This window comes from Lontra canadensis, unplaced genomic scaffold, assembly GCF_010015895.1.
Source record: "Lontra canadensis isolate GAN:19392208 unplaced genomic scaffold, GSC_riverotter_1.0 scaffold7, whole genome shotgun sequence".
NCBI classification, from domain to species: domain Eukaryota; kingdom Metazoa; phylum Chordata; class Mammalia; order Carnivora; family Mustelidae; genus Lontra; species Lontra canadensis.
This window is the reverse complement of record NW_022631001.1, coordinates 30,607,595-30,679,422: the sequence shown is the minus strand read 5'-3', so window position 1 is coordinate 30,679,422 and position 71,828 is coordinate 30,607,595. Positions and strand designations below refer to the sequence as shown.

The window sequence follows — 71,828 nt, the reverse complement described above, 5'->3', positions numbered from 1 at the left end:
ACCTTTTTACTATAACAAGCAGCCTCCAAACATAACAAGAAAGCTTCACTACTTTTTCCTAATGCTCTCCCTAAGAATTTCAAAATACATCCTCAGATATTTTTCATACTCCTTGAGCATTTTAGTAAATATGATAGTGGAACACATTCCAGAGTTATCACTGCTTTGTGGTTGCTACAGTTTATTTTTTGTGCTTGATACCCATATTAAATGTCACCCTCAAAATATTTATACTCAGAACAATTTTTAAAGACTTCTTAGACATGCCATACTGTAAGAGAAATTAGCTTCAGAAACAACATCACTATAAACAGAATATCTGAATTCTGAAAAGAATTCCCACTATCACTGGATCCTATATGTTCAGAGCAAAAGCAACACAATCCGATTCTGCTTGGTGAGTTCTTAACTATGCTCAAGTCAAGAACAGAGTAACTGAGGGTGCCTGGGTGGCTCAATGGGTTAAAGCCTCTGCCTTTGGCTCAGGTCATGGTCCCGGGTTCCTGGGATCGAGCCCCGTGTGGGGCTCTCTGCTCTGCGGGGAACCTGCTTCCCTTCCTCTCTCTCTGCCTGCCTCTCTGCCTGCTTGTGATCTCTGTCTGTCAAATAAGTAAATGAAATCTTTAAAAAAAAAAAAAAAAGAGTAACTGTCTCCAAAAAGGAAATTTCTGTGAAGAAGATAAGAGAAATCCCATCACCTTTTTAAAGGTAGAGACTAAAAGGATGGCAGCATGAACCCTAATAATCTAAAGGCTGGAATATTAGGGGTCCGATATGGAAGGAATATAAGCAGAAAATTCTTCCCCATCTTACCGGGCCTGAGGCAAAGGAAAAAGGGGAGCCACTGCCCTCTAGGAAAGCAGTCTACGTCCAGCACTCTAGGAGAGCCCCAGAACCCACAACAGGATTCAGGCTGCTATCAAAGATGGAAGATGTTCAAGCCTCACCTGGTGGGGGAACACTCAGTAATGCTGTCAGCTACCACATGGATACTTTCGATGATCCTGGAACCCTGTTTTGGACAGAAGAAATGTGGAAATAGGGTCTCAGGAGTAGACTGAGCTCAAGATAGAGAACACAAAGGTTTTGGCTATGAGATGCACATTCTTTAAAGTAGACCCAGTGGGTAAGTCCTGCAAAATACCAGGTATGCTTTTTCTCTCGTCATTATGAAAGCAATTATGAGAGTTCTCAATTGCTCTATCTCTTACATATTTTCCTACAAAAATAGCTTTATACATTAATTTCCAGTAAAGAAGCATTGAGACTGCACTACTGTATATGTACATGAGAAATCCACAGCCTTCGAATGCTATGACATCTTGAAATCATCTAAGCTCTGCAGGAGACTTTATTTCCAAATGTTTACACCACACTTTTTAAAAAGTTATTAATAGTTCAATATTCAGGAGATTACTCCTCAGAAATTGGCATTTTGTTAATGGGAAAAAAGTTTTCATCGCCATTATGCTTCAGAAAGAAATCAAAGGAAAAAACTACACTTTCCTCTAAGATTTGGTTCTCAAATATGCAAGTTCCACCCTAGAGGTTATGGTGACCTAGCTGTGAGCACAGTCTAGGACAGGAGGTTCTATAAGCAGTGAAATAGAATAAAGCATCACCTATAAACATAGCCAAGAGAGACAGTCATTGTTAAGAGTGAACTGAAAGACAGTTTCAGTATAATAGTTAACATTTTTGAGTAGCCATTATATGATGGTGCTGTGCTAAGCTCTGTTTTTGTGTTAAAGTTTATAGTATGATGTGTATCAAAATTATGGAATACCAAAGAGATGCTAATGTATAGACACAGAAATTTAAGTTATTAACATTGCCATTTTTGCTCAAAATTCATCTGTTAAAGAAACAACACTGCAGGTTCAGCTAAAGCCCATTCCTCATCCACCTTCCTTATCTCACAGTAGGCTTTCCAATGTCTTGTGTATCTCTGATCACTTATTTTTAGTACACCTGTATTTATGCAATTTGCCTTTTTCACCCAACAAATATTGAGATATTTACCTATGTTGTTACATGTGAATCTGGTTGATTGACGGTGGCTTCTACATTGAACTTCATTATAAGAATAAACCTCACCACTGATCCACTCCAGGCAGACTGGTTCTACTTTAACATTCAAAGAGTGCAGTAAGGCCCAATCTCGAGCAAACCTCCTGTGTACATGTGCAAGTTTCTCTAGGTCCTCTCCTTGAAGTGGAATTTCTGGGTCATAAGGTACGTACCCCCTTCAACTTTACTAGGCATTGCCAAAATTATTTCCAGTGATTATGTCAATTTATACTTCTATCAAAAAGGTATCTGTCCTTTTGCTCCCCCCTTTTTTTCTTGGTGTTTTTCTTTCTAACTGGTTCCTAAGCATTCTTTTGGAACTTATTTCAATGCAAATAAATTCTTCCAATCTATGGTTTGATATTTCACTGTTAAGTATCCTATCATAAAAAATATCTTAAGGTGGAAAATTCTATCAACATTTTCCTTCTAGGATTGTGTTTTATGTCTTAAAAAGTTCTCTACCCCAGTGTGATACATTTCTTCTTTATTTTCTTCTAAGTTTTTGAAAAATTTCCTCTTCAGAATTAAATCTTCAAATCATCTAGAATGTATTTTTGTGTATGCTGGGTTAGGGAATCTCATTTTATATTTTTGCAAAGAGACAGCCATCAAAAACAAACAAACAAAAAAGTCCATCCTTTCATCAGTGACTTTCAAAGCTACCTGTCATATATCATGTTTTCATATGCAAGTGGGCCAGTTTCTAGGCTCACTGTTTTGGCTCTGTTGGTTTGTCTATCCTTGTCTGTTGATATCACACAGCTTAAATTACTCTAACTTTGTAACGAGTTTTGGTATCTGGTAAGGCCAGTCTTTTCTAATTGTTTTTATCAGAATTGCTGTGGCTCTTCTTGCTCTTTATTCCACCATATAACTTTTAGAATTGTTAGCTAAATCTCCCAGTAGTGTCTTTTTCTTACCTGTTTCTTAATCATTTGTTTGTAGTGAATTGAAGCTTCTTTTTTTTTTTTTTCATTTTGTGGCCAGTTGACCAAATCTTTTATTCAGTATTCCATCGTTGATCATGCCAACAAATAGGTATTATCGAGAAAGAGAAGAGAGCTGTGTGGAAAAGTCATGTTGTAACTTCCTTTGAAGTTGTATTGATTTTCCAAATTAATTTGGTGAGATAGAGAAGAGTTACAATAAAAACTGTTCCCAACCACGACATGATACAAACCTCCCATTTATTTAGTCTTCTTTCAGGTCCTTTAATAAACATTAATAACTTTTCCATAAAGCTGTTACACATTTTTGCCAGATTGATTTCTGGACTTTATTTTAAAGCTATTTCCTGCATTTGATCTTCTGGGCCACTAATGCAGCCTTTGCTGTAATTCACCTACTTTATTATTTTGTCACAAAACCATATTTTTAGAGTTGTGTATGTGAGTGTGGTACATTCAGATCTCTTTAAGTACTTTGTTGTTCAAATGCTCATCTATTTCCTCCAGCAATTATTATGCAGAACATGAATCCTACTATTTTAACCTCGTCCTTTTTCTCTGGTGGCTACCGGAGCTCCTTGACTGTGCAATTACCTTTCTCTCAAATAAACAGAAAATTCCACAGGTGCTGACTGGAAAAGGTGTTTCTTGCCCTGAGCTTGGGGTGGAAAGAGGAGGTTGTTAGATCCCTCCTGAGGCACTCTGGAGGAAGTCTCTCTGATTTCTGACTGCTAAAGCCCTTCTGCCCACGTTAACAGTACACTCAACCCATCCCCTTGCCTTTTGTGAACAGGCAGACCCAAGTCCCTCATACCAGGATGAAATCCTCAGATGTTGAAATACCAAGCTCTCTTAGGAACTCTCTGAGCTTCTGAGCTCTGATGTTGCTCACATTTGATTCCTCCACCCCTGGGGGCAGAATCCTATTTCTCTCCACAGGAGCCAGCAGGTGGCTCTAGAGCCAAGGGCAAGTAGCTTGGAGTTAGAAATGGAAGCCATAGGATCCCCAAATCCACTACTGGTGTATTTTCTACTTATTTCTTAGTAATTTGTTGGTGGTGAAAATAAATGCTATTAATTGATGTTTTTCTGGGATTTTTGCAGCTCTGTGGTTGGCTGGCCAAATCTTTAATTTGGTATTCCATTCTTGTTCAACACATATGAACAGTATTTTGGGGACAAAGGGATCAGGAATTCCTACAGATTCCCAAAGTAAAGGCAAAAAAACCCAAAATATGGTCAGTATTGTCCACTTGCTTTTTTTTTTTTTTTAGACTTACAGAGTGTATAGAACTTCCTTTAAATAAGCATGTAGGTAATTTTTGTTGTTGCTGCTGGTCATTTTTCTTTCAAAATATTGGGAACACTGAGCCTGGGTTTGAAAGATGCACCCTGAAATCTCAAGAGTAGCATACACTAATTCCCTCCCACTCTTCCCCCCAAAATCTAGTTGGTTTGAATTAACAGAATGATCCGTTTTTCCATTTTTTGAGACGTTTGTAAAAGACTTAGAACCGTTTGTCTCATTTTTCAGGAAAATTTAGAAGGGAGGAAGCCTTTAGAAGAATTTTTACTTGAAAATATAAGAAGACTAGTACGCAGGTTCAAGTCTTACACTTTTAACATGAGCTTGTTGAAAGAAACGTTAACAATTCCAAAACGCAATTAAACGAGTTTTAACTTTTTCCTCCCAAAAGCACAAAAATCATGGAGAGGAGGTTAACAGAAAATTCTTAAAAGGTAAAAACAACTCTTCCTTGTACTAGTCCTTGGGTAGTTTACCAGGGCACAGACTCTTCTTTTCGTTGAAAACGGCATTTTGCTCCCAAGTCTGTCGGTACTTAGTATCTGCTGCGGCCTCCCCCTCTCTCCGAGCGGCTTCCCAGGCGGCCTCCGCCCCTGGGGATCCTGCGGCCAGAGCGGCTGTAAGAATCGCGCGGGGGAGGGCACCCCCTTTCCAAGGACGGGGAGAGCCCGCGGTCGGCTCTGCCTACCCGGTCGCGGCCCCTCGAGTAGCGGTCGCTGCGGCCGCCGCCGTAACCGTCGCGGCCGCCGCCGTAGACGTCAGGCGAGCAGCCGCGGTACTCGTCGTAGCGGCCTCCTCCGCCGTAAGAAGGCGGGGGCCCCCGCGCTGTGGCGGCACCGCGCGGGTCTCCGTAGCTCTCGAAGGGGTCTCGGTAGGAGCCTCCACTCGGGTGGTCCGCGTAGTCACGGTCGCGCCCCCCGTAGCCGTCTCGGTCGCCGTAGCCTCTCGACGGGCAGTCGTCCCGGGCACTGGCGTGGCCGTAATCGCGGTAGGTGTACTCTCGGGGCGAGGGAGCAAACTCGCGGGGGTAGTCTCGGCTCGAGTAGCCGTCTCTGGGCGAGTAGCCCTCCTCCCGGGGACCTAGGTAGGGGTCGCGGCGCAGAGGCGGCGGTTCCCGGCGCGGCGGGCCCGCATAGCCGTCTCGCCCCCGCGTGGCCGTAGCCCGCCCGCGCATTCCGCCGCCACCGCTGCGAGCCGGGCCCGACGGTGCGGCCCTCTTGGGGGGCGGCCCGGCCCTGCGCGGTGGCGGCCCGCGCTTCATGGGCAGCGGGGCCCTGGAGGGCCGCGGATCGAAATCCCCCGCGTAGCTGCCGTCGTCCGCCGGCCCGCCCCGGGACGGGGGTCGCCGCGGGCCTCCGCCGCCCCCGCGGGTCCCGCGCAGGCCCCTCGGGCGACCGCGGCTGCGGGACGGCGGCGGCGCGCCCCGTCGCCCGCTCTCAAACGCCGGCTTGGTGGCCTGGGCCACCTTGATGGCCTTACCATCCAGGGACTTGCCGTTCATGTCTCTGGCGGCGGCCTTGGCGTCCGCGGGGCTTTCGAAGGTGACGAACGCGAAGCCCCTGGACTTGCTGGTTTCTCGATCTTTCATCAAGAGAACCTCGCTGATGCGCCCATACTTGCCAAACGCGGCCTCTAGGCCTTTTTCATCGGTTTCGGGGTTGAGTCCCCCAATGAAAAGCTTCCCGGGGCGATCTGCCTCAACCATGTCTGCCGGTTGAGGGATCGGTGGCGGGGGTGGGGAGAGGCGAGGGGACGGCACCCGGCGTGGCCTGGACGGCACCCGTCGCTCGTCGACGGCGGCTCCTACCGGTCAGGCAGCGCGTCGTCGCAGAGCCCCAGAACCGCGGTTGGCGGCCCCGCTGCGCAATCGGAACGCTGGGGTGTGTGCCTTTGGGTCTGGGTGCGCAACCTGGCGGGGCTCTTTCTAGTCGTGATTGGCTGGTGGTCCCGGGGGCGGGGGGGCCACCTTGGGGAAAGTCTTTCAACTTGGGCTTCTTGACCTGTCCCTGGCTGTCTTCTAATTCACTCCTGAAAGGTCAGTTGCGAAATGAAAAAAAATTAAAAAAAAAAATTCCATTAGTCTTAATGAGAAAAATTATAGTGCATTCTGATTCAAGTAACCTAAACAATTTTCAAAAGTTTAAAAACGCGGTTTATACGTAAAATGTATTCAGAATTTTGTACTTATCAGTGGGGAAGAGAAGACCTGGTTGGGGCGGGGGGTGGGGGGAGTTGGTTACTGGACTAGGAAAAAGAGGGAGTCGTTCTTTGGATGCACCATTTTCCTGTTCTGCGCCATATTCTTCAGTTTGCCAGCCTTCAAAGGCCTCATAGTTTTATGTAGTACTGCCCTTTAATATAAAGATACTGCACGGAAAGTCACCTTTAGGGAAAATAAGGGGACAGAGCTCCGGGACATTCCTCACCCCTGAGCAAGCAGAACAAGCTAAAGCCCTTGCCTCTTCCTCTCCAAAGAGAGGTACATCTCAGGGAAACAGAACATTTTGGGTTTACACAAATTACACAATTCAGATTTGCTCCTTACAGTATTCTCTGAATGGAACTAAGTGTGAAGAGTAACTTGGTGAACATAGCTTTGCCTGAGATTCTGACATCTAAAACTACTTTCTAAAAAAACCTGTAGTGTAATTGGGGGCTTTTTAAAATAACAAATTAGCTTTTCAAAGGCTGCTATGTGAAAAGTTAACTGAATAGTCATGAGAAGTATTCGTATATGTAATATGTGTACATATACATGTGTATATGTGTTCCATTGCTTTACTGCAACAGCTACATAATGTTGAAAGAGGTGGTGAAAGCAGGAATTTTTATATTTCTGACTTTAAATGCATATATTTGGAAGGTTTTAAGATTATTTTAATGTGCATGAATGTAAGTTAAATGCATCACATCAATTCATGAAATGAGTTGCACTAACAGATTTTATTATCATTATACTTCTAAGGTAAGCCTACCTGGCCAGAATGCATTTATTTTTAAATAAATTTATTTTTGTTTGCTCACACTTAGAAATTTTACAGTTCTCAGCATAAAGGGCATTGGCCTAAAATCTTCATTCCCTTATTGAGCTGGGAAGATTTTTGCCTAAGTTTCTTCTAGTTTTGAATCTATTCAGATTTTTAAAGTTTTGTTCGTGACTTGGTTTTTGTAGGATACACTTTTCTAAGTTACTAATTTATCTTTAATTTGAAATTTTATTTTATGGATAGCTGTGTTCTGTTTTGCTTTCTGTTTTGTAACCAGTCTCACCAGAGGTTTTTTATCTTTTCTAAGAAGTAGCCTTTTTTCTTCATTGATACTCTGTCTTGATTTTATTTGCTACTATTGTCTTTCTTTTCTTCTTTCCACATTCTTTGGATTTACAGTTTGTATTTTTTTGTTCTAAATTTTTAGGTAAGACAGTGCTTTAAGAGTTTTTAAAAATGTTTCTTCTAATTACTGTATCTAAGTTTAAAACTTATTCTCTATGTACTAGTTAACACCATGTCCTGAGCTGTGATACATGGTGTGTTTTCACTGTTGTTTAGGTCCTAACATTGTCTCACTTTCATTTCTTCCTTTCTTGACTCATAAATTATAAAGAAATATGTTTTCAAATTTTCAAACATACAGATTTTGGAGGTTATTTCTTAAAATGCTTTGTATGATCTCCATTCTTTGGGTTTACTGAGATTTGCTTTGTGACCTGCTATGCATCTGTGTGTGTGTGCATGTGTGTGCGCGCGCACGTAATGTTCCATTTATGCTTGAGAGGAAAATATATTCTCTAAATACTGGGGTAGAATTCTTTCCCTAGAAGTTTAAATCTAGCTTATCCTATTTATATCTGATAGAATTATCAATCACTGAGAATGGTTTCTTAAATTTCCCATAATTGTGGATTTGGCAATCTCCCTTTATCTTTATGCACACTTTAGCTTCATGTAATTTAAGATTACATTGTTGGATATATAAATTGAGAACTTCTATGTATTTCTGATAAACGTGTTTATTATGTAATGATCCTCATTATCTATAACATTTTTTTAAAAGATTTTATTTATTTGACAGAGATCACAAGTAGGCAGAGCAGCAGGTAGAGAGAGAGGGGGAAGCAGGCTCCCTGCTGAGCAGAGAGCCAGATGTGGGGCTTGATCCCAGGACCCTGGGATCATGACCTGAGCCCAAGGCAGAGGCTTAACCCACTGAGCCACCCAGGTGCCCCTTATCTATAACATTTTTATCTTACTCTGTTTTATCTAATACTTATGTAGCTCAATATTTTTCAGATTTCTTTCTGCCAGCTTATTGTGTGCTGTTAACCACACCTTTCTTGACTCTTTTTTTCCCAATTTTTTTGCATTCTCTTGTATCAAATGATTTGTCTTTATTCCTTTCTTTTTTCTCTACTAACATGGAAGTTTTGCCTTCAATTTCTATTCTTTGAATGCTTACCTTGAATGTTTTTATTTAAGGCTAACCTATAAATGCTAAGTTTATAAGTTTATCTATATAATCACACATTTGGTGCCTGATTAAATTTCACATATGGGCAGGAGTGGAGAAGAGTAGTTTCTGGGACTCCTAGACAAGGGAACCTTGTGCACTGCGGTATCAAAACCCACTGGTGCATCCCTAACAGGAGCTGTAATCAGATCGAGAGAATACAGAAATGTTAAGTGTTGATAGGATTAAAGTAGAGATTTGGGTGAAAACTAGAATGTTTACATGAAGTGACTGGGTCTCTATTTCTCTTTTACCTGAGTGTATTAGGTGGGTGGATATTGCATCTGGCAAAGTTTCCCCTACCTAGTTTTGTGAAACTCCAGGCATATAAATCCACCCTTCAAGCATATTAGTTAGACATGCTAAATGGCAACAAATAAGACTGCCCAAGCCCACACAATATAAAATAAAAACTGGAGTGCTGGTATGGTGAATTTTCTATACCAGAGACCCATGTGGACTGTAAACTGGAGCTTATGGCAAACTGTGTGAATGCCCCGCAGTAATGACTACTGGGACTTTGGACTAGCGAGTTTCATTTGAGGGGCAGTTACTACCTTGCTCTTAGACATTGATTGAAACTGCCCCTGTGACTGAAGTATATAAGTACTCGTATAACCTCACACCCATTAGGATGCTTACTATCAAAGAACCAAAACAAACAAACACCCAGAAAAGAACAGATGTTGCCAAGGACATGGGGAAATTGGAACACTTGTATACTGCTGGTAGTAATGTAAAATGGTGCAGCCACTATGGGAAGCAGTATGGTGGTTTTTCAGGGAAAAAAAAATTATCATATGATCTAGCAATCTACTTCTGGGTATATATGCAAAAGAATTGAAAGTGGGGTCTCTGATATTTGTACACCCATGTTCATAGCAACATTATTCACAAAATAGCCAAGAGGTAGAAGCAACTCAACTGTCCATGCACAGGTGAGTGGATAAACAAAATGTAGTATATATGTACATGTAATATTAGCCTGAAAAAGGAAGGAAATTCTGACACTACCTACAACATGGATGAACCCTGAGGACATTATGCTATGTGAAACACGCCAGTCACAAAAGAGATAAATACTGAGTAACGATTCCACTTATGCGAGTTATCTAAAATGGTCAAGTTCATAGGAAGAGAAAGTAGAGCAATGGTTGCTAGGGACTGGAGGGAGGGGAAAATGAGTTGTTGTTTAATTGGTACAGAGCTACAATTTTGCAAGATGAAAAAATTCCAGGGGTTGGTTGCACAAATATACTTAACACTACTGAACTGTACACTTAAAAATGGTTAACATGGTAGACTTCATATTAAGTGCATTTAACCATAATTTTAAAATTTTTAAATGAATAATCTTTCAACCAGAAATAACACTAATAATTGGGTGAGGTCACAGAAACACACTAATAGGGAGGGGCAGTGCCTAGAACACTTCTATAACAAAATGGAAATGGTTCATAGAGGAATATGCCATCAGAGGAATGCAGAAAGTTACCCTGTAGATTTACAGGCAAGGCAAGTAGACTTTTCCTCCTGGGACTGATTTTGGGACCACATGAGGAGCTGCAAGATTCTCTTCTATTAACAGTGCCCTGCAAACAGTTCTCAACTGACCAACAAGGAGCTGCTTGGTTTATGGATGGCAGTTCCAAGGTAAATGGACAGCATCCTCTTTAGAAGGCTAAAAACTGTTTTTGAGGAGGGTAAAAACAAATCAGTGTGGTTGGCTGAATTACATGCTGTTTTCCCAGCGGTGATTGAAGAACTGAACAATGATACTGACTCATGGATGGTGTCCATTGGCCTGGCCATATGGTCAGGCGGAAAAGCAATGGAACATTTACCAAGGGTATCTAGCACCTGGCTGGCTCAGTAGGTAGAGCATGTAACTCTTGATCTTGGAGTTATGAGTTTGAACTCCATGTTGGGGTAGAGATTACTTAATAAATAAAAGATTTTAAAATAAGAGATATGCCCTTATGAGGCATGGCCCTATTGAAATGACTGAGAATTTGAGGGATGCATTACAGTAGCACATGTTGATGCCCATCGGAAGAACCAATTTGCAGGTTCACAAGGGGCTTGGAATTCACTAGTGGGTAGTCCTGTGTACTTGTCTGATGAGGCTACCTGCATGTATGAAATGCATGGACATTGGAGCACTGCAGATATGCCCTGAATCTAGACATACTCCTCTTGCAGCTCTGGAGCACAAAATGCCATGAACAACTATTCTTTCTGCCAACAAAAGATTACAGATGATATATGGCAAATTCCTTGGGAGAACACAGCTGGCAAGTGAAAATGATTCTGGTAGCCAAGGGGTCTTTTTTTTTTTTTTTTTTTTTAAGATTTTCTTATTTGACAGAGATCACGAGTAGGCAGAGGGAGAGGGAGAGGCAGGCCTCCCGCCGAGCAGAGAGCCCAATGCGATGTGGGGCTCGACCCCAGGACCCTGGGACCACAACCCGAGCCAAAGGCAGAGGCTTTAACCCACTGAGCCATCCAGGCGCTCCCCCCCACACACTTTTTTAAAAAGATTTTATTTAGTAAACAAGTAAGCAGAGTGGCAGGCAGAGGGAGAGAGAGAAGCAGGCTCTCTGCTGAGCAGGGATCCCAATGTGAGGCTTTATCCCATGACCCAGGAATCATGACCAGAGCCTAAGGCAGCTGCGTAACCAACTGAGCCACCCAGGCGCCCTGCCAACGGGTCTTAATAAGAGTAGTTATTGACTTTGAAGTAGACTTTGCTTACCTAGTGGAAGATACAAATATTCAGAGTACAATAAAAGAACCATGACAGAAGAAACTGCACCAGTTTGGATCACCAAGTCATATTTCTTCAGAAGAAGGAACATGCTTTACAGCACATAAACAAGTAGGGAGGTATCCTCCTCACACTAATAGTCTGATAGAGAATTGGAATGGGCAATTAAACATTGTTCATCTGAAACGGGGGGAGATAAAGATGTGAAGGCTGGCTTACACACCTTCATGAGTACGTGCTCACACTCAACATAAGGAAGACAAGGTATTATCCTCACTAAACAGACTACCCCCCCCCGCCCCCGCCCCCGACCCGGGTGGATCTGGGGAAGAGGACTGGAAGAGGATGATGGCATGATTATTCATCTTCCCATGGGAAGATGACTAATGACTACAATTTTTCTTTATTTCCCTTATCACCTCAACTTTCTTTTTCTTACCTAATGGTCACAGGACCAAGGCCGCAGGTATAAGCTCCAGAAGCAGGGATGATTCCTAAGTAAGAAACTATAACTATATTTTAAATCCTTATGTCGGAATTCCCAAGGACCTGATGGAGTATACCTTTACCCTATTTGTGAAAAACCGTGATTAACAGTGAATGCAGCTATGTCTAATAGTAAAAATAGCCCACTCATTCTGTACCTGTATAATCCTACTCTAGGGAGTAGACTGGGGGGAGTACCTGCTAGACAAATAAACAAACAAGTTATGTAATGAGGGAATCTCGAATTCATTAACACTTAGAAAGAGGCTCAAAACAGGAGATGATACTGTCTCTTAGCTGAATTATACCAGATGCCAGAAAGAGTGAAGCTATGTAGTGCTATGGTGCTGAAGCCACACGTGCTTTTGGAAACTGCAGAGATCAAATGGAAGCCTGTGAACATGAGTGGCCTCATCCTGGGAGATACTTTCATACAATATGATGGCCTGGACTGAATGGACTCTAGTAATAGGCTGATATCTTTTGACTTTTATTTTTCAGATTATGTTTATCATAATGAAATATGGTCTTATATCTACATTGTTGGTAAAATTATAATACTGATATTGATGGTCAGATGTATTGGGAAATTGTGTTAGAAGCTTCTTATCTCTACCCACATTGACTCTTCCAAATGCTGCTGTTATCTGTTACATTCAGACAGATATGATTTTTGCTATAAGGGATCCATGAGATCAAAGACTAGGGGGTGGCCTGGGGTATAATAAAAAACATACTTAATCTTTGTCTAAAACCCTTGGAATTTCCTAAGCAATAGAAATGTTTTTTGTTACTCATAAACCCTTTCCACCATATCTGAATTTATGCTAATGGAGTAAATCCTAGAGGGGCCCCTAAATAGCTTCAGGATGGTGGCTGGTCACTAGATGAAAGAGCCATGTGATTAGAGGGTTAGAATGTGACTCTGGAAAGGGGGAAAAGGGCCTGAAGATTGGGTTCAATCACCATGGCCAGTGATTTAATTAATCATGCCCCTGCAGTGAAAGCTCATATGAAAACACTTAACAACAGAGTTCAGGGAACTTCTTGTTTGGTGAACACGTGGATGTGCTGGGACAGTCACTTGCCTAGAGGGCGTAAGGAAGCCGCAGACCTACTCCCTGAATATGCCTTAGGTACCCCTTCATTTGGTTATTTGCATCCTTTATAACAAACGAATCATAAGTATAGCACTTTACTGAGTTCTGTAGGTCTTTCTAGAATTATGGAAACTGAGGGGGTTGTGGGAATTCCTAAATTTGTAGATGGCTAGGAGGCTATTGTAGTAATCAAGGGGAGATGGTGTGTCATTTTCTAACAACAGTTCTCAATTCTTTCACACCAACGGGATATCCTACAACTCAACTAACTTCTGACACTAATTGCCCAGAGTTAGCACAAACCCCATAGCTTAAGGGCTCAGTCGCAACAAAACTGCTGGTTGCACATGGGATCCCCAGGCTACCTGAATTTCTGCCCTGCTAAATTACAATGAAGAGGTCTAACATACATGGTTGTTTTAAGTTCTGACACTCATGGTCTGGCTACTTATTTTGAATTTTTTTTTTTAAGTAGGTTCCACGCCCACTGTGGAGCACAACCCTGAGATCAAGACCTAAGCTGAGATCAAGAGTTGGATGCTCAACTGACTGAGCTACCCAGGTACCCCTCATTTTGAAATATTTTGAAAGTAATAATTATCATACTTGAAATTGCAAAATGGTAATGATTATTTTATGTTTATAGCTATCCCCCAGGTGTCAATGAAAAAGAATGCTAATACTATTTTTCACTCGTTTACAACCTACTGGCAACAAACTATAGCAGATATTAATAATTAATGAAGATGCGAATACTGCTGGACAGGGATGGGTACATCAAAGTAAGGAGAGCCAGGCAAGGGGGTGCAGAGGCATTTCTTACGGAGTATCGCACAGGCTGCAGTATAGGATTTAGTAGGTAGAGAAGCTTCAAGATGGAAAAGAAAAGAAAGAAATCTACTATCAGGGAATGAAGATGACATTTCAAGAAAAAGAAAATCACTCTTCTCTAGTAACAATAATAATCTCTGCAAAGGAAGAGTTGGAGAACAGAAAGGAACTGCCATGAAGGTCCCCATTTCCTTGGGGTAGAAAGGAGAGTCAACTGAATGAGATCCCCATCCTTCCTAATGGGAAGGTCGGGGGACTAGCTCTAGAAGCAGCACCAATACCTGTGGAATGGGACCCTGAATCTGTTTCCAGTATCTCCAGGGACTGACTTCTGGGCCAGCCATCCAGACACATGGAGTGATCCCGTGGCTCTATACTGTGCCACAAGCTCCTTGACACTGAGGAGGGAGCTTCCCAGTCACTCTGCAGCTTGGGCACCACTTTTTTTTTCCCCTTGGTAATTTTTAAAGTTGTGGTAAAAACACATAAAATTTGCCACTTTTAACATTTTTAGGTATATAGTTGAGTAGTTGTGATATTGTGGTTTATTCTATATTTTGGTGTTGGTCCAAGATTTCTGTTTCATAGCTTTTAAAATCCTTGGCATTTCCAGGAGAGTAAGAACAATGGGAGCATCTTTTAATATTTAGTCTTTTGTCATGGATTCCTGAAATAGCTCCAAGACCACAAAGGTGAAAGGAGTGTCCTCCCCATACAACCACACCTAAGTTTATGTTAATGTGCAACTTTTGGAAAGCACCCTAGGATGGTGGCTGGTTGCCAAGGGAACCAACCTCCTGCTTAGAGGGTTGGAACTTCCAGCCCCACCCACCCCCACCTCTCTGGAGAGGATAGAGACTGGAGATTGAGTTCAATCACCAAGGCCAGTATCACACATATATAATGAAGCCTCCACAAAAATCCTGGGTTTGGAGAGCCTCCAGGCTGGTGAATGAGCTGGTGCTAGGGAGAGTAGCAGTCTTGCTCAGGAAGAGCATGTAAGCTCTGCCCCCTTTCCGCATTCCTTGCCCTCAGCATGTCTTCCATCTGGTTGTTTCTGAGTTACATCATTTTGTAACAAACTGGTACTCTAATATGTAAAATGCTTTCCTCAGTTTTGTGAGCCATTCTAACAAATTAATCAAACCTGAAAAGAGGGTCTGGGGAACCTCTGTTTCATAGCTCGTGGATCAGAAGCACAATCTGGTGGGGGGGGGGGGGCAGTGGTACAGGACTGAGCTTTCAACCTGGGATCTGAGGCTCTCTCCAGGTGGATCGTGTCAGAACTGAGTTGAATTGTAGGACAGCCAGCTGGTGTTGGAGAATTGCTGGATGCATACGCATGTGGTGACCAGAAGTGCCAGAAGTAGTGTAGTATTCAGAATATTGCATTTGAAGTAAATGAAAATAAGAGTTTCTCTTGGGGTGCCTGAGTGGCTCAGTGGGTTAAAGCTCTACCTTCAGCTCAGGTCATGATCCCAGGGTCCTGGGGTCAAGCCCCACATCAGGCTCTCTGCTTAGTGGGGAGCTTCCCCCCCACCGCCTCTCTGGGTGTCTGCCTACTTGTGATCACTGTCTGTCCAAAAAATAAATAAAAACCTTAAAAAAGTTTCTCTTTACAGTAGCACTGAGTATATTCACATTGTGAAACCAATAGAATTATTGGTTAGAATTATTTTCTATTCAGTTAGAATTATTTTCATCTAGCAAAACTGAGACTGTACCCATTAACTTCACATTCCCTCCAGCCCCTGGCTACCACCTTTGTACTTTTCAAATCTATTAGTATCCCCTGATTTATTCAAATAATATGACAAAAAAACTGTTTTTTATGTTCCTCTTGTTTCAAAGAAATTTATATTATTTTGGTGAATAACAGGTGTCCATTTTTGGGAAATCCATTTCTGCCCAACTTTAGGATAGTGTCCCCACAGATTGGGATCTCAGCTTTATTATGAGTGGCAAAATTGCCCCAGTGGAAAAGATCTGGGAACACAAAGTAACGCAAGCCCTGCCTTTGTGGCCTCTAAGCGCTGTCCAGGGTCCTGTTTTCTCTGTCTTTGGAGGCCAAGGTTGGGGTCCTTCCTTTCCAAGAACATCCATGCTGTGAACTGCGCACCCCAAGCCAGGTTCTGAGAGCATCTATCTCAGGGACACAAGCTCCAGGAGTGGACTACACAGGCTGCAACTCCTGCTCCCTGCAAGCCTGATCAGGACGGCCCCCGCGCCCTGAGTCACCAAAAGCTACGCCCTCCAACAGTACTGGGCCCCTGTCTCATCTGTGCACTCTGCTCTGCCTTCCCTTACCCTGCTGAGCTTGCCTTCCCTCTCCACAATAGCAGACACTCCGCAGGAATCTCCTGGCCCTTCCAGGCTTCATCCCAGGACCTGAAGGCAGATTCATCGCACTTAGTAATTCACAAAAGCCAACTGGAAATAAGTGCCCTCCTCCCCACCAGAGTTGGAATTCAGGGGCTACAGAGGGATGCAGAGGCTGCAAATCCAGTTGTTTCCTAAAAGCTGGGCATTCCCAAACTGTGGGAGTCACAATTTCACTGAGTTGCTAGTAAGTTGGCAAGTAATACAGCTGCCTTCAGGAGTAGTGGGATATTTTTGCTTTCATTCATTCATTCGTTTGTTTGTTCAGACCCCACACTGGGTGACACTGTGCTGTGGGTTGGAAATAAAACAGTGAAGGAAAGAGCCATAGTTCCTGCCCTTGCTTAACTTACACTGTGTTAATGAAAACAGACGATAAGAAAATCTTTGAGAAGCTGTAGGAAAAAAACACCTATGATCTGTTAGTAAAAGGGGGCGGGCAGTGGTATTTCAGATAACAGTACTTAACCAAATCCTTGACAAGGGATATTTAAACTGCAGTGCAAAGATGGTTGAGTCAGCCCTGTGGAAGAGCCGAGGAGACAGAGCGGATCACCAGTGCAAAGGACTGGTGGTGAAAAACTTGCGACATTCAGGGATTTGAGAAGAAATCACTGTGTTGTTTGGTGAGAAGGGAGAGTGATATATTGGAAAGTGGAACAAAAACACTGCTTTTTGTTATTGTTAAAAATTTATTTTGGAGGGGCGCCTCGGTGGCTCAGTGGGTTAAGCCTCTGCCTTCGGCTCAGGTCATGATCTCGGAGTCCTGGGATCGAGCCCCTCATCGGGCTCTCTGCTCAGCAGGGAGCCTGCTTCCTCCTCTCTCTCTGCCTGCCTCTCTGCCTGCTTGTGATCTATCAAATAAATAAATAAAATCTTAAAAAAATTTATTTTGGAGAGAGTGTATGAGTGTGTGAGTGGCAGGGAGAGGCAGAGAGAAGGAATCTTCAAGCTGAGAACCCAGTGCAGGGCTCAATTCTAGGACCCCTGAAATCATGACTTGAGCCGAAACCAAGAATCAGTCATTTAACTGACCGAGCCACCCAAGTGCCCAAATTATGCTGCCTTTTAAATAAGGAGAATTTGATCCAGACCTCACATGATTCACATACCCTTTCATTTATTCAACAAATACTTATTGGGCACTTCTGATAGGGCAGGCACTGTCCTAGGTATTGAAGATTCTGAGGTGAAGACAAATAGGAAAGAGGGCTGTTTAATTAAACATTTACATCTTTTAAACATCTTTTTAAATGATTATATCTGAAAGACAAAAATATTAACAATATGTGAGTTCATGGTCTTTCTTCTTCCTATTGGTATAATGGAACCTGCTAGTTTCCTCCTTTTAATCTATTCTTAGATCTTATCTTCTGGTAAAGGACCTATGATTAAGAAGGAGTGAAGACAAAAATATTAGAGGGAATGATATGTGCAAAAGGCAGTGGGGACAAAATGATAAGCTGAACACAGTATTCGGTTTGAAATAACATTGTCAATGGTTTACACTGTTTGGGGGTCGAGAGCTGAAACCGAATGTAAAGCAGTAGAGGTGGAAGGAGAGGGAAAAGAGACTTGAAAATAGTTTTCTGTTTTGTTTTTAAAGAAAGCTACTTTGGTGTAGAAGACAGAGTAGAATGCAGTAAGGGAGAAGCCGAGAGACTAGACAGGAAATGATGACCTAAAATAAGCTATACTAATTAGCCTGGAAAGAACATATCTTTTCAATCTAGTTTTCCCTTATCTCTTTCACTCCTAAAGAAGTATACTGGGGTGTCTGGGTGGCTTAGTCATTAAGCATCTGTCTTCGGCTCAGGTCATGATCCCAGAAAGGGTTCTAGGATCAAGCCCTGCATCAGGCTCCCCACTCAGCGGGAAGCCTGCTTCTCCCTCTCCCACTCCCCCTGCTTGTGTTCCCTCTCTCGCCGTCTCTATCAAATAAATAAAGTCTAAAGGAAAAAAAAAGTATATTGACCATGTTAAGGTACCACGTGTTTTTCCCACGCCACTTATTAATTCTCCTGAGACATTGACTGAATATCCTATAAATTCACTCAATTCGGACACTACCTACCTAGAAATAGCATCACATTCCACAGGTTAGTAAGAACGGAGTCCCACAAGACTGCTCCCATATCAGATGCCAATTCAAAGTCCAGGTTGTTAATCTATGCTTTGAACATAAATTACAATCTGTTAGCGACCCCTCTTCCTCAACTATAGGCCCCAACAATTATTTCTTATTGCACTTTCTGAGGTACTGACAATAACTGGAACATTCCAATGGCCAGACCAGAAAACCCCTGATAGTAATGGCATGCCTAGAGGATCACAGTGCTCGCTTTGGCAGCACATATACTAAAATTAGAGGATCACATGCCACACGTCCCCTTCACTGCCCAAGATCATGGGCTGAACATATACTGACCCCCACCCCTGATCACATGCTTTCTGCCTGCTCTCTTTCAGGTACGCCCCAACCCCGAAAGTGTCTGCAAAACTCTAGGTGTCTATCTTACTGTTGGAGAGGTAGTTGTTACGGCTTGAGCCTGTCACCTCCCTCAGGTGCTGCCACCCAAAATAAATTTCTCCCTTTCTCTTCTTAACCCTTGTTTCTTGAGTTACTGACTTATCTTAGGACAAGTTTATCAGAGTTTGTTCAACAACAGTGTTGGCAAACACAGTCAGGAACCATGCTTTCAATGTGTGCAGCCCCCTTGGGATTCCCTGTAAGGGACCAGCTGGGTGTAGCAGCGGGCCGAGCCTCACCCATTCCTTTTCTGGGTTAGTGCCTGTGATAGTTTGGTAACATCAAATACTGTTTGGTAACACCCCCTCCTTGGGTTCAATTAACTTGCTAGAGTGGCTCACAGACTCAGGAAATCAGTATACTTACAGATATGAAATGCTGGGGTTCGGGACTGAAGAGTCAAGAAAGAATTCTTGACACATCTTTGGTGCAAAAAAGGTGTTTTTATTAAAGCCCAAAGACAGGAACTGTGGGCAGAAAGAGCAGCATTGGGTTGTGAGGAATGGCCGATTATATACTTTCAAGTAAGGAGGTAGTTGGGGATAGCAAGGTTTCTGGGACCTTGGAGGGCTAGCTGTTGTTAGGAAAAGGTCATTTATTACTATCTAGTAAAACTAATCATGAGACCCTTCAGAAGTTTATCAGTGGGCCATATGCTTGGAGGATGACTGCTAACATATCTTGGGAGTGAGGGGGCAGGTAGAGATAAAGGAAGTTACCAAAGGGATTTTTATGGGATCCTGGAGGTCGAGCTAATGTCAAGTGTCAAGCTATGGTTGCTTTTTGCCTCTAACACAGTATTAACATTGAGGCAGCTAAGCAATGAGGAAGATCGCTCTGCCTGTACCAATTACTTGTCAATGGGCTGTAAGTTGTAAGGAAGTTTAATTTTCCTACCTTTGTTCTCGACATCACTATTACTGGATTTTTACAATACAACAGAAGAAGTATATGAATAGCCAGATGAAGAGATATGTAGGGCAAGGTCCCTAAAAGCAGGAGCTTCTGTCCCATGGAGTTTGGGGACTAGCGGGTTCAAATGTTCTGGTTTACCATCCTGGAAGTTCTACAAACACTCTTGGGTTTTTATGGAGGCTCCATAACATAGGTATGATTGATTAAATCACTGGCTATTGGGGATTCAACCTACAACAGTCCCCCCCACCCCACCACCCCCATCAGGTGCCGTGACTGAAAATTCTAACCTTCAGATCAAGGTTGGCTCCCCAGGCAGCCTGGCCCTCATCCTCAGGGGATTTCCAAAGGTCACCTCATTAACATAAACTTGTCATTGGAAGAGGCTCATTATGAATAATAAGACACCCATTTCATCTTTATAGCTCTGAGGCAATTTCAGGAACTGAGAACAGAAGACCAAATAGTATGACAAAAGATAAGCCCATTGATCTTCCTGCTTAGAAATTTCCAAAGGTTTTCTTAGGAAATTTCTAGAGCTGTGAGAAAGGAAGCTTGAAGACTGAAATATATTATAAACAACAGTAGCATGGTTGGGTGAAGACTGTTGTCCTTTTTCTACACCTCCCTCCCTAAAGTTCATTAGCTCCTAGACCAAGATTCAGAGGTGATAGTGAGACATAAATATCTTTTAGCCTCCATGTTAAAGGTAACTCAAGTATGAAAATCATAATGCTTCTGATATCATAGCAGCCTACTATAGCGAGCAAGATGCCATCACTCGTACTGAGCAGTGGTTTGTGTTAAGCAGTGACACAAGCACCTAGGGCATTTCAGCTGAGACCAGATACCACCAAGACCAGCACCAGCTGATGACACACTCAACTTATAACCCACAGAAACATCAGCACCAGCTGATGACACACTCAACTTATAATCCACAGAAACATCAGCACCAGCTGATGACACACTCAACTTATAACCCACAGAAACAGTGGGGGCCCAAGACTGACTTTGTTAATCCTTTAGCAAAGTAGGATTTTTGCAGCAAACTGTTAAGACTCTCCAAGCACTGACTGCTTTATGCCTGACTACTTCTCAAAGGCAGCGACTACAGAAGGCTCTGCCTGATTGATCTCTGCAAAGAACAGGGATCCTTCACCCCTTGAACATAAGCAGTGAGTCCTGAGAGCCCACTTAAATGGGGCCAAGGACTTAACAATGTTATGATTTCACATTTGGTTTGTTAACCTCCCACCCCCTGTCCTATTTAGTTTGTCGTAGGACTTGTCTTGTGCATTACTTTGTGTGCCTTATAAGAAGCCTGTTAATCACATGGTGAAATGTCACTGAGTTTGGAATCCTGAACCTGCTTTATAATTATGTTAATTTTAAGACTGTGGAAAGACTCCTGTGTGCGCCTTCATAACATGCTCATGACAATATCCAAGCAAATCAAAACATAAATCTGTAAATGTCTCAAAGTTAAATCGAAACCTAAGGACAACCAATCACAAATAGCCAACTGGACTTTTCCAAGAAAGCTTATAATGCTTAAGCTATTGCCATTCAAATAATTTTTTTTGCTTTCACATCTTTCTAGAAGACTTCCTTCTGTTTTTGGGTGGAGCCCTTCCAGCCACTTTGTTTGATGCTACATAGTTCAAATTAATTTCCCCCTCAAATAAGCTTTTAAAAAGATTAACTGAGGCATATTAAAAAATTTAACAGTTCTTTGACTCTTGATTTGCTATTTGATCAGGAGATTCACAACTAAGGGTATAGAGATTATTTTGTAGAAAACTGATAGCAATGTAAATAATTCTTGTGAGCTAGCAGTGCAAATGTTCTGTATGATTAAAAGATAATCCCAAAGGGGAGCGGAAGGAGAAGCAGGTCTCCTGCCAAGCAGGGAACCCACTGTGATGCCTGGCTAGATCCCAGAACCCCAGGACCCCAGGATCATGACCTGAGCAGAAAGCAGACACTTAAATGAGCCACCCAGGCACCCCAACAAAGATAACTTTAAAAACCCTTAAGTCTGGAAATTACAAATACTTCTATTTGACATATGGATCACAGAAAAAAAATCCCACTGTAAGAAAACATTTGGACATGAAGGCTACTGAAAATAAATCCGTATTCAAGCATAGGAATTCAGCTAAAATATAAATTAAGGGAAATTTATACTTTAATACTTATAATAAAAAGGCTAGAAATCAGTAAGAATCTAACTTAAGGAGTTAGCATACTGTCAGAACAAATTCAAATAACAAAAAATAAGAATTTATGAAATAAACTTACTTAAAAAGAAAATGTAAAGAATAAAAAAAAAATCCAACAAAGCCAAAGTTTATTTTGATCACCCTATTTGAATCTTTGACTATCCCTTTTGACCCTGTAACTACACTATTTGAAATTGCAAACTCTTTATTCTCCAGGGCTGGATTTAGGATGAGGGGGGTAACTTGGGGGATGCACAACTTTAAGGAGATAGGGAAAGACTCAAGAATCAAGATAAATATTTTAGTGGAATATCTTTTAAGTCAACATTAATGCAAAATATCCATAAATGACTATAAATACTTTAAAGACAGTGACTGACCCTGCACTTGCACAAGGTCGGCCCCAGCCCCCATCTGCCTCCAGATCCCCATCTGCCTTCACTCCTAATCCTGGCCCATGGATTATCTGATAGCAGTGACACCAGGTGTGTTTCCAAAATTTAGATGACTGTGGTTCTAGTATACTGTTAATAGTACAAGGTAAAAATTCCTTATGTTTTGAAATAAGTACCTGACCAAAAACCAATTTTGTTCAATGCCTTATCAACATATGCGGAAGTGATTATTTAGCCTTTCTCCATCAATCGATAACATAAATTACAACATTCCTAATATTTGTCTTTTTGTACTTCTGTTTTAAGTCATATTTACAGTGTATATTTAAGTTGTATTTAAGTTATCTCTACACCCAACATGGGGTTCAGACTCACAACCTGGAGATCAAGAGTGACATGCTGTATCAGCTGAGCCAACAAGGTGCCCCTAATTCATGATATATTTAAATTTAATTTTGAATTTTCAAATATTCATATTTATGCATATATATTCATAAATAATATGACTGTGAATTTCCTTGCAGTGCTATCTTCTACTATTAAAGTTTTATAGCCTTATAAGAGAAAATAGTAGGGTTACCTTCCTCAGTGATGCTCTGAAAAGGTTTAAACAGTCTTTCACAGAAAATGTTACTGTGTCAGATTTCACATTTGGGATTGTCAAATGTGAAATGGAGGAATAGGTCTAATCCCAATAATCCTATATCTACTTATATCTTCACAACAGGCTACAGATAATGTTCACTGAGGATGTAGACTCCCATTTCAATTGAGAAACCAGCCATTCTCAAATAGTAATGTACCTAAAAGCTGCCTGGGAAATAATTTAAAATGCCAGTTCCTAGGACCTTCATCCAGGTATTTTGATTCAGTAAGTCTGATGCGGGGCTCAAGAATCTGGATTCTAAGAAACACTCAAGTTATTTAGACCCAGTGGTTCCAGGAACACAAAACATGCCAGTAAAACATGCCAGAGATGGTGAGGCTGTGAAGGAAGCCATCCGGGCAAGGGAGAGAGAGAAAACCAGATGCTCTAACATAATCTACCCTGGCCTGGTGCTCCAGTCTCATTTCTAGGCTTCTCACATCTGAATTCTTAAGCTCTACATTCAATTAAAAACATGTTATACCTTTCACAGAGCTTATGTTTTTCATTTTATTTTAGCCTCTCAAACCCCATGTGAAGTAGCACAGATAGTTTACAGAGAAATGACTCACCTACATCTAACAGACATCATACACCATCTGGGCACAAAGCATCTAACGCTAAGAGCCCCCAAGCCTTGTCACTCTGAGGCCTTTATTTCACTTTTTAAAAGAACATTAGGTTCTATAAATCAGGTACAGCACCACCAGGAACCATCTTCGTCATTGTGATCAGTGTAATCACGCTTAATGATAAGGTGTGGGTTGCTAACTTGCACAGCTTCCAGAAGTTTCCGGGCTTCCTCATCAAACGCCTCTTTGCACACCCTGAGAAAACAAGGGAATATCTCTTCTTGTACTCAGTTTTCCCACAGTCCTGTAATTTCTCTGAAGAATTTGTTTTTCAGAGAAAGACTGTTGATGTAGAGACAAACATGGGGAATGGGGCAAGGAAAGTATGAGTGATATATCAAGGGAACATAGCAGGCGAAGGAAAATGGAATTTAGAGCAGAAATAGAAATAGATTAAAATTTAAGAGAATCCTCCCAAGAGCTTTTTTCTACTCAAGCAAAACAGTACTACTAATGAGGACAATAGCTAACGTATAACACTGTTAGTTGTTAAATGCACAGTTCTCAATACAGATACCATACCTCTGCTTTTCCAAAGGTCGTGGCTATACCACATCACCTTTATGAGAGAGCTACATTAGCACCTGTTTTTGATAACTGAAGGAAGTTCAAAGATTTTTGCTTTGAACACACACACACACACACACACACACACACACATAGGTAAAAAGCAAAAATAGCATTTGGCATTTGGGTTGCAGCAAGCCATTACAGAGGCAGCAGGAACCCAAGCAGCAATAGCAGCCCCTCCAAGCTCCTTCCCTGGGACCTACAGTGCCCCTCAGCACCAAGCCATCATAGCTTTGAACTGTGGCTGTGGGTATCTGTGCTTCATATCAATTTATTTTGTGCATATGTCCTAAGGTATCAGAAAAGCCTAGAAGAGGTTATTTTTTTGGGTCCAGGAATGCTCAAAAAATTTTCCATATAAATTAATGGTAACTGCATCTGATTTACACAATTTTGGCTTGTGAAAGGTTTCATAGGAACACTCTACCTTCAGATAGTAGGGAGACACCTCTACTGCCTTACTGACTTGGCTGATGGATCCTCACAATAAACCATGGGTAGATATTATTATTTCACCCATTTTTTTGGATAAGGAAACCAAAACATAGATTGGAAACTAGTGTAACTTCATGTATCTATTAAGTTCCAGCTAGATTTCAAACTCAGGTAGTCTGGCTTTACAGTTCTCAGCTATTACTACTTTGCTACAGTATGTCTCAAAATTCAATGTCCTATAGGAGAAAAACAAGTAAGGGCCTCAAGAATACGTAGGGATCCACGATCAGGTTGATCCTTAGCCCTGCAATAAATAAGTAGCTTCCCCAATCCCTGGTTACAAGAAACTTTTGCCCTGAGAAGCCAGTGAAAACTTACCCTAGAACTTTCAGTTTACATTCAGGAGACCTCAAGACTTCACATAACTTCATCACTCCTTCGTGCCCTAAAGTATTCTGTCTCAGGTTTATTTTTATCAGGTTTTGGTTGCTTCTAAGAACAGAGGAGAGATCCTGACAACACAGGGAAGTCAAACCACAATATTCCAACCTGAAGGGAAGAGAGACTAAAGATAAAATTAATTTTACTCCAGACAGCAAGCACATAAGACGTCTGTGAGCTGGGAGTGTAGGACGACTCCAGAAGCTTAAAAAAGAAAAAGAAAAAAAAAAAAAAACGGGGGGGGGCACAATTAGACAAATGATTCAAAGACTGTTAAATACTTATAATATTCATTATTACTAGATATTTATAGACTGAATATATTCCTTCTTAAATCATAAATTGCAAGTTCATAATTATAGTCCAGGGAATAAATAGGGAAGCACACTAAGAAAAGCTGAAACAGTTGAATCTTTTATCATCATTAAAAATATAGATACACTGGGGCACCTGAGTGGCTCAGTGGGTTAAGCCTCTGCCTTCTGCCCAGGTCATGATCTCAGGGTCCTGGGATCAGCCCGGCATCAGCCTTTCTGCTCAGCGGGGAGCCTGCTTCCCCCTCTCTGTTCCTGCTGCTCTGCCTACTTGTGCTTGCTCTCCCTCTGTCAAATAAATAAATAAAATTAAAAAACATATAGATATATAAGTGGACTTTTAAAATATGATATTGAGTATTTCAAAAGCAGGGTATATAATGAGGTCTCTTAGCACCACACCATTTATGCAAATAAAAATGAATACACCAAAAAACATTACATCTTTTACAAAGATACTCACAATTCTATGGCATATTTCAAACACAGTAGACCAGCTGCCTATACAGGGGAAGGAGACTAGTTTAAAGGAGATAAATTAACCAACTAGCCAACCAGTAGTCATTGGAGGATCCTTGCATAAACCATGAACTGAGGAAGTATGTTAAATTCAAACTTTTACACATGATGATGTCCCTAACCAACTAAATTTAATTTAATTTTCACCTTATGTTTACTGAGCCATTCAACAACTGAGTGCCTATATAGGTGAAGAGTATTAAAAAAAATTAAATTACTGCCTAGATGGAACTGGCATTAATGTGGTAGAGCAACACTCTCACTATTTATGACACAAGATAAATATCACTCAAAATAAACCATAGGGTAAAAAGCACTATGAGACATAAAAGATTTCAAGAATTCATCAGGAAACAATCATTCTAAGTTTGCAGTCACTTATAATGTTCTCAAAATATAGAAAACTAAAACTAACAGAATGACAAACTGAAAGACAACTCTACAGTTATAAAAAATCACTAAAAATATAGATGACTTAAATAGCGGAATTAGCAATCTTAATTAACTCATACAATACAGCAACCAACAACTCTTCATATTAAGTGCGTTATGGTACATGTCTAAAAAATGGACTATATTTTTTAGGGTTGTGAAGCAAATAACAAATTTTAAAGAACTGTAATCATGCAAAATATGTTCTTAGACCACAATCCTAGAGATTAAATATAAAAAAGATGACAAGAAACCCCTTTCGTGTTTGAAAATTAAGGAATACACTTTAAAATAACCAATGGATTGAAGAAAAAAGATCATGAGGGAAGTTAAATATTTTAGACTCAAAAATAACAAATGCTACATTTAATATTAATTACAGGATGGAGTTAATGCAATGATTTGAAGGAAAAGTCATACCCTTGTGTTGGAAAAGGAGGAAATATTTATGAGCAAAGCATCTAGCTCAAGAATTTAAGAACAGTAAAATAGGGATGCTTGGGTGGCTCAGTTGGTTAAGCATCTTTGGCTAGGGTCACAGTCCCAGGGTCCTAAAAGCAAGTCCTACACCTGGTTCCTTGCTCAGCAGAGAGCCTGCTTCTTCCTCTGCCTGCCATTTCCCCCGCTTGTGCTCTCCAGGGTGCACACGCATGCATGTGCACTCTCTGATAAATAAGTAAAAAAAAATTTTTAAAAGGTAAAATAAACTCAAAAGGAGAAATAAGTTAAAATAATTAAGGAAAAAATATACACTTAGAGAAGATCAATGTTGTATTCTTTGAAAAGTAAAATGAGAAAAAGCTGAAACTGTCAATATCAGGAAAAGAGATATCAGCAGATGTCTAAATCACTGGAGATGATCAGAAGTTGAGCAGACAATAAAATATCAGACACTTGCCAAGAGATTTAAAAATTTAGCTGAAATGGATAAAATCATAGGAATAATTTTACCAAAAATTACTCAGTAAGAGGAAACTTACATAAATGTGTGATCATTTTAAAAATTGAATCACAAGTCAAATCTCCACACAAAGGAAATTCCAGATCATATAGCTTCACCAGAAATTTCTACAAAGTTCAAGGAAGAAATAATTCTAATCTTACTCAAACCCTCCTAAGAAAAACAAGGATCACTCCCAAACTCATTTTTTGAAAATACTGTAATCTGGACACCAAAACTTGATGGGAACTGCATAAGAAAATTATAACTTAATCTCCATTATAAACAAAGATGTTAAAATAGTCCTCTATCAACAAAATTAAGTGCACGAAGTATATGAGATACCATGACCAAGTTGGTTTTGAGCCTCCCACCCCCAATCTAATATATATAATAAAAATCAGTGTGATTTACCACAATTGACACATTTCATAAATCTCAACATGTATTCATAATTTATAAAGAAAATAAAAAATTCTTAGCAAACTAAAGATAGGAACCTTCTTAAATTAATAAAAGAGAAGCATTGAAATTTTGCTTTTGACAAATTTTGCTTTTGACACTGAAAATAACACAGGAAAGCCCAGTATCTCCAGACATTCTATCACATGTCTTACAAGATACTAAGGCAGTAAGAAGAAAAAAGGAAAAGAATAGAAAAGGGGGAAAAAAAAAAACCCAAACCCTGTTATTCTCAAAAGAGAGGACTCTACCTAGAAGATCCAAACAAATACGAATAAGCAATTATAATTAACTGCAGGATGTGATAAGCTACTGGATATGAAATTAATATACAAAAACCTGTGTTTCTATCTATAAGGAATAAGTAAAACGAAAAAACAACAAAAATACCCATTTCTGGGGAACCTGGGTGGCTCAGTGGGTTAAGCATCTGCCTTTGCCTCAGGTCATAATCCCAGGGTCCTGGGATGGAGCCCTGCATAGGGCTCTTTGCTCAGTGGGGAGATTGCTTCTCCCTCTGCCTCTGCCTGCCACTCCTCCTGTTTGTGCTCTCTGTCAAATAATTAAATCGTTAAAAAAAAAAATACCCTTTTCCAAATACTATTGCAATATAACAAGTACTTAGAAATAAAGTTAAACAGCAAAACAGAGGGCCACTACAGGAAAAATTACTAAGCTTTATTGATATAGCTACGTAAATAAGGATCTATCATAATTGATAGGTTCAATGCAATTCCAATCAAAATGCCACCTTTATGTGTAGGTGTGGATACATGGGGAGGCTCACGTGCACGTGTGTGTAACTTGGTAAGCCAATATTTAAAATTTTGTTTGGAAATGCGAAGGGAGAACCCAGCAACAGACCCATGCACCAATGTACTGATTTATAACAAAGGTGGCCCTGCCAAACAGTGAGGAAAGAAAGAGAGTCATTAAATTTTGCCAGAAAAGATGTATCCACATAGAAAAAATATTAAACTGGACAGACCTCCAACCATATTTTAAAATCTCAAATGCTAGGGTGCCTGGGTGGCTCAGTGGGTTAGGCCTCTGCCTTCGGCTCAGGTCATGATCTCGGGGTCCTGGGATCGAGCCCCGCATCGGGTTCTCTGCTCCACAAGCAAGGAGCCTGCTTCTCCATCTCTCTCTGCCTGCCTCTCTGCCTACTGATCTCTATCAAATAAATAAAATCTTAAAAAAAAAAAAACTCAAATGCTTCATAAGTTGCCTTTTACATTTAGAAAATAGAAGAAGGTCTTCAGAGTCCTGACTCCAAATTTAGAATTTCCCAGTGTCGGGAAAAATGTCCTGAACAATTACAAAAAGCACTAACAGTAAAAGAATAATCTGATGTTAACAATTAAGTTCTTTAGTTCCATAAAAGACACCATACAGTGTGGAAAGAAAAGCCCAAGTTATTGTCACATATGTAAGTGACAAGGGTTCATAACCAGAATATACTGGAGGGAAAAAAAAAAACAACTACAAATCAGTAAGGCCAAAACTGGCTCACCAAATAGAAGAATGAACAAAATACATGGAAAAGGAACTTGACAAAAGAGGAAATACAAATGGGTTTTAAGCATCTGAAAAAGTATCAAACCTCTAACCAGACACATATTGAAACCAAAGATGCTAAAACACACACCTAATAACCTAAACACACACCTAATAACCTAAACTTTAAAAATAAAATCAGACAAAATGGCAAGAACAGAGAACAGGAACTATATCACACACCACCAAGGGCAGAATAAATTAGTACAGTCTTTTTGATAATATCTGATAAATTTAAAGATCTTTTCCCCATTATGTAATAAATCTATCCCTATTTACCCTAGATAAATATATACATATGTGCCTCAGAATTCATTACTGAAATATTCATCAACAGCACTGGTCAAAAAATAAATGAAAACAATACAAAAGTCCACCTATAATAGAATGGTTATTACATTGTTTGTGGTACAGTCATTCACTGGAATACTTTACTGTGATAAAAATGATCTAACTACAACTACATGAAACAACTGGATGACAAACTCCTAACAATGAGCAAAAAAAAAAAAAAAGGTAACACAAAAGAATATAGAGTAGGATTCCCTGTATATAAAATGCAAAACCTGGCAAAATTCAACAATATATTGCTTAGGGCTATATACACTTGCAGTCACTGTACGGTTAAATAAATGATGGCCACAAACATCAGGATAATGTTTACTTCTTGGGGAGGAAGGAAGAAGCAATTTATAAGGGAGGAGTAGGGGAATTTACTTTCCTGGGTGAATTCAGTTTATTGACCTGGGTGAGGTTATGCACATGATTTTTTTTTAAACAGTTTTATTTGCTTGTTTGTATGTATTTTATATTTCATAGTGAAAATGTTTAAAATGTGAACTTGGCAGATCTTTATTTTTTTCTGTGTATAAACATTTTTTAAAGTTTTTAATTTAAATTTCAGTTAACATACAGTGTAGTATTTGTTTCAGGTGTAGAATTTAGTGATTCATCACTTGCATACAACACCTAGTGCTCATCACAAGTGCCTTCCTAATACCCATCACCCATCTAGCCCACCTCCCTCCATCATTCCTTGGTTTGTTCTCTATCATTAAGGGTTGTTTTATATTTGCCTTTTTTTTTAATCTCATAATCCATCAATTGTACTACTAGGTATTTACTCGAAGGACACCAAAATACTGATTCAAAGGGATATATGCGCCTTGGTGTTTATGGCAGCATTATCAACGATAGTGAAATTATGGAAAGAGCCCAAGTGTCCATCAACTGAAGAATGGGTAATGAAGATGTGATACACATATATACATACACACACACCCCCCTCCCCCCACAGAATATTATTTAGCCATTTGCAACGTGAATGGAGCTAGAGATAAGCTAAGGGAAATAAGTCAGTCAAAGACAGACAAATACCATAGGATTTCACTCATGTGGAATTTAAGAAACAAAACAGATGAACATAGGGCAGATCTTTAGGGGATGACTGGAGAAAAAGCCAAGTTATAGGCAATGGGATGGGACACACCTATTTCACGACTGTGGGGAAGGGCAGTGACACCAATACCCAGGGAAGGAACATCTCAGAACCTGAAGGTGCAGGGAGTAGGAAGAACAATTAATGACTTCCTTTCCTTCTCTAGACCCAACACTACTGCCTGGCAAAATGATGTGGTCTCCTTAAGTAGCAGCTGCAGCTGGCAACCTGACCCACTGCCAAGTTTGTCCACATGCTATGAAAATAGAAAATCTCAAGTGGACATGGCAGGTCCTAACTATTCTGCTCTGTGTGATGTCATCGATGGCAGCCCCCAGACCTGGACCCCTATCACAGGGGTACAAACAGAATCAGTACAACCTTGTTTCAGTCTGACTGGTACAAATTCATAAGCTTCACCTGATGCCAGTACAGCTGAGTTATGCCATGTATGGCTAACAAGGCATATGTAACTACTTAGTGACACTGCCTACCTACCTGACATAACCAAACCACTGTAATGGTGACCCAAATCAATAGAAGAACAGATTCCACACTGGAGTGAGCTGTGTTTCTTCAGGTTATATGTTTGTTTTATGTGAAGATATGGACCACTGAATTCTCTTTTTTGGGGATGGGACTGGTTTGGGCCAATTCCCCCCCCCCTTTATTACAATGATATCAAGATCAGCAGGTCAACCCAAACCCCCTTTCATGAGTTATAATAGATGACAAGGCCAATTGGTACTCTCTGGGTCTCATTCAGTTGGCTGAGTCCAGGATGCTGAGGGTATAGCTGAAATCAACACTACAATTTGACCTCATCCTATGCTTGGAGTGCTAATGATAGTGGCCCTAATCAAACTGTGTAGGAGACAAGTTAATGAGATTTGGCCCCAGCTTCTGTTGGTCAGATTAATTGAGAGTGGCCAGTGGAATGGCATATCCATGTGAAAATTAACCGAGACTGTACTGTGCAGAAAAAGGAGAGATGAATTATTTCAGGGAGTCTTTTGCAAGACCCTGAGAACTCTTCATATAGGTCATTTCTAGAGTGTGTGTGTTGTGAGCAGCATTGAGGGATGAGGTAATGTCTCCCTTCAGGACAAAGAGCAGGCTTGCTTAGTGCCTGCTATAAAATGATGGGTCTCCCAAGTTCCATGTTTCTTTCCTAGGATGCAACCCACTACCATGTGCAGGTGTCCATCCATGCTGTCCACATCCACCCACTGGGATTTGGGTGACAGAGGAAATGGACACAGAAACACTAGTGCTTATGCTGCCATGCAAGGAGTAATAAAGTCCTCAGTCTCTGATGGGATTCTGTGTTTCCTGCCCGTATCCAGGAAATATGGATAGGCTAGTTTACTAGGTTTATAAGCAGGATAAAATTAAATTCCAGACCCAGGGGCACCTGGGTGGCTCACTGGGTTAAAGCCTCTGCTTTCAGCTCAGGTCATGATCCCAGGATCCTGGAATGGAGCCCTGCATTGGGCTCTCTGCTCAGCAGGGAGCCTGCTTCCTCCTCTTTTTCTGCCTGTCTTTCTGCCTACTTGTGGTCTCTGTCTAATAAATAAATAAATAAAATCTTTAAAAAAAATAAAAATAAAAATAAATTCCAGACCCAACAGTTACAGTATCATCATTGTTGAGAAAAAAATATATAAACAGTCAATGGACACATAGGTAAAGTAAAGCAGCATTTTCTTGTAAGAGTCAGGGAGACATAGAATATTTGGGTTTCCCACATATGGAGCAAAATTCTTGACCCAGAGATCAATAAATCACACTATTTAAGTAAAAATATACTAGACAATATCCATTTGAGATTTAAAAAACATCTAAACAATATATGATTAAACATAAAAAGTACTCAAAACATAGGATAAGGTTTTATTAGACCACAGGCTCTTTAAAAGCATAAATAGTGGGGTGCTATGTGACTCAGTTAAGTATCGAACTCTTGATTTCAGCTCAGGTCATGATCTTAGGGTTGTGAGCTCAAGCCCTGTGTCAGGTTCAATGCCTGGAGTCTGCTTGGGATTCTCCCCCACTTCTCCCTCTCACTCATATCTGCCCCTCTCCTGCTCATGCTCTCCCTCTAAGATAAATAAAATCTTAAAAACAAAACAAACAAACAAACCAGCAAAGATAGCATTTCTCCAGATTAAAAACAATGAGCAGATTTTTTTTTTTTTTTTGAGAAAGAGTGCACATGTGAGAGATCTAGCACAAGCTGGGGTGGGAGGTGAGGGCGAGGGAGGGGAAGAGGGAGAGATAGAGAGAATCTTAAGCAGGCTCATGCATACACCCTGAGTGGAGCCTTATGTGGGCTTGGTTGCAAGACCCTGAGATCATGACCTGAGCAGAAATCAAGAGTCGGGTTGTTAAGCAACTGAGCTACCCAGGTACCCCCAAATCTTCACTTTAATTAGAAAATTCAAAGAGAGATGGAATATCTGAAGGATGATAGAACAGGGAAGACCTTAAAGCAGGTACCATTTACTTAATACATACTAATATATACTCTGTCCAGGGCACTAAGGAGGACACAATGAATTGTGAAATATGGCTTCAATACTAACAGCACATAATACACAGTGATCCACATATTTGAAATTCAGATTCTCATTTCTGAGAGTAACTTACCTTCTGTCCCATTTATCATCCTTTCTCATGTACTAAATTTCTTCTAGCCATGCAGGCCACCAAATCGGTATCATTTTCCTAATGGAAAACTGAACTTACCCAAGCCTCTCAATATTGCAGTTTGGATGTCTCAAAGCCTCAGACAGAACTTTTACTCCATCATCCTGCAGGTCATTGTGTCCAAGGTCCAGGCTCCGCAGGTGTGTGTTGTTCAGAATAGCAGAAGCCAGATCCAGACAACACGTACTAGTAAGAACACAGCCCAACAATCTGCAAGAAATACAAAAGAGGTGAGACTGTCAGTTGTGAAGCTTAATTAAATTATTCCTAGGAGAGAAGCTGATGTATCTAAGCCTTTTTCCTGACCCTTTTCTCCCCACAATCCAGAACACACAGAAGAATGTCTAACATTACCAGAAGAAACACATGGGATTTCTTAATGAGCTGAAAACAAAACAGTGGGTAAAGCTGCTTTCTCCCACAAATAAGTTATACCCACCAAGTTTCCAAATCAAGGGTATAAACACTTTTTTCTCTCAAAACAAACAAACAAAATAGATAGAAATTTATCCAAGGAACCCACAGATCTCCGTGCTTTTAGTTTCTAATATATTTTTGAAATAAAAATACTTTCCAAGAATCTATCTTAAAGTGCTGTTTTCCAAGAAGCATAACTACATAGAAGTTATTTCTTTCAACCCTCTGTAGGGCATTCGAGAGCATGCAGAATCTGCCCTCAAGTGTTCACTTTCCATATTTCATCCCCATCCTACTCATCAAGCATACCCATCTATTTTTTTTTTTTTCTTCCACACCTATCTTCAGGTCCCTGCTCTCTTCCTACCTTCTGCCAAGGGTATCTGCACACCACAAAATCCTGTTCATCTTTCAAGGCTAAGGTAATTCAGTAGCCTCTGTCCCACTCCTTGCTCCTTGAGACTTTTGTCTTACAAGAATATGTGGAATACATTGTAACTGGCTTTGTCTTTATTTCCTTGCCATCAGCATTTTATGAGTTACTGGAGGGCAAGTGCATCACCTTAGTAAAAACTTTTAATGCCCTCAGAATATAGCTTATATTTGTTGGAAATTTTAGTTGAGTGAATTGGCAATGGTCTGCATAGAGGCTATGAAGGTAGCTAAGAGAGCACAAATTTGTCTATGTGCTTACAATGTTAAAGAGAGAAAGTAGACTACGCAAACATCTTGTGTGTATAGGTCACTTAGAAATTGTGGCTAAAATAAAGGTAGTGGATATAACAATAATTTCCATGAAGTAAAATTTTGTCTTCCAGTTGAATAATAATCAAGGAAGCTTCAGAGAATCACATTGTGTATGTTTTCCTAAAGAAAGTAAAGGTACTTATTGGACCCAAGAGTTCAATCAACTTGGTGTTTACCAATGTAACAATCAACTGTTAAACTCTTGTGGAAATTTGATTACCCTGAGTCTAGTCTAGTCAAACGATCTAGAGTTTATAGTTGTAAAAAAACAATGCTGGAGATTAAACCCTTAATAACTCACCCAGGTGACTAGTCCTATGGGGAGGCCCTGGTGGGAAAGTGAGCTGAGATCACTAAGTGACACCTCTATGTTGCTTCACTCTAGCCACAATATTTACAAAATGAAATATTAAATACTAAATATAGTGCATCCATTATTCAATAAGATATTGAATGTATATAGGATATATTCAATATCCAATAAGATAACAGCATATAAGTATTTAAATATTTCTGAAATACTATCCTATGAAAAGGAAACCTCCAAGTCTTATCTATACAGTAATAACAATTACATATACACATACCACACATGTAAATACCCACCCACAGAATAAGAGAACATAGTAATAAAAACAGTTGCTTAATGAGTGGCTTGTTGAACATTTTTAGAAATTCCCTTCCTAGTGGGCACCTGGGTGGCTCAGTCCATTAAGCATCCGACTCTTTGATTTTGGCTCAGGTTACCATCTCAGGGTTCTGAGATCAAGCCCCATGTATGGCTCTGCGTGTGGCATGGAGTCTGCTTGAGATTCTTTACCTCTGCTTCTGTCCCAGCCTCCCCACTCATGCATACATACTCTTTCCAAAAAGAAAAAAAAATTCCCTTCCTGTTTTTTTAAAAGTTGACCTAGTTTTGAACCTGAAAGAAAAACTAGTAGGGCACAGTTTCTGCCTCATGGATGTAAGGTAGAGGACACACAGTAGACTCACTGGGGTACAACCAAAAAAATATATAAAATGGCTGTTCAGTCTGTTGTCTCTGGTCCTCCTTCCCTGAGGGAGGTTGAATTACTGTATTAACTGTTTTAAGAAAAATCTGATGAACATACTTCCCCAGCTTGTCTCAAGCAGGGTGAGAGAGAAGGAATCAGCTGTTTATTCTTTTCTCTGACACACACTCAGCTCATCCCTTCTTTCCTCATCTCCCCTACCCTCACAGTAGTCAAAGCACCCAAAGAAAGGTCACAAAAGACCTACTCCAGCTCCTGAAGGTGACAGCTTGGATGCCGAAAGGCATCACACAGAAGCTTTACTCCATCATCCTGTAGCCGGTTTGACCCCAGATCCAGGTGTGTCAGGCTCCTGTTGCACAGGAGAGCGGATGAGAGATGTTCACCACTAAGCGAAGTGAAGTGGCAACGCCTCAGCCTGTAGGAAGGACAGTGTGAGTGAAGATGGAATCACTGCTACTGCCCAGAGGTTCTTATCTTTGGGAAGATTTCATGCTCTGGTACCTTATATCTATTTGCCAGCACTCATCTCATCAAATACCCTCCACCCTTGTTTTTCAGAATTTTTCTTACTATAAATGAAATGTTAGCCTCTTTACACTGGGCACAAATATAGGGCCCAACTGCAGAAGTAGCTACATGGAACAGAAGAGCAGGCATTTGGAACAGAATGGGAGTAATCACAGAAAAGTATTTTTGTACATAATAAAAGTGGCATTTCCAATCAGTAGGGAAAAGATCTATTATACCATAAATAATTTGGGAAGGCAGACGTGACATATGGGATAAGCCTTATAACGAATTAGGAATAATTTAACATTTCAAAAATTAAACCATAAAGTGTGTGACAGTTTTTTTTTTTTTTTGAAAAAAGATATTTCCAATTATGATAAAACTGAGAGGTCATGAGGAGGATTTTGACTTCACAAAAATTTTAAAATTCTGTATTCTAAAAATGACCATAAGAAAGTTAGGAATGCTGTAACATGTTAGGTAAATTATTTGCAACATATAAAAAATAATGGCTATAAGGTCTATTTGCTTATTAATAACCATATTATATAACATACATAACAGAAAACATCTAGAGGAAAATTAAATCCATGAAGAGATAATTCCTAGAATACTAAAGGCCAAAAACATCTGAAAAGATGCTCAACATCAAATTATTTTTAGTTATCTTTAATTATCTAAATAATATTGATAAGGGGCTCCTGGGTGGCTCAGTCAGTTAAGTATCTGCCATCCACTCAGATAATGGTCCTGGGGTCATCCCCACATAGGGCTCCTTGCTCAGCAGAGAGTCTGCTTCTCCTCCCTCCACCTGCGGCTTCCCCTGGCTTGTGCGCTCCAAGAAATAAAATCTTTAAAGAAAATAATATTGATTAAAAAAAAAGTAGATACCCAGTGAAGATCTTAAAATGTAGGCCTCTAGACTGCTGAGGAAATATGAATAATCTGGAGAAAATTTAACCATATCTAACAAAATAAGAGTTTTGGCTCAGCAGTTCCATGTCTAAAATTGTCTAAGAGCCATGAAGAAAATAATCACACTGTGATCCAGCCATACCATGGGATGCTGCCTTTCTCTTTAATGGTGATCATATTAGACCTCTGTTCTAAGCCCAGAATATGGAGCTGGACAGGCAGACTTTAGTCCTGAATCCATCATCTTCTTATGAGCATTAGGCAAGCTACATAATCTTTCTAAGCCTCCTATTTCCTACCGTCCAGTAAGGCACTTAGAACTCAGGTGGCCAATTTGACACCATCAGGTACTTTTGTACAGATTAAACCAGTTTAGCACAGGACCCAGCACAGAGGAAGAATACACGGCAGTTATTAACACCATCATCCTTGTTGTCGTATCATTACAGATAACAGATGGGAAAAAGCAAGGGACAGAGTATGTTGATAACATTCTCCCTTTTAAAATATATTTCAGCTTTTCCCTCCTTTTTGCTACCATCCTGGTGTGTGGTTGACTGTTCCTCGCCATGTCTTCTCACAAGACGTTCAGAATCAAGCGATTCCTGGCCAAGAAACAAAAGCAGAATCGTCCCATTCCCCAGTGGATTCAGATGAAAACTGGTAATAAAATCAGGTACAACTCCAAGAGGCGTCATTGGAGAAGAACCAAGCTGGGTCTGTAAGGCATCACACTTCATGAGATGGCACATGTATTGAAGCTGCATGAAGCTCACATGTTCCTTTTTTCCCCCCAACATGTTCCTATCCTATCACTCTGTTAACGTCCCTCTTACCTGGCCAATAGACCTGTTTTATCAGGGAAATGATTTTTCTCTGTTACTATGCCTTTATCTCACTAAGTTGGTTCAGAAATAAATGTGAGACCTTTCAGTTGAACTGCTATTGTGTTCTGATTTGTGAAGTACTGAATTCCTCCTCTGTCAGGTCTCACATAGCACTGTCCAATAGAATTTTCTGCAGTGATAGAAATGTCCCATGACAACCAAGTGGCTAGGGGGCGCCTGGGTGGCTCGGTCAGTGAAGTGTCTGCCTTCCACTTAGGGCATGATATTGGCGTCCTGGGATTGGAGCTCTGCATCAGGCCTCCCGCTCAGTGGGGAGTCTGTCCCTTGCCCTCTGCCCCTCCCCCGCTTGTGTTTTATAATAAATAAGATCTTTTAAAAAAATAAAATATATTTCAAAATGTAGTATACACAGAAGGATGAACACTAGTAGACTCTTACACGAGGCTCTGGAGATTGCACTGTGGGTTTCTCAAAGCATCAGTCACAAATTTTATTCCATCATCTCCCAAGATGTTGTCTGCCAAGCACAAATGTGTCAACCTTTTGTTGTTGATGACAGCCAAAGAAAGATCCTCACAACCAGCTACTGTGAGACCACAGCTTTCTAGGCTGAAGGAGGAACACAGAAAGGGAGCAGTCAAATCACAAAGTTCCTGTTTCTCCTCTCCTTTTCAGGTACACTAGTTGGTACTTACACCCCCTATACCTCTACCATAGAATCAAAATGCCACTACAGCTATGTACAAAGAAGAAAAGGAGGAAAACAGTAAAAATAAGCAGTCATGAAGAAAAGCAGCATTTAAAAGCCAAACAGAAGAGGAAGCAAAGACAGCCTTCATGTAGAGTTCATCCAGGCTTGACAAATGAGCCAAGTAGTGTCAAAGCCCATGCAGTTTGCCCTATCAGCTCTTCACTAAGCCACGCCAGGACCGCACAAAGGACCCCAGGAAAACAAATCAGCAAAACTCACGACAGTCTCTCTAGGTGACACTTGGGATGTCCTAAGGCTTCACACAACAGCTTGATCCCATCATCCAATAGGTGATTGGTCGACAAATTCAGAAATCTCAGGCTCTGGCTTCTGAGGAGAGCCTTAGAGATATTTAGACAGCAAACTGTAGTTAGGTCGCAGGATTCCAAGCTGGAAAACACGCGCAGAAGAGCAGAGGACCCTCCTCAGAGAAGAGCTATGACCACCACTCACCAGCTAGAGGGTGTTGTCTCCCAGGCTTTGTGACCCATTCTGAAGACCAGCTTCCCTCCATGGAGTGAGTTCTTTAACTAGTACAGGGCTCTGATAACCAGGAAGGGGAGGGGTAGGAGGTTTGTCTCTTCTATCCCCACCTCCCCTATTCCCTATGAAAATATGTATTTATTATTTGAGAGTGAGCAAAAGCATGCATATGGGGGAGGGAAAAGAGAAAAATCCTTAAGACCCTCTGCTGAAGGGCTTGATCCTACCACCCTGAGATCATGACCTGAGGAAAATCAATAGTCGAATACTTAACTGACCACGCCACCCAGGTGCCTCCCTAAAAATATTTTTAAATGATAATCTTTTTTTAAACTAGGAGACATTTCCTCCAACTACATACAACATGGAAGGTGGACTGAAGGGCATTGTGTCCTACCACTCTGACTTCTGAAACAAATGGGCAGAAGTCAGGAGCACAAGCTGTGATTCCCACAGTAATAGCCCACTTACTTATTCATGGGAGTCAGTTCATGTTTTATGAGGAACCCAGTCCTTGAGAGTAAAAACAAGAAGTGAATCAGAAATAATACAGTTTCAAAAATAAAGTAGGGAGGGGCGCCTAGGTGGCTCAGTTGTTAAGCATCTGCCTTCAGCTCAGGTCATGATCCCAGCGTCCTGGGATCCAGCTGGCATCCTGCTCCCTGCTTAGCAGGAAGCCTGCTTCTCCCTCTCCTGCTGTGCCCCTCTCTGTCAAATAAATAAATATAATCTTTAAAAAAAAAATAAGTAAAGGAGGGGAGCAGAAGAAGAAAGGAAGAAGTGCATGTAGAGCCCACATTTTTAGAGACTCCTATATTTAGAGACCGCTTGTCCTGGGAGAAGGCAGGGCCTGATACCAGCTCTTAGTAAGAGGAGGCAGGGGGAAGCAGGTTCCAGGAACTTGGAGTTGCTCTAGTTACTTCTTTGAATCAAGCACTTATCAACTCAGTTCCTCAGGATATATTCCTCAGGATATATTCCTCAAAATAAAGGTGTACATAGGTAGGAAAGAGAAGCTCCCTCCTCAGTCCCGAATTAGACCTCAGTGGATGACTTAGGATACAGCCTAAGGCTGAAAACCCCTACTTGCCCTGAAAAAGTGTTACAGACTGAACTGTGTTCCCCAAAATTCATGTTGAAGGCTGAACTCCCAATGTGACTGTATTTGGAGACAAGGCCTTTAAGGAGATAATTAAGGTTAAATGAGGTCATAAGTGGGGACTCCTGATTCAACAGGACTGGTGTCCTTATAAGAGAGGCACCAGGAATGGGCACGGGCACACACACACACACAAGGCACGTGAAGGCACTGAGAAAGGGTCTATCTACAAGCCTAAGAGAGAAGTTTCACCAGAAATGCATCCTGTCTGCACCCTGATCTTCAACTTCCAGGCTCCAAACCGAGGAATAAATTTCTGTTTAAGCCACCCAGTCGGTGGTATTTGGTTGTAGCAGCCCCAATAGAATGATAAAAAGGGGCGGGGGGAGGGCAGGGGAAACACCTGGGTGGCTCAGTTGGTTAAGTGCATGCCTTTGTCTTGGGTCATGATCCCGGGGTCCTGGGATCCCATGGGGCTTCCTGCTCCACAGGAAGCCTGCTTCTGCCTCTGCCTCCCTCTCTGTCTTGCATGAATTAAATAAATAAAAAAAAAAAAGACTGAGTGTGCTTATCACTGCCCCCACCCCTTACCATTAGTGCATTCTTTCCTGAAAGCATTCAAAGATGCAATGAATACACATATGGCTGCACTTAAATATGAAAAATTTTAAATCCTTATAAATTCTAGGTTTTTTAAATTTAGGAAATGGAGAGATGGAACTGTACAATGGGGGGAAGGGGGGAGTCTTCAGTAGGGGAATGGGACCAGTTAAAAGTCCAATCAGGAGGAAATCACCCTGAATCTACTGATTTCTGCTATTCGATATTGTGAAAATAAATTGCAGCTGGCCTGATGAACAGCAAATGTCTATTTGGATGGATAAAAGTCTCAATTACAACAAAAATAACTCACGACTTACCTCAGATTCTGTAGTTTACACTCTGGGTGTTTCAAGGCTTCGCATAATGACTTTACTCCATTGTCTCCTATATCACTCCCTTTCAGGTCAAGATGCATCAGATTCTGGTTGTCAGTCAAAGAATTTGCAATATCCTGACAACCACCAGGGAAAGAAAGAAATCTCAACCTTCAGAGGAAAAATATGCAGGAGGAATTACAAAATTATCTCTGTCCTATTTACAGCATTCCCTTGATCTTCAAATCCAACTCTTTGATATCTAAATAGTCCTGTCATTTCTTATCTTACTTGGAGTTTCTTTTATTTCACGGGTGGTTATAAATCAGTTTCAAGAGGTTGCTTAGTACAACAGCTGGGTTACAACTTAGATGTCCATTACATCCTGACAACTGATACTCTCAACTTATTTTGACCTTGGAGAAAAAGAAGGTGGTAACATCAGGAAAAGCAGAAGGGGAGTTTCTGAACTCAATTTCAATAGAAACTACTGGAATAATGGGGGATATTACAAATATTTCAATTACACATTAGTTCACAATATTTATTTATTTTAAAGATTTTATTTATTTATCTGACAGATGGAGATCACAAGTAGGCAGAGAGAGAGGAGAAAGCAGGCTCCCCGCTGAGCAGAGAGCCTGATGCGGGGCTCAATCCCAGGACCCTGAGACCATGACCTGAGCTGAAGGCAGAGGCTTTAACCCACTGAGCCACCCAGGCACCCCAGTGCACAATATTTAATCCTTTAAATAACCCAAGGTGAGTTCATAGTTAATATCAAGTGTTTGATGTGCATCATTAGCAAAACATATTACTGCAAAATATGCTGTCATCTCATGGACTCTGTTAGATGTACAGAGATAGCCCAAAGCTAAGTTAAATATGCCCATCTTTCTTCCTAGTTATCTGCTACTCAGGCACTGTTAGCTATATCTGATTGTTCTTTAAGTGCCTCTGCTAGCCCCCAATGCCTGGCATGTTCACACTGCTAACTGTTCAAAACATCCCTTTGTAATATCACCTCTCCTCCCTTTTGCCCACCACCTACCCCTCACCCTCACTCTCCTTCAGGCCAGGCATAAGAAAACAAAACTTTCACCTATGTACAGCACTAGCCATCATCATCTGATAATAATGCCTAATGTACTTACTAAATGCAAACTGAAAATGCAATTTCATGTGTTAAGGAAAAGGGACTTGAGAAAGGAAGGCCACTCTATGGTGGGAAAGACTAAGCCACCTTCATGGTGTCCTCCCCCATGGAGCCGTCACATACTAGAAGAGGAATCCATTTAGCCCAAAAGAAGGCAATAGCTCTTGTTAGGGGTTTAGACTGGTGACATTCATGGAAAGGGAAATGTAGGGGAGATGTCTGGGGGCAAAGGAAGAGGATTTCCTGGAACCCCTTAATCAGGACTTCTGCGCAGTCACCTACCATATCTACATGCAAAACCAGGCCAAATCTGATTACTTGGAACCTAAGGACAATCTCACTAAAAACATGGAGGTTCCAAGAAAAATACTTAGGGGGAAGCCTGCCCCCACCCCAAAGAAGAACATCAATCTCCAGTGCTAATCATTTGTTCAACACTCAGTACATATTCCTGAGCACCGATTACACACATGTTACGAGCACTAATGAGTACAGGAGTAAGTAGGATCAGTTCCAGCCCCCAGTACAGTCAGTGGACAAGGGGAAAGATGTGTAAACCAGCCCATGTAAATAAGTGATAGGGTCTGTAGAATCAAATTAAGACGTAATAATGACTGAAATAGCAAATGTTGGCAAGGATGAGGAGCAGCAGGGACTTTCCTATACTGCTGGTAAACCTGAAAAATAGTACAACCACTCTCAAGAGCTAGTTGGCAATTTCCCAACAAGTTAACACCCATCTGTGAACTAGCAATTCCATTCCGAAATATTAGCCCAAGAGATGAAAACCTGTGTCACACAGAAAAAAATGTGTCCGAAGATAGTCCTAGCAGCCTTATTCATAATGGCGCCAAACTGGAAACAGCCCAGGGGTCTATTCAAAAGAGAATGCAGGAGTCGGTCTATCATACAATGGCATGCGTATCAATAATGAACTACTGAAGCATGCAACTACCTACATGGGTAATTTTTTTTTAAGTATCATGTTGAGCAAAAGAATACTGACACAACAAGTACATACTGACCATATGAAACAATCGCAATCATTTACAGGAACAGAACAAGCTAACCTATAGCAATAAAAGGTTAGAAAGGGGTTGCTCCTGAGACTGGATAGGGTAAGCAAACTGAACAGAAGTGGGTAGAAGGAAATTTCAGGTGATATGTTTTCTATCTTATTTTGAATACTGGTCACTAGGTGTACACAATCATCAAAAAAAAAAAAAAACCCAAAGAACAAAATAAAACAAAACAAAAACGAGACACATCTGTGTATTTAAAGTAAACAACTCAATAGAAAAATAAACCAGTATGCTCCAGAACTCACCTTTGAAATTGCTGTTGAACTGCCTAGAATGCCTTATCTCTTTGTTGTTCTTCATCTAGGAAATTCCTTATCAAGCCTCAAAACCCACATGTCGACAGCTGCTACACTCCATGCAATCTTTCCCAGAAGCTAGTTATGCCCCCACATCCCCAGAGGTTTCCACTGTGGTGTTCTTAGAGTATTTTACACAGTGGACTTTAAGTATTTATCACTGGATCTACCTAATAAGTAGCAGCAGAAGGTGGGACAAAGAAAGAAGTTGAAATAACTCCACTAAGTGTTCTCATGCCGAACTTACAATAGTTTTTGTAGTTTACAGTTTGGATGCCTCAGTTCTTGATAAAAAGTCTTCATGGCTAATTCACCGAGGTTGCTATGACACAGTTCCAGTTCTCTCAAGTGCTCATTTGTACGAAGCACAGAACAGAGATCTTGCCAGCAATGAGTAATATGACCACCATCCCTTTGCCTAAACAATCAAGAAAAAAAAAAGACAGGTGTAGCTCTTTCAGCCCATGCAAATCTCAGAAGATGGTATCAGGTGGAAGTAAGCTATTCTGGAAATGGCGAGTGCACCACTGCCAGCCTGGCATGGGAACAGTCCCCCCAACAGTCTTCCTCTTGGCACTCCAGGAGGCTTTGTTTGCTCAAAAACTCCCTCACCCCTTCAACACACAAAGTTACACTAGAGAGACTTTGTTTTGGAGGACGAGACTTAGGAAGGACGACAGAGGTCTTCAAATATCCAAAAAGCCAGTATCAAGAAGAAAAATAAGACCCACAAAGAGTGAGTATAGGAGTAGTGGGTAGAGATCCAGACACAGGGATGGAGGTTAAGAACCACAGGTTACGGGACACCTGGGTGAATCAGTGAGTTGGGCTGCTGCCTTCGGCTCAGGTCATGATCTCAGGGTCCTGGGATTGAGTCCCGCATTGGGCTCTCTGCTCGGTGGGGAGCCTGCTTCCCTCTCTCTCTCTTGCTCGCTCTCTGCTTGCCTGCCTACTTGTGATCTGTCTCTGTCAAATAAATAAATAAAATCTTTAAAAAAAAAAAGAACCACAGGTTACGAGCTGCAGTTCTCCAGTGTACTAGACACCTGACTTTAGGTAAATCACATCAGTGCTATGAACTTTGAGCTTTCTTCATCTGTGAAATGGGAATTCCATCTCCCTTCATGGGATTGTGAGGATCTAATAGTCAAGTCAGGTGCACACACAAAAGCACTCTGTAGATTTGTAAGTATTAGTCATACTTTCAATAAGCTCGTTATAAACAAAGGTTAATAAGGAACAAAACAGGATAGCCTTATAAGCGTAAGCTCTGGAACAAAACAGTCCTGAGCCCCAACTCTGCCATTCGCTAACATGGGTGATTCTGGCAGTGCTACTAACTTATGTAGGTCTCCACTGATGCTCCTTGAACAATGAAGATAATGGTATCGATTTCTTAGGATTACTGTGAAGATTCAGTAGGACAATCTATAGAAAACGCTTGGCAAATGTTTTCCACTGTAAAGGCTTACAACTGATAGCTGCCCTTATTCATATTAAAATATATAAAAATCTAGCATGTTGCTTTACACAAACAACTGCTGTAGGAGAGGGAAGAAGTATCTTTTTCCTTGTGCCCTCCTAGCTTCTAGAGGGGCCCTGTAAATTGACTGACAAACGACAGATTAATAAGAGAACAGCATCCCAGTTATATTAGCATGTGCATTGTGGATACACGTGGGTGAAATTAGTGAGGAGTAACTTAAAGGGGTAGGTAGAATTTGGAGTTTATATAGCTAATTTAGCAGGAAAAAGGCAGGGGGAGAAAAGTCACTTGTGGAAAAACAAATGACTTGTTGGAAAGATAAATGTACCCTAAAGAAAACAGATAAGACATGATAGTTTATGACAGTGTCTGTCTGGTTATGGGGTCAACTTCTGTCTCTAAGAAGAAAGTAGAGAAATTGCTTCCAGGGAGGGGATTTAAGACAGTTGAGTTCTTTTTGGAGGCTCTGCTTCTAGGCAGGTGAGGTGTTTCAGGAACTCATATGCCTTCAGCTCAAAATACTTATGGGGATGCCTAAGTGGTTCAGTTGGTTAAGCCACTGCCTTTGGCTCCGGTCATGATCCCAGGGTCCTGGGATCAAGTCCCACATCAGGCTCCTTGCTCAGTGGGGAGCCTGCTTCTCTTTCTGCCTCTGTCTGCCACTCTGCCTGCTTGTGTGTGCTCTCTCTCTCTCTGACAAATAAATACATAAACTCTTAAAAAAATACTTCTTATGGAAAAGTGGCATATTTAGGGGTGGCATATCCTGATCTCCATCACTACTCAATAAATACTGACTCTCCCATATCTTACTTACCTTGGATTGAATAACATTGCAGAGTGCTGTCTCTACATCACCTGAGGTCTTAAATTTGATAAAACTAGGCAATAAATCATTCAAACATTTAAGTGCTTACTATGTAGAAATGCCATAGGATATAATGGTGAACAGGAGAGATGCTGTTAAATTTACAACATTGTTATATTATAGAAGACACTGACCCACCTGTAATGTGCCTCTTAAAGGACTGGGTTCTCAGACTTAATTTAGCAACAATGCCAGCTCTAATATTAGGTAACACTAGGACACAGGTGAGGGGAAGGCAGCATGAGGACTAGCAATATAATGGCCAGAATGCCTTCCTAATATTATTAGGCATAAAATACATTCTAATGCACTGGGTCCAAATCACAGCTCTGATCAGAACCACTAAGTCAGAATTGAGAAAACAGACGAGATTATTTACAATACCCCAAGGACAGTAAAGATCACAGCATCCCAGCCTATGATTCTACTCCCACAGCAGAAGAGAAATATGTAGGTCCTTATAAGAGACATGGTTCTGCAACTGTACGTAATGATGGTGAGGCAACGTGGGTCAAGTTGGAAAACCAAGGACTTAACAATCAGTTTGACCTCAGTCAAGTTGATATCTTCTTGGTACCTCAGGGTTTTTACTAGTAAAATGGAAATAACAGCATCTTCCTGGGATTGTTGAGAGATGCATTGAGTTGAGACTCAGAAGACTGCTGGGCATGTGTCAAGCAGATGCTAGCTACTGTCTGATGTGTGCTTGAATCAATAATGGTACACTTACTTTCTAGGTGAACTACTGTGAATCGCAGTTTTGTAATCCCAAAAATAGAGATATGCTTTTGACCAGCATCAAATTGGATAATTGGTTAAATATCCCATGTGCTATATAACTATATGTCACATTGTAAGCCCTCAATTTCAGTTAAATCTAGAGCTAATCCCATAATTCAATTCTTCCCTTAGACATAGACGGATAGAGTCAGAAAAGGAACTCATGGAAGGGAAGAAGGTAAAATAGGCTTCAAATGCTAATGATTCATTTATTCTTTCAAAATATTCATTCAGCTCCTACTATTTCTTATCCAAATCAGACTCTCCTGTTAGGTGTTAAAGGGCTGAGACCTTTCATGAACTACAAAGCAAAGGATGACCTCTGTCTAGGCAATGGGGAAGGTGAGCTAGGTTGGTAGCTTACAGAGGAACAGAGACCAGACAGATGCCCTGTGTCAACTAGCTTCAGCGAGAAATTCCTGGTCTCTAGTCCTTCTGGAGTGCATTCTTTTAAAAGTTAAATATATGTTCCACAGTGGATCCAACTTTGTGCTAGGTCACATGCGTCCCTGAGGACTAAAGATTATTTCTAGTTGTTAAGGGGGTTGCCAGGTAATTGCTGTCAGCCACGTCCCTTTTTTGAGATTGCCTTCAGGCCAAGACAGTCATTTCAGGCAAGTTTTTGTCCTTCTCCCACCATTAGCCACAACTGGTTGATATGGGTTTTGGTGTTTGGCCTCCTTGCCTCAAGGTGGGGCAACTCTGAAGGTAATCCTGGCTCTGGGACCTCAGCTAAAAAAGTCCCCTCCCCTCTCTCTGATGAAATTTCCTTCCATCACTCCCGGGACAGGGCATCTCCCCACTTACCAAAGTGCAGCTGGGTGGCTTGAGTTTAACATCGTCTCACATGACACAGTTACAGACAGTTTAAAGGCCCGTAAGCACTGGCAGTGCTTAAGGCAGAATGAAGACACAAGCAAGTGGACTTTCCCACAAACATCAATAACAGCCTTTTGGAAAGGTTTCATTGCCTGGCTTATAAATGCTTCATCTTGAGTCTCATACAGACAGAGAAACAACTCCAGAAATTCTAACTGTGTTGGAAAATGTTCACTCTTCCCCAGGATCTCCAGCCACCGAAGGATCTTCCCTTTTATCTCCAGCGACATTGTACAGTTCAAAGTTGTCTCCAGTTGTTTCACTAGATCTTCATTCAAAAGGCCAAACAAAAAGCATTTCATCTGCGTCAAATGGGGATCTTGACCACTGTTGGCTTTAAGCAATAGCGTCACATCTTCAAATGACTGAAGGTGACGGTCCCTGATCTCCCAGTTGTCTTTCAATACATAGAACATAGCTGCAAGAAACTCTTGAACATGCAGGTGGGTGAACACATAGCAATTTTCATACTCCATGTCCTTTTGAAGGATATTCCTGTCCAAGAAAATCGACACATCCGATTTAGTTAACCCATGCTTTCTGAGATCTTCCCTGTAGAACACAGATGTCAGAGTCCACACTCCTTTGGCAGCCAAGTGGCACAGGCTCCTCAGTTGGGTTTGGTTGGGTAGACTAGTATAGCTTCCATCTACTGGTGCGAAGAAGCTAGAGATATAGCAGGTGAACAGAGTGGTAGTTGTTTTGCAGGTTAATGAGACATCACCACCCATCTCCATCTGCTGCTCCAGATAGGTGCAGATGGCCCAGCACACCAGGGGGACTTTGCACATGCTGAAAAGCATCTCATTGCTTCTTAGTGAGTTGAATACCTGGAAGGCCCTCTTCTTGTCTTCAAAAAACTGATAAATATACTCCTTTCTTGCACTCTCGGACATACCCAGCAGCTCTACAGAACGCTGGTTCTTCAACAAAGGCTTTAGTTTCTTACAAGCTGTAGGTCTCGTTGTCACCAATAAAGATGACTCAGGGAGCATCACTTTCCTCAGCAGACTACTCATAAGGAAGGACACTGGGTGTACCTGGGTCCAGTCTTCACATAGCACAAACTCAGGTTCCTCAAAGGCAAAGTTCAGTTCATCAAAACTATCAATAATAAAAAGGAGACTACTTGGCTCAGACATTATCCTTTCAATAGGACCTTCCCTGCTGGGCCAGTCCTTTGATACCATTTGAACAAAGCTTTGTTCTCTCAACTGGTTGATTTCTCTTGCATTGAAATAAAAAACATAGCTAAACCTCTGCTGATAGAGATTGCCCTGGGCCCAATCTACTATTGCTCTTCTCACCAAGGTTGTTTTCCCAACTCCAGCAGCCCCCTGGAGCACGATAGTCTGGGGCTGCTCACCGGTTTTCACATCTACGTCGAATAGATGTTCCAACAGTTCTTGATCTTCCTGAGCAACTCCAAGATGGAAATCTTCAGGTTCTCCAAACAAAGACTTCTTATCCCACATGATACAAAATTTTTCCTTTATTTGGATTCTGTATTCTGTTCCATCACCTAAGTCAGAATATAGCAGGGAAAAACAAGCAAAAAAACCCCAAAGATATACATGATCAAGGCAAATTCTATGAATTACAAAATTACAGTGTTAAGAACACTCTACTCGGCTCAAATCAAAGTGCAGCTGGTTTATTTATTGTTTTTTTTTTAATTTTTAATTTATTTGACAGAGAGGGAAATACACAGAGAGCAAGCACAAGCAGGGGGGAATGGCAGGCAGGGGAGAAGCGGGCTTCCTGCTCAGCAAGGAGCCGGATGTGGGCCTTGGTCCCAAGACCGGGGGTCATGACCTGAGCCGAAGGCAGATGTTCAACTGACTGAACCACTTAGGCACCCCAAGTGCAGCTGGTTTAGATAAGAATGTAAGTAAAACAAACAAACAGAAAACCTGCATAAGAAACTGAAAAAACAAAACTGAACATGCAGAAGGATGACTTTGGAGTAGCAAGTAAAAATTAGATTCACTCTACAAATATGTTCTCTTAATACAAATACCATATGATTTCACTCATATGTGAAATTTAAAAAACAAAACAGGGGCGCCTGGGTGGCTCAGTGGGTTAAAGCCTCTACCTTTGGCTCAGGTCATGATCTCAGGGTCCTGGAATGGAGCCCCGCATCGGGCTCTCTGCTTAGCGGGGAACCTGCTTCCCCCTCTCTCTCTGTCTGCCTCTCTGCCTACTTGTGATCTCTCTGTCAAATAAATAAAAAATCTTAAAAAAAAAAACCAAACAGATGAACACAGGGGAAGGGAAGGAAGAATATGAAAACTGAGAGGGAGACAAACTGTAAGAGATGCTGGACTCTAGGAAACAGAGTTGCTAGAGGGGAGATGGATGTGGGGTGATGGGATAATTGGGTGAAGGACATTAAGGAGGGCACTTGATGTAATGAGTACTGGGGTTATATGCAATTGATAAATCACTAATTTCTCCCCCTGAAACTAATAGTACACTGTATGTTAACTAACTTGAATTTAAATAAAACAAAAAAAGAAATTTTTTCTTTGTACTTTTCCTCTACAGAGAAAAAAAGAGGACTATATGGAGGACCTGAAGATACATATGAATCCACAGATCAAAATAATCCACTTTATAGTAAAACATTAATAGAAATGAACATTGAAGCATAGCCTGAAGAATATTAAAAGAAAAGAAAAGAAAAGTATTCCCTTTCCTAGATATGTCTCCTCAGGCATGGGAAACAAAAAGCAAAAATAAACTACTGGGACCGCAAGAATATAAAAATCTTCTGCAGAACAAAGGAAACAAATCAACAAAACTAACACACAACCTATTGAATGGGAGAAGATATTTGCAAAGGATGTACCTGACAAAGGGTTAGTATCCAAACTATATATAGAACTTCTACAACTCAGGGCACCTGGCTGACTCAGTCTGTGGAGCATGTGACTGACTCTTGGTTGTAAGTTCAAGCCCCATGTTGGGTGTAGAGATTACTTAACATTAAAAAAAAAAAAAAAAGGACGCCTACAACTCGACATCTAAAAAATAATCCAGTTAAAAATGGGAAGACATGTACATGAAAAAGTGCTCCACATCACTCAGCATCAGGGAAATACAAATCAAAACCACAATGAGATACTATCTCATGCCAGTCAGAATGGCTAAAATTAACAAGTCATGAAATGGCAGATGCTGGCAAGGACGTGGAGAGAGGGGAAACCTCCTATGCTGTTGGTGGGAATGCAAGCTGGTGCAACCACTCTGGAAAACAGCATGGAGGTTCCTCAAAAAGTTGAAAATAGAACTACCCTATGACCCAGCGATTGCACTACTGGGTATTTACCCTAAAGATACAAACGTAGTGATCCGAAGGGGCATGTGCACCCCAATGTTTATAGCAGCAATGTCCACAATAGCCAAACTGTGGAAAGAACCTAGATGTCCATCAACAGATGAATGGATAAAGAAGATGTGGTGTACACACACACACACACACACACACACACACACAGGAATACTATGCAGCCATCAAAAGAAATGAAATCTTGCCATTTGCAACAACATGGATGGAACTAGAGGGTATTAAGCTGACTGAAATAAGTCAATCAAAGAAGGACAATTATCACATGATCTCCCTGATATGAGGAATTTGAGAAGCAAAGTCAGGGGTTGTGGGGAGTAGGGATGGAAAAAATGAAACAAGATAGGATCGGAAGGGAGAAAAACCATAAGAGACTCAATCTCACAAAACAAATTGAGTGTTGCTGGGGGGTGGGGGGCAGGGATAGGGTGGCTAGGTTATGGACATTGGGGAGGGTATGTGCTATGGTGAGTGCTGTGAAATGTTTAAACCTGACGATGCACAGTCCTGTACCCCTGGGGCAAATAATACATTATATGTTAATAATAAAATTTTGGGGGCACCTGGGTGGCTCAGTGGGTTAAACCTCTGCCTTCAGCTCAGGTCATGGTCTCAGGGTCCTGGGATAGAGCCCCATATCGGGATCTCTGCTCAGCGGGGAGCCTGCTTCCCCCCATCTCTCTATGCCTACCTCTCTGCCTACTTGTGATCTCTCTCTGTCAAATAAATAAAATCTTTTAAAAAAATTTTTTTAATGGAAATCATGAACAGACATCTCTCCAAAGAACATCTACAGATGGCCAACAGATACAAGAAAAGATGCTCAACATCACTCAACATTAGGGAAATTAAAATCAAAACTATACTGAGTTATCACTTCACACCAGTCAGAATGGCTCAAATTAACAACACAGGAAACAACAGATATTGCTGAGGATATGGAGAAAAAGAAACCTTCATGCACTGTTGGTGGGAATGCAAACTGGTGCAGCCACAATGGAAAACAGTATGCAGGTTCCTCCAAAAATTAAATACAGAATTACCATATGATCTAGTAATTCCACCACTGGGTATTTACCACAGAATAGAGAACACTAATTCAAAAAGATACGTGTATCCCTATGTTTATTGTAACAGTACTTACAATTGCCAGACATAGAAACTCCCAAATGTTTATTGATAAATGAATGGATAAATAAGTGGTGTATGTATACAATGGAATATTACTCAGCCATAAGAAGAATGAAAATTGGTCATCTGCAACAACATGGATGGATCTAGAGAATATAATGCTAAGTGAAATAAGTCAGAGAAAAATACCACATGGTTTCACTCTTATGTGGAATTTAAGAAACAAAATAAATGGAAAAAGAAAAAAAAAAGGAAAACCAAGAAACAGACTCTAAACTATAGAGAACAAACTGATGGTTACCAGGGGGGATGGGTGGAATAGGTGAAGGGGATTCAGAGTACACTTACTTCCAAATCTGAAAACAGAGGACACATCTACTCACCCTGCACTGTCTCCTGACCATCTTGTTCCTCTTGTGTCCTGGCATCACCTGGTCCCATGGTCTGGGCTGTCCCTGTGACAGGTTCCAACAGGATCATGAGATTTACCAAAGACAAGGGGAGCTTTACTGACAGCTAGAACAGGGGTTAGAATGGTCCTCGCTGGTCCAGTTCTAGGACATCTGGGCTTAAGAAAATGGGAACCAAGAGAGCCTCAGACTCCACAGCTTAGCTAAGGGAAAAGTGATGTGGTGTCAACAGCACTGGAGCAGGACCTCTTGCCAGGCCTTCCCACCATCCTGTCACTCTAGTCTAAGTCTGTTTCCTGTCTACCTGGACCTCCCAGGAATATGGTGAGGCTCCTGGAAATAATGAATACAACTTTGTAGCTGTAAGGCCTTGTAAAGAATACAAGAAAGAAATTTTTGAGATCTGTAATATTTCATACTTAGGAATGACAAAAAAATATCAACACGGCTTATGCCTCTTGATATTTTGCCCATTCCTCATACTTTAGCAAAGATTTTAAATCCTATTCTAAGTTATTTAAAATTTAATGCAGCCTATGACTGTTTGCAGTTCAGGCAAAGGAACACTAGATGGGGCAATTCTTATTATTCAATTCCTTTAATCATTCTAACTGGTACAAGATGGATGAATTACCCCCAGCTAGGGAGCCAGACTGAGTAATAGTACTCAGAACCCTCCTGCCTCCTCAGGGTTTCCCAAATGATCCAACAATGGTATAATCCCCAAGTCCCTTTCATAGAACCTTGTTGATGGGCCTCAGGAAGCACATCCTTCCCCCAGCCCCAGATCGGTCCCCAGCATTACTCACAGTTGATCTCTGCTGTTGCTCTCTCACACAGATCCTTCAGGTTCATCTTGCCAAAGATTTTGAGAGCCACATCCCAGGCTTGCTCCCCCGGATAATATTTTTTCATCAAACTAGCCAGGTCCTTTCGCTTGGCCTTCTTCACCTCAGCCCAGGGTATCTGGCAGTTCCTGGGCTCCACGGTCTCATTCTTTAAAAATAACTTGAATTTATTCAATTCCTCTTTGTTTAGCTCCTCCAAATACAACAGCAGTCCAAAATCATGAAAGAAGGAAGATGACGACCCATCTGTCATCTTGCTATGGATCAATATTCAGGCTTCAGTGAGAAAAAAACAGTCAGAAGAATATAAGTGGAACACCTGAGTGGTACAGTCAGTTGAGGGTCTGACTCTTGGTTTCTGCTCAGGTGATTATCTCAGGTTTGGGAGATGGAGCCCTGTGTAGGGCTCCATGCTCTGTGTAGAGTCTGCTTAAGGCTCTGTTCCTCTCCCTCTGCACGCCCCCTCCACTGCACACTAAAATAAAAACAAATCCTTAAAGAAAAAGCATAAGAGACTCAAACTCAGGAAACAAACTGAGGGTTACTGTGGGGGGCAGGGATGGAGTGGCTGGATGGACATTGGGGAGGGTAGGTGTTGTGGTCAGCACTGGGTGTTGTGTAAGACTGATAAATCACAGACCTGTACTCCTGAAATAATACATATATGTTAATAAAAAAGAGCTAAAGTTAATTTAAAAAAATAAAGAGCAAGTTCATTAAAAATATGAGTAACAGGACTGATAGAAAAAATTAGAAAATGAAATGCCTTTAAAAATATAGATGAATTCTCCAAACACATGGTGAAAGCTCCAGTGTTAGGCTCAGTACTTACTGGCCCTGTACTACTGTCATAAAAACATTCCTCTAATACAGATTAGTGTAGCTTTCTTCCACTTTCCCAAAGTTACCCCCAGTCCCACCACTTATGAGCTATAAGAAATGAAGGCAATTCATCTCTCCGAGCCTCAGCTGACTCTCCTGAAGAGAGGAGATCAGAATCACGCCCAGAGAACTGCGGTATGGATGAAACAAGATAGAGTTAATCTATCACCCAGCACAGACCAGACTCCTAAGACTGGCAACCCTCCCATGCCTTCTCTCCCCAAACTCACCCATACCTCAACCCATAAAACATTGTTATGGCACCCCCACCAACACACCATTACTTTTGAAGCACAACTGGAATAGGCCACCATCTACCTCTTTTTGTCCTGTCATCACTGGTCACAAATCCATACACAGCCAGTGAGGGTCAGCATTCCCAGGTCACAAGCTCCTTTCACACCCACTCCCCAGCACTACACATTCTGGATATGTTCTGCGTTAAAGCTCACCCAAAACTGCATTCTCTCACATCAGTGACATTCTCTCACAGCAGCTCCCATGACCATGTTCCACTCCAACTTTTCATTCTGATGCTCTCACTCCTGACTGTATCAGCAAGGACTACTCAGACTTAACCCGAAGGCTCCTATAACACATTCTCTCCTAATACCTTCCAGATAACAATTTCTTGCCCTCACTCCTACTGCGACAGTTCTTCAAATACAATCAAATCCTCTCTCTTTTTTTTTTTTAAAGATTTTATTTATTTAACAGAGAGAGAGAGAGATCACAAGTACACAGAGAGGCAGGCAGAGAGAGAGGGGGAAGCAGGCTCCCCGCTGAGCAGAGAGCCCGATGCAGGGCTCAATCCCAGGACCCTGAGACCATGACCTGAGCCAAGGCAGAGGCTTTAACCCACTGAGCCACCCAGGCGCCCCTCAAATCCTCTTATTTTGAGGCCTGTTTTCCTCTTATTTATCAGCCGCTTAAGAGCCTTACTCAGTTTCTTGTTCAGCACAGGCACTTCTAGTTAATCACTTACATGGTGTCCTCAAGTGTCTCATCTCTTGAGCAACTGGCTAGAGAGAGCTAATAAGTGGTACAGACAGAACTCTGAGATCTTTCTGTACTCCAAAATCCTTCCTCTAATCTTGCTAATGGGCCTGGAGAAGGAAGAGGAAGGAAATAAAAATGTACAGAAGGGGAATTTTACTTCTTAAGCAGAAAGTGAATTGTCTCAAAATTACATAGTAAATCAGGACTTTATCCTACAGTAATTAGGGAGCAATCAGCTATTTTAGGATCTTGGTTTTGTGCGCGCGCGCGCGCGTGTGTGTGTGTGTGTGTGTGTGTTTTAACTATATTGCAGAAATATTCTAGATTCTAGATTAGGATGTGACCAAAACAGCTTCCATAGTAATTTTTTTAAAAGAAATAAAAAGGAATACATTTGAGGAATCTTCAAAGGAATACTGTAATTTCTCAAGGACCAAAAGGCTTCTCCCTAACCACTCAGTCCTTCTCACTGACATATAAACATGCGCAAATCTAGTCTTACATAAATGTTCTTTACTCCACATCTGCTGTTTCATGCTCAAACTTCTTCAGAGTCTTCTATACATAACCTATTATTCCTCCACACTCCACTGCAATCTCACTTTTGCAACCAGAATTCCACTGAGATAACATACCAATTACCACCCTGTTGCAAAACCCAGCAGGTATTTATTTTTGGACTCAACTGTCATATCTATAAGAAAACAGTCCCTACTTCTGCAAAGATTAGAAGTTAATGTACACACTTAACTTACAGCGTGCCATACTATACTAATTGTTGTTTTTACAATGCCTTACTTCTTGATGTTCTCTTTCCCCTTTGCTTTCATAAACCCACACTTTCTTCAAATTTCCTCTTGCCTTTCTGGGTGTCTCTGTAAGCCAAGATCTGTATGGTTTTGAATCCTATTGGGTTTCTACTACTCCAGGAGGTCTACAATTCTGACAGAAAGTACCATATACTCTGGCCTCCTTCCCAAAGGTTTTATGCTATTCTGGAAGGAACTATTCTTTTTGTTCTATGGTCTTCCTTTGTTTATATTTTTGGGAAGAGGAAAACAGATGCTGTCTGTCTGGTGTTGCTCTTCTTCTGTGAAGGCATTCCTAAATTCCGACATGCTCTGAACTAAAATGGGAATCCATGGTCTAAGAGAATTTATTTCAATTTGCAAATTTATTGATGTAAATGTTTGCCCCTTATAATTAAAGCACATTTGTTCAAAATATACATTCAGCACATGTTAATGATGACCACATTTGATAAGGATCTACAGTGTATATAGGTTCTTTATGAACATTTTCGGTAGTCTTAAAATAGTCCTGAAACTTGCCCAGGTTATGGATTTGTCAAGTAGCCAATCAAACTACAAATCTCATTCATTCTCTTTCTATTAGGTACCACTGCTTTTTAATTTCACTTTATTTTTCTAGGCGCAAGGAATTCAGGGTTAAATGCAATCTGTGTGACCATGTTCTGATACTGAACTCTGCACCGAACACTGGGCTTTGGGAAGAGGAGGACCTCTAAATATGTAATGGCAATCTTCTGAGCTCTACCAGGACTTTAGAACACAAAGGAAGGAGGGATTCTTTTCTAGAAAGGATAGAGAAAAGAAGGTCTGGGGAGAAGTGACATTTTAATCTAAAAAACAGGATATTCCCACCCTTTTCATACACTATTGCCTGATTTTCTTTCTTGGTAGCGCTGATGGAATCTCCTGTAACAGTTTTTCAAACTTAGGATTACTAAAATTTTAGGCCAGATAATTCTTTGAGGGACACTTTTACGCACTGCAGAATGTTTAGCAGCAGCATTGCTAGCACGTACCCACTAGATGCCATTAGAACTTTCACTCTCCCACAACTGTGGGAAAGTGTCTTCAGAAATTGCCGGATGTCTCCAGGGCAGCAAACTGCCCCAGGCTGAAACCATTTGCAAAGCCTTACCCTCTATTGCTGAATATGTAACTGAATCAGTCCTTCTCTAGGATGCTACCATAACAAACAAAGCAAACCAGCAGGATAGATAACTCAGGAAAAGACAATCTGATAAGATTTTATGTATGACAGAAGGAATACTGTGATTGAAAAGGGAAGTATTTCAGTGCAGATTATTAGGATAAACTAGTAAACCATTCAGAAAAAAATTAGTATCCTTACAGAATAAAGCTCAGAGGAAATCAGTAAGCCATTAATACTTCAAACCAAAGGGGGAAAAATAGAGAATATTCATTTACACCTTAGGAGTGGAGGAATTTACCAGCTTGGGCACAATAAGGGAAATGAGAATCTGGACAGCTGTTAGGAGATAGAGTTATCTCCTAATGTTCAAATTAAAACGTTTTGTCCATAAGAAATCAAACACCAGTGGGAAATCAAAAGAAAAACAGCAAACAATTTTATAAGAAATTTGGCAAATAGAGTTGGAATATAGATCAGTAAAAACCACTTCAGAACTGTTGACATTTAATAAAACTGTAGATATCCAATCTGACTCAGGTATTTGTTCTAATACTCTCTACAATAAGAGGAATCAGGGCTTAATTGGAGAAACTGCAGATTCTAGGGCTGGAGCTGAGAATACACATGATAAGCCAGAACTAATACTGCCAGAAAGGGAAAAGGACAGGGTAGGTCAAAAAGACATGGGCAACTGGAAAGAGTTCCCACCGGACAAAATAACATATTGTTTTATTATAACCCAAAGCAGAAAGCAAATATTCATAAGTACATAGGACATAGATAAATGACTGAATGAATAAATGGGGGGAAGGGACAACTCTCTCTTACAGAAGAATTCCAAATATGTTATATAGATTTTCCCTCTTTCAGGAAGTAGATCTTAACCTTATTCCACTCCTCCACAGGAGTGTGGACTGTGCTTAGCAATCTGTTAAATGCGGAGACCTAATAAATATGGTCTCTGCCTGGCGATCAAGGTTATGAGTCATACATCATTGTTAATAGTATGTACCAATGATAATGATGTGATGAGAATGGTATGTCACCACTGTCCTAGTCCTCCCCTGAGCCCCAAATCCCAGTCTATACATGAAGAAAACATCAAGACACACCCAAAAAGACATGCTACAAAATACCTGACCCGTACTTCTCAAAATTGTTAGGGTTATCTAACAAAAAAAAAAAAAAAAAAAAGGCAGGAGGCAGCACAAAGAGAAATCAAGGAATCAATCCCATTTACAATTGCACCAAAACTGTTAAGATATCCAGGAACCAAACTAACCAAAGAGGTAAAGGATCTGTATTCTGAAAACTACAGAACACTTATGAAAGAAATTGAGGAAGACACAACGAAATGGAAAAGCATTAGACACTCATGGTTTGGAAGAATATTATTAAAATATTTATACTACCCAAAGCAGTCTACACATTCAATGCAATCCCTATCAAAATACCACCAGCATTTTCCACAGAGCTGCAACAAACAATCCTAAAATTTGTATGGAACCAGAGAGGACCCCAAACAGCCAAAGTAATGTTGAACAAAAACAACAACAACAAAAAAACAAACCAGAGCTGGATATCACAATTCCAGACTTTAACAAAGCTGTAATCATCAAGACCGTATGGTACTAGAACAAAAACAGACACAAAGCTCAATGGAACAGAATAGAAAACCCAGAAATGGACCCCCAACTATATGGTTACCTAATCTTCGACAAAGTAGGAAAAAACATCCAGTGGAGAAAAGACAGTTTCTTCAACAAATGGTGTTGGGAAAATTGGTCAGCCACATGCAGAAGGATGAAAGTGGACCACTTAGGCCATACACAAAAATAAACTCAAAATGGATTAAAGACCTAAATGTGAGACAAGAATCCATCAAAATCCTAGAAGAGAACAGAGGCAGCAACCTCTATGACCTTGGCCATGGCAACTTCTGGCTAGACAGGTCTCCAAAGGCAAAAATAAACTACTGGGACTTCATTAAGATAAAAAGCTTCTGCATAGCAAAGGAAATAACAAAACTAAAAGACAACTGACAGAATGGGAGAAGGTATTTGCAATGACATATCAGATAAAGGACTAGTATCCAAAATCTATAAAGAACTTATAAAACTCAACACCCAAAAAACCCAGTCAAGAAATGGGCAGAAGACATGAACAGACACTTTTCCAAAGCAGCATACAAAAGGCTAACAGAGGAGTACTTGGGTGGCTCCATCAGTTAAGCCTCAGAATCTCAATTTTGGTTCAGGTCATAAAATCAGCCTCCTGAGATTGAGCTCCAGGCTGGGCTCCACCCTCAGCAGAGAGCCTCCTTCAGATTCTCTCTCCCTTTCCCTCTCCCTCTGCCCCTGTCCTTGCTCACTCACATGTGGAGCACACACACGTGTGCATGCTCTAAAAATAAATTTTTTTAAAATGTCCAACAGACACACACAAAAATGCTCAGTATCACTCATCAGGGAAATACAAATCAAAACCACAATGGGCTACAACTACACACCTGTCAAAATGGCTAAAATTAACAACTCAGGAAACAACAGATGTTGGTGAGGATGCAGAGAAAGGGGAACCCTCTTACACTGTTGGTAGGAATGCAAACTGGTTTAACCACTCTGGAAAACAGTATGGAGGTTCCTCAAAAAATTAAAATATAACTACCCTATGACCCAGCAAATTGCATTATTTATCCAAAGGACACAAAAATAGTGATTGAAAGGGGTACATGAACTCCTAATGTTTATAGAAGCAATGTTCACAACAGCCAAAATATGGAAAGAGCCCAAATGTTCACTGATGGATGAATGGATAAAGAAGATGTGATGTGTATGTGTGTGTGTGTGTGTGTGTGTGTGTCTGCAGACACACATACAATAGAATATTACTCAGCCATCAAAAAGAATGAAATCTTGCCATTTGCAAGGATGTGGATAGAACTAAAGGAACCAGAGTGTATTATGCTAAATGCAGTCAGAGAAAGACAAATACCATACAATTTCACTCATGTGGAACTTAAAACAGATGAACATAGGGAGGGAAAGAAAAATAGAATATAGAGAGGGAGGTAAACTATAAGAAACTCTTAAGTATAGGGAATAAACAGGGCTGCTGGAGGGGAAGTGGGTGGGTGATGGGGTAACTTGGTAATAGGCATTAAGGAGGGCAAGTGATGTAATGAAAACTGGGTGTTATATGCTCCTGATGAATCACTAAATTCTCCCCCTGAAACTAATACTAAATAAAAACATAAAAATATGTTAACTTGAATTTAAATAAAACCTTAAAAGAAAAAAAAATGGCAGAAGGGAGTGGAAGGGCTGAGAAACTGTCACAGACCAGAGGAGACAAGATGACCAAATGTAATAAATATTCTGGAAAAGATCCAAGAACAGAAAAAGAACTGGGAAACACTAGTGAAATGTGAATTAAGTGTGACTTAGTTGATATTCTTAATTGCCTTAGTGGTTTCAAATCTACCATAGTAAGACAAGATGTTAAACTAGGAGAAATTGGGTAAGGAGTACATAAGAATTCTTTCTGCAAATCTAAAACTACTTTATAATAAAATGCTTATTTTTTGGACACCTGGGTGGCTCAGTCATTAAGCATCTGCCTTTAGCTCAGGTCATGATCCCAGGGTCCTGGGATCAAGCCTCATGTCAGGCTCCCTGCTCCGCAGGGAGTCTGCTTCTCCCTCTTCCACTCCCCCTGCTTATGTTCACTCTCTTGCTATGTCTCTCTCTGTATCAAATAAATAAATAAAATCTTTTAAAAAATGCTTTGGAAATACACATCCCTTACAGCCTAACAATGACAGTCCTCAGAATACACTCTACAGAAATGTGTGCACAAATACTAAGAGACATCTAAGAAAAGCCATAGCAGCATTGTTTGTAATTCCCAAGTACTTGAAAAGACCCAAGAGCCCACCTATGATAGAACCAGTAAGTAAATTGTGGTAAATTCATACAATGAAATCCTACATAGCAATGAAAATAGAGGATATGAATCTACCTGCAAGGATGAATCTCACAAACATTATCAGTGAAAGAAGCCAAGAAAGAAACCCAAGAAAATTATGTACCATAGAATTCCATTTACAAAAAGATCAAAATTAGGGGTACCTGGCTGACTCAGTTGAAAGAGCATGCAACTCTTGATCTTATGAGTCTGAGCCCCATGTTGGGTGTAGAGATTACTTAATAAACAATAAACTTTATAAAGAGATCAAAAGTGAAAGAAAGCCAAACTGTACTGTTTATGGATGCATGTATAGGTGATAAAGCCATACTTTTTAAATGGGCTAGTACGGAGGTAACTATAAAAGATGATTTAACAGCACCTCTGCAGGGAGGTTGGTGTTCATGATCAGGGAGATGCCCCTGGGGTGCGTGGGCACTGGCAATATTCTTTTCCTTGACTTTGTATTGGCTTATGTGGATGATCATTTGGTAATCACTCACTAAGCTGCACATTTCTTTAATGCTGTCTTCTATATGAATTATAGTTCACACTAAAAAATGATTTTAAAAAGGTTCGTATTTTCAGAAAGACAATACAAATAGATTAGAAAAGCAATAAAGGCAAGTTATTGCTAAAAGCCTATTCATACAGAGAAGGAAAGAGGTAAATGGCTATCAAGTATTTCAGAAAATGTTCAATCTGTAGAGATCAAAACTAATACAAACCAGATGATATCACTTCACAATTATCAAAATGGCAAAAATATTTAGCTGTAAAAAACAATACGATAGGATGATGAGAGTGGAGTGGAGCAGATACTGTTAGCATAAATGTTAATAGCTACACTCTTGGAAAGCTGAGTGTCCACCTACAAAGAACTTTACAAACATGCATGACTTCTCCATCAGTAATCTCCCTCTGGGAAACTATCCAATGGAAATAATCCCAAATATAGAATAAAGTTTTCTGCATAAAGGTATTTTTTAAAATAGTAAATAATTGTCAAATTAAAATTCAACTTTGATTAATGAAACAGATGCATTAAAAATATGGCACATGCTAGGGCACCTGGGTGGCTCAGTCATTTAAGTGACCATCTCTTGATCCCAGCTCAGGTCTCCATCTTAGGGTAGAGAGTTCAAGCCTCACGTCTGGCTCCAGGCTGGGTGTGGAAGCTACTTAAAAGAATTTTTTAAAAAATATGGCACACACTTGATTAAAACTAGTTAAAAAAAAAAAACAACAACTCTGCATAAAAGCAGGCAAAGAAAAGTTACCAAAATACTACCTTGGTTGTTTTTTGGGTTTATGACAATTTGTGATAATTTTAGAATATATTTCTTAAGTGGAAAACCAAAAAGAAAAAAAAGGCGGCATTATCAATTTGTCAAATCCCAAAAAGATTAAGAAATGAATGCCTGTTGACCGTACTTGAATTTGGGGGTGGGAGCTCGCTGGGAACCACTGTATCGGGGGCAATTTTAGGTCGCTGCTTAGGGACAGGACTGGGAGTTATTTAAAGCCTCACGAACGTGGTAGAAGTGACCAGTCCATGAAGCAAGCATGCGCAATTCTTTCTCGAATTTAGCTAGTTCAGAGAGAGAAACTGGCAGCGTGGAGCGCAGGGTCTATAAAGTTTTTGGCTGTTTGTCTTCTGTAGGAAGAGTGGCTGAGAGAAGGCACAGGGTGGAGGAACAATGGCTGAGCCCAGGTGGAGAGAATATTCTCAGACTGAAGACTAAACACCTGGTGCCAGGCAGGAAGGTGAGTGGTGTGCCTGAATTTCAGCGGTTTGGTAAAAGTGAGGATAATCCTACCACCTGCCCTCGGGGCGGGTATGCACGCGAGTTAGGGACCACCCGAGGTCGCAACCCGAAGTGATCTCTCTACCCACGTGCGCACGTATCCACCAGCCCCAGCATGCCCGCAGCGTTTTCCATCCAGAGGCCTCACAGCTCCTCTTCTTGGAGCTGGGTCTCCTGGTCAGGGTCTCCATTCCCTTCCTCGCCTTCCGTAAGAATGTGGACGCTGGGGAGACCTTCACGGGACCTAACCTAATTTAAAGCAAGCAAAACACCCCCAGAGAAGAAGAGGGTCATTCCATACCGTGGGTCACAGAGGGCGTCCGAGGACGAAAGTTAAATCCCAGCACTGAAAGCCACGAGCCAAAAAGGAAGGGAAAGAAACGCATCAACAAGTACCTGCTGCTTGAGGCGAAACGCGACCTCACCCAGGTCTTACTCCCAAGCTCCCGCCTCCGCACCGCCCAGAGCAAATACGCCGAGCACAGCGCCAGAGTGGCCGGCTTAAGCGACCCTCTTTGGGCCGGCCGGGAGCCGCTCTTCCTATTGGCTGGGGCGGGGCGTCGGGTTCTCAGGCACGCCGGCACTCAGCGCTCGGAGCTCCGCGCACCTGTGGGCGAACAGCCTTCTTGCTTTCCCCCTAACGGGGAACACGTGCGAAGGTGAGGGTCTGGCAGCTGGACCTGGCTGCGGAGGACCTTTCCCAGACAGGCTGACTCCCAATAAGCTGCATCCCCTTACTCATCCATGCAGTAAACCATGTAATTACTGAGCATCTACTTTGGGCCTGGCAGTCTTCAAAGCCCTCTCTAGCTGGAAATAAAACATCCGAAATTCGCAAGTGCATACATCTTAATAGAAACAATGAGTATTAAAGGTTTCGATTCCAAAACCATTTCTAGCATGCTTATAAACCATGAAAGAACATATTCATTCCATGAAAAATAGAGGAGACTGTTAGTGTAACAGTTTTAGAAGCTGAGGGTGCCTAACTGTGCCTTAATAAAGTGAATTAGACCCCCGCCTTTTCATTTAATTTACATATGCCTGGCATATTTAATTTTATATAAACGCTTAAGTATTATACAACTTAGTGCCATCTTTTTTGTTTCTTTTCCCTTTTGGTTTACCCTACCACAGAGAGCAACCTTTGGGAGGAAGAGCATCGCTTGCCCTTTACTGCATTATCACTAAAGAAAATTCACCTTTGTTGTTTCCTTATTTTGCTAAAATTTAATTTTTCAGGGCTTCTTTGTCTTAAAACACTCAATAATAAGTGGAAAATGCAAGTCTATTTATTTAATAAGTGCTAGCAAGAAAGCATCTTAGAAAAAAAAAGTTTAAGATGTCTCCTCATGCCATTGCAGCTGGAAGGAGAGACACCATTCTTCATAAAACTAAACTGAGAGGGTGGGGAGATAATAAAGGCAATTGAAAGCACATTCATTATATGTGGATGAGGATGGCAAAGCTCATAATTCATTTTTGTTAATTTCCTACGGACACAAAAATATGTTCTCTATACTAAGGATATAAGTTTCTATATAACTCTTAAATCAAGATTTTTATACTATTCAATTTCTGTAGGACCTTTTCTTTTGTCTCCTAGATGTAATTCGAACACAAATGTATTGAATTTCCCCCACAGAACTGTATTTAACAAGTTCTCAGATTTGTACATTTTTGCCCTATTTAGCAGATTTGATGCTATTATACTTGTTCATAAATTTGGCCTTTTTTCAATGTATAAAATCCATCTCCAATTCTGAACTTTGAATTAGTTTTCTGCAATTTCTGCTTTTTGTTTCCTTGGAAGCTTACTGATCAACCTCACAGGTGTTTCTTATAATCAGCATATGTCTGGATTTTGTTGCTTGACCCGGTATGTCTCTGCCTTTATATAAGAAAATTCAGTCCATTCACCTTTAGCACATGGACTAAAAATTTATTGCATTCTTTATGTTACTTTGGGTTCATCATTAAATTTACATCATGGATTTCTCTGTTTCTTTTCCCATAATTTTTCTGACTTATCTCTGTCTTTATTTGTTATTTGCTTAGAGCTCTTTCTTGAACTGTTTCTTCAGATGGAAGAGACCTGGATGATACAGACTCTGAATTCTTGCAAATCCTCAAATATTTATTTCATGAGGACAGGTGAGTTATCTTTTAGCTGATGGACTGCAGTCCCTTTATTTTACCAGTCAGTAGCTGCTGTTTTCTAGCTTCCAGCATTACAAATGAGAAGTCTAATATTTTTTCTTTTTAGATAACTGGCCTTTCTGCTTGAAAGCTTATGAATTTTCTTTTTTTCTTAGCATGTCGGAATGACATCTGTATATGCTTAGTATGAGTCTTTACTCATTAATCCAGACAGAAATGTACTGAGTTCTTTAGATTACAGACTCAAACCTTTAAATTTTTTTTCAGCCCAGAAACTTTTTCTATTATTTTGTTATTCATTCATTTTTTTCAGTTCTATCCATTCTTTTTTTTTTTTTTCTTTCTGGGACTTCTGTGTCTGCATATTAGGTCTCATAGACCTATTCTTTAAGCCTATTAACATTTTTTAAAAATTATTTCTATCTCTTTCTTTTCCTCTATGCTTTGGGGTATTTAAGTTATCTAGGCTACTTCTTGGGTCTCAAAAGTGACCATTTCAATCCACTTGCTAAATTGATGAATTAGGAAGATATAAGTAAATAGATTCAGATTTAGACATGTTTAATTTTAAATTTCTATTTTTAAAAGTACATATATGTGTGTGTACATATATATATATATATATATATATAAAGATTTTATTTATTTATTTGACACACAGAGAGAGATCACAAGTAGGTGGAGAGGCAGGCAGAGAGAGAGAGTGGAGGAAGAAGGCTCCCCACTGAGCAGAGACCCTGGGATCATGACCTGAGCTGAAGGCAGAGGCCTTAACCCATTGAGCCATCCAGGCGCCCCTGAAAATATATTTATACACACACGTATTGTATATTTGTTTTTCATTTCATTGAGGTTCAAGTCTGGTTAATGGACTATTTTAAGTGGTAGTACTCCCATAGACAGGGGAAGACAAAGAGGCAAGGCAACCTTTAAGGCAGCTGGCTATTGAGTAAGAAGCATGAATCCTGCCATTTTCCTACTGAGGCACCTGGATAAAACCCTCTTGCTTTCTAGTCTACTTACAATCTCTCAGACTCAGCACAGGAGGCAGTCAACTTCAGCTTTTTCTTGGCCTCCTGGGAGTCAAAGAACCCCAGTAAATTTATACAGATCTTTTAAGAGTTCCACAGAACTAGGGTCTAGGCTTTTTTCAAGAAACCCCACTTTCAAGTCTGCACACCTAGGCTCTGATGTTGTTTTCCACATTCTTATCTAGCCCATGAAGAAGGGGATGAGAGAGATCCAACATCAGGTTTCTAAACCAGTGCTCTGAACTTCTCTCCGTAAGTCTCAGTTCTCTGGTTTAGGAGAAGCAGACATCAGACATCATAGGGAATAGAAGAGCTCATTACAATTCTCCCCCATGATCCACATCTAACTTTAGTAGAGAGTTTTAAAATTTATTTTATTTTTTTATTGCACTTTTCTGTGAATGACCTTATAAAATGGGAGACCCGTTCACTATCTTTTATATGAAAAAGCTCTGATTTTTCCCCAGTATTTGCCAACCTTAACATGATGAAGACATGTGTTTAGGATGAAAGGTCTTAAGGATTCCAGTTGTTTGAAACAAAACTCTGGTCCACTTCCTTCTCAGAGTAAGTTCAAAAAAAGCTTAAAATCCAGGGGACCTGGTCACATCTCTGAGATCCTCTGATACACAACAGTTTAGTCTGTTAGTCTCAAAGTACATTTTAGAAATAAGACTATAGGGGCATCTGGGTGGTGAAGTGGGTTAAGCAAGCATCTGACTCTTGGTTTGACTCAGATCATGATCTCGGGGTTGTGATCTCAGGGTCATGAGATCGAGCCCCATGAAGAGTTCCACCTCAAACCCTACATCAGGCTCTGTGTTCAGTGCAGAGTCTGCTTGAGATTCTCTCTCCCTCTCCCTCTGCCTCTCCTGCTCATGCTCTCTCTGTAAAATGTGTGCATTCAGGATCTTAACTAGAACAATTTAACCATACTAAAATCTTCATCTTACAGATGAGAAAACTGTGGGGTGAAAGATTAAATAACTTGCCCCAAATCACCTAATGGGTAACACAACCATTTTTTTTTAAGAGTTTATTTATTTGACAGAGAGAGAGAGATCACAAGTAGGCAGAGAAGCAGACAGAAGGAGAGGGGGAGGAAGGCTCCCGGCTGAGCAGAGAGCCAGATGCGGGGCTTGATCCCAGGACCCTGAGATCATGACCTGAGCCGAAGGCAGATGCTTAACGCACTGAGCGACCCATGTGCCCCAACACAACCTTTTTTCTTTTTTAAGATTTTATTTATTTATTTGATAGGCAGAGATCACAAGTAGGCGGAGAGGCAGGCAGAGAGAGAGGAGGAAGCAGGCTCCCTGCTGAGCAGAGACTCTGATGCAGGGCTTGATCCCAGGACTCTGGGATCATGACCTGAGCTGAAGGCAGAGGCTTTAACCCACTGAGCCACCCAGGTGCCCCCCAACACAACCATTTTTAAAGTCAGTTCTGTTATACAGCAAAACCTGTCTTTCTTTCTTTCTTTCTTTCTTTCTTTTTTTTTTTTTTAAGCAAAACCTCTCTTTAAACACTGTGCCATATAGACTCTGAATGTGTAAGCCAGGGAGGGGTCCACACAATGATTTTCAAAATGTGATCTTGGAAGTCATAGAAATTCAGGTGTTCATTTCCTGGTGGAGGCCAGAGGGGTAGGCTCTGGACCACCTACTTCTGCCAAACATTGAACTATAAACATAGTTAATATATATAACTTCCTATGTGCCAGGGACCGGTTTAAACATTTCAAGGACATTAACTCAGTTAATTCTAACAACAAACTTGTAAAATAGTTACTATTATTGTGCCTATTTTAAAGATTACACCAAAAGGCTGTCATGCAGACAAGATCACGTCATAAGTGGGTGGTATTGTCAGAATAGAATCCAAGGAGTCCCTTGCTTTTAAAGACTTTCTAAAAAAGTGTTCCTTACCTAAGAGTCGAATACTACTGATCCAGCCTAAGTTTGAGAAAAAGTGCTTTAAGGTAATGAAAACATTTTCCTAAGAGAACACTGAACAAGATAATAGAAGAGCAAGTGGTTGGATCTCTTTCTGGGGCTCTTTCCTATGGCGCCGCCTCGATCCCACCTTGTCTTTCTCCTCTCAGCCTGCAGTCTCCAGAGAAGTCCAGTACTTGGCAAGAAAAGGGCGAGGAGGAAAGCGCGACCCCGCCACCGAGTCAGCAGGAGCCAAGAGGGTCCCGGGAAACAGCAACCTGGAATTTGAAAGGTCCTCTTCCTGGCGGCGCGACTCCAACCTCGAGTTTAGGGACAATGCTAGGACCAGAGCTAGTGGGGTGCCTATTCCGCCAAAGGCGTGGGAAAGCGGGCTCAAGCATCCCTCGCCGGCAAAGGCGAAGTGACAGCAATGGTTTCCCCCAGGTTTCCTGTTGGGGGGGGGTCCCCACTCGCGGGTTCTGCGGGTCCCGGAATTCTCCGAGACCGGCCAGAATCCCCAGCCCTGTCCCTTTCCCAGGGTACCTAAAAGCTCCTAGAACAGTCCTATTTCGTTAGCATTGGGGTGGCTGCATCCCAGCCTCTTCTCAGACAGCGGAGGGTACAGGTCTTCTGCCAGGCAAACTGGAGGCTGAGAGCCGGACTGCGCCCGGAGGCTTTCCAGCCAATCAGGAGCCACGTTCTCCGGCGCTCTCCTTTCCGCCCCGCCCCTCTCGTCTCCCTGGAAACGGTCCTAGTGTCTATGCCGAGGCCCCGGGCTTCCATTTCGGTCTAGCGGGGCTGCGGCCATTGTTTGTGTAGATGGTCAATTTTGGCCGGTCCCATCCCCCTCAGAGGCTCCATAAGTGACGCGGACTCTCGGGAGCACCGAGCCAGAAGCGGACAAGGGCGGGGAGAGCTGTGGCTGAAGAAAGAGTGGCAGAAAAGGGAGGGTGAGGGGCCGAGAAGCGGCTCTGGCTTAGAAATCCCGAAGACACCAGTGTAGGTGGGTCCCTCACGGCCGCACTCAAGTTAAAACCGAATATGGGGAAGGGGAGAGGAGGACAGAGGTAGTTTGGACCTTGGCGCCGGGGTGCTCAGGGTTGGAAAGTGTTGGGGCGGAGCTCGGGTCGAGGGTCTGGAAGTGGGACGGAGGCCGCGCGCGTCTTCGCTGCGGAAGCGGAGGCCGCGCAGACCCGTGGCCCTGGCGCGGGCAGATCCCGCTCCTAGAGCACGGTTTGTGTGTCTGAACGCAAAAACACTCGGGCAGCCCGCCTTGGGGGAGCCCGAACCTGTGCTGCTCTTGAAACGTCCATGAATCGTTTTTTGTTTTTGTTTTTGTTTTGTTCTCCTTTATTCTCTAGAGAAAGAGAGCTCTTAACTGTTTATCATTTTCCCCAGGGACCTGTGATCACCAAGGCAGAACCGGGGTAGCAAAGGCTCATGCCCCCATTTTACAGGTGAGGAAAGTGAGGCCCTGGGAGGTCTAGAAGAAACCATTTTCCAGGTTCTACAAGTGGTTAGTAATAGACTTGAGACTGATCAGGTCCTTGGAATGCTAGATCTGGGACCCTTCTTTAAGGTTCTAATACTCTGATAGTAAATCCAGTATTTCTATTGTAATAAGTACAGGAAAGCAATGGAACTATCTTTCTACTTAATGATGATTGAACAAAACAAGAAAAATACTTTTAGAAAGAAACTAAGTGTCGCATTTCTATTATTTTATATACTTGTTAATAATTAAGAAAGCCTTGGGATTCCGGTTAAATTACACAGAGAGCATCTGCATCCCTGGAGGGATCTTGGTAAGATCAAATTCTGTTTTCATGCCCAAACTAAAATTGTACCTTTGAAGTTTTTAAAGGTTCAGAAATAAAGTCCTTGGTGCCAGTTGGCATAACTCTCCTATCTAGCCCTTGAAACAGAACAGTATATGGGGATTGTAGTGAGTTTGGGAACTGTAAGATATGCCCAAACTTTCATTCCTCCTTTCTTCTCCCTCAGCTCAGACTCCTCAAAACTCCACCCTTCCCCAAAAGAGGAGCATGAAAGAGGAAGGAATGTTCAGTACTTTCCTCATAGTCTGATCCCAGGTGAGTAGGATTGCCTTTTCTTTATAAAATGCCTCTGAATTCTCCACGGGTGGTGGGAGTTAAGAGGGAGCAGCAGTGGGGATGGATGGACCAGACAGAATAGAAAATATTCCTCACTTGCCTGAGAAGCTTCCAAGCCTCCTACGTAGCATTTCCCCGCCTCCCACCCAGTCTCTTTTTCCAACGTTTACTCGTTTATTCAGCAGGTCATCCAGGTCTGTTGTATAATATGTACTGTTCTTGATGCTCTGAGATAGGGAAATATATAAGAATGTCTTTTCTTAACGTTGGGGAGGTAAGCCATATGAGGTTAATAATAATTTCTCAAGTTATACATTAAGCAGTGTCACAATGAATGGCATTTAAAAGAAACAGAAGCTCAGGTTTGAAAAATCATGAATAGGATGATATTCTAGACAGGAAGATGATCATTTAGTCTCAGGCAGGAATTGAGGGGAAAATAAGAAAACTGAGCTAGTAACTAACTGTAGAGCATTTAAATATGCATGTATAAGGTGAGGCCACATTGTGGAAGGCTGTTGACGTTTAATTGATTACTTATTGTTGTGCACCACTCAGTCTTCTGCACTTCAAAAGAGGGAGCCATTACCGACGTTTGGATCTATTTACTTATAGTCTTTTATCTAATATTTGATATACATACATAATCTGTATAGACACATATACATACATATATGTACACATACAAATATAGACACATAGGTAATCTAATATATATGCATGTAGAGAGATTATGTATTAAAAAAATTTGAACATGATAAATCAGCTCCATGAGGGCAGAGAACATTTCCAGTACATAGAACTATGCCTAGCATGTAGTAAGCCCTCATTGAATATTTGTTGAATGTATGGATAGCTTTTACATGTATAATTTTTCATTGTTAAATATATATTATATATAAATACAATTAACAGTTTTTCCACATATTTTTTGGTAGCCTGAGTTGGGTTTTTTTTTTTTAAGATTTTATTTATTTATTTGACAAAGAGAGATATCACAGGTAGGCAGAGCAGCACACAGAGAGGTGAGGGAAGCAGGCTCCCCATCAAGCAGAGAGCCAGATGCGGAGCTCGATCCCAGGACCCCGAGATCATAACCTGAGCCGAAGGCAGAGGCTTAACTCACTGAGCCACCCAGGTGCCCCAGTATCCCGATTTTTTTTTTTTTAAGATTTTATTTATTTATCTCACAGACAGAGATCACAAGTAGGCAGAGAGGCAGGCAGAGGAGGAAGCAGGCTCCATCCCAGGACCCTGGGATCATGACCTGAGGTTTTAACCCACTGAGCCACCCAGGCGCCCCAGTAGCCCAAGTTTTAATGACTATTTAGTATTCCATTCAAATTATGTATCATTCCATTCCAGATATATGGGATTTATTCCAGCCATATGTACTTTAATCTTCTTTTTGGGGGGAAAAACTTAA

General features: G+C 41.0%; 4 protein-coding genes across 11 annotated transcripts in view; 2 read left to right on the top strand and 2 right to left on the bottom strand.

Moving 5' to 3' along the window:
- Positions 1 to 4,832: 4,832 nt before the first annotated feature.
- Positions 4,833 to 6,226, bottom strand: RBMXL2 (RBMX like 2). Its single transcript, XM_032853369.1, has one exon. It carries the CDS (start codon positions 6,029 to 6,031, stop codon positions 4,862 to 4,864), a length of 1,170 nt encoding a protein of 389 aa, XP_032709260.1. The 5' UTR covers positions 6,032 to 6,226; the 3' UTR covers positions 4,833 to 4,861.
- A 7,478-nt stretch (positions 6,227 to 13,704) lies between these two features.
- Positions 13,705 to 37,938, top strand: LOC116865163 (60S ribosomal protein L39-like). Of its 5 annotated transcripts, none has more exons than XM_032853363.1 (3): positions 13,705 to 13,747; positions 33,666 to 33,785; positions 37,678 to 37,938. In XM_032853363.1, the coding sequence occupies exon 3, from the start codon at positions 37,730 to 37,732 to the stop codon at positions 37,883 to 37,885; it is 156 nt and encodes a 51-aa protein (XP_032709254.1). In that variant the 5' UTR covers positions 13,705 to 13,747; positions 33,666 to 33,785; positions 37,678 to 37,729; the 3' UTR covers positions 37,886 to 37,938. The 5 variants fall into 5 exon arrangements, with proteins under 5 accessions (XP_032709254.1, XP_032709258.1, XP_032709255.1 ...); XM_032853364.1 differs by lacking the exon at positions 13,705 to 13,747 and adding an exon at positions 33,241 to 33,254; XM_032853367.1 differs by lacking the exon at positions 33,666 to 33,785 and having other exon boundaries at positions 13,729 to 13,747.
- Positions 23,762 to 53,799, bottom strand: NLRP14 (NLR family pyrin domain containing 14). Its single transcript, XM_032853368.1, has 11 exons — positions 53,508 to 53,799; positions 52,672 to 52,743; positions 47,734 to 49,327; positions 44,040 to 44,204; positions 41,262 to 41,429; positions 38,979 to 39,149; positions 38,447 to 38,617; positions 35,980 to 36,150; positions 33,595 to 33,765; positions 25,122 to 25,292; positions 23,762 to 23,933 (listed from the first exon to the last, which is right to left on the bottom strand). Exons 1-11 carry the CDS (start codon positions 53,797 to 53,799, stop codon positions 23,798 to 23,800), a joined length of 3,282 nt encoding a protein of 1,093 aa, XP_032709259.1. The 3' UTR covers positions 23,762 to 23,797.
- A 15,264-nt stretch (positions 53,800 to 69,063) lies between these two features.
- ZNF214 (zinc finger protein 214) overlaps positions 69,064 to 71,828 on the top strand; it is a 17,046-nt gene continuing 14,281 nt past the window's right edge. For 2 of the 4 annotated variants that reach the window (XM_032853357.1, XM_032853354.1), the window contains exons 1-3: positions 69,064 to 69,291; positions 69,687 to 69,745; positions 70,293 to 70,381. In XM_032853357.1, the coding sequence (XP_032709248.1) occupies positions 69,729 to 69,745; positions 70,293 to 70,381 (106 nt within the window). In that variant the 5' untranslated portion in view covers positions 69,064 to 69,291; positions 69,687 to 69,728. The remainder of the gene's footprint in view (positions 69,292 to 69,686; positions 69,746 to 70,292; positions 70,382 to 71,828) is intronic. The other 2 variants (XM_032853356.1, XM_032853355.1) reach the window with 2 other exon arrangements.

Bases quoted from the DNA above. Each gene is read 5' to 3' on its own strand.
- RBMXL2 (XM_032853369.1), bottom strand. From the start codon at position 6,031: ATGGTTGAGGCAGATCGCCCCGGGAAGCTTTTCATTGGGGGACTCAAC.
- NLRP14 (XM_032853368.1), bottom strand. From the start codon at position 53,799: ATGACAGATGGGTCGTCATCTTCCTTCTTTCATGATTTTGGACTGCTG. The intron at 49,328-52,671 runs GTGAGTAGATGT...ATTCTGACTTAG, and splicing joins TGGTCAGGAGACAGTGCAGG to GTGATGGAACAGAATACAGA. The intron at 41,430-44,039 runs GTAAGTTCGGCA...TTTCCTCTGAAG, and splicing joins TGTAAACTACAAAAACTATT to GTTGAGATTTCTTTCTTTCC.
- LOC116865163 (XM_032853363.1), top strand. From the start codon at position 37,730: ATGTCTTCTCACAAGACGTTCAGAATCAAGCGATTCCTGGCCAAGAAA.